This window comes from Rhinatrema bivittatum, chromosome 12, assembly GCF_901001135.1.
Source record: "Rhinatrema bivittatum chromosome 12, aRhiBiv1.1, whole genome shotgun sequence".
NCBI classification, from domain to species: domain Eukaryota; kingdom Metazoa; phylum Chordata; class Amphibia; order Gymnophiona; family Rhinatrematidae; genus Rhinatrema; species Rhinatrema bivittatum.
Genome location: NC_042626.1, coordinates 26,936,459 through 27,008,547, shown reverse-complemented (window position 1 = coordinate 27,008,547; position 72,089 = coordinate 26,936,459). Strand labels below are relative to the sequence as shown.

At 44.1% G+C, this 72,089-nt stretch overlaps 1 protein-coding gene across 1 annotated transcript; it reads left to right on the top strand.

Moving 5' to 3' along the window:
* The first annotated feature begins 54,147 nt into the window (after positions 1-54,147).
* On the top strand, positions 54,148-69,637 carry TMPRSS5 (transmembrane serine protease 5). Its single transcript, XM_029573201.1, has 13 exons — positions 54,148-54,219; positions 58,023-58,155; positions 59,572-59,679; positions 61,953-62,069; positions 64,523-64,658; positions 65,519-65,632; positions 65,775-65,818; positions 66,315-66,477; positions 66,577-66,740; positions 66,843-66,941; positions 67,030-67,172; positions 67,256-67,408; positions 67,581-69,637. Exons 1-13 carry the CDS (start codon positions 54,217-54,219, stop codon positions 67,587-67,589), a joined length of 1,386 nt encoding a protein of 461 aa, XP_029429061.1. The 5' UTR covers positions 54,148-54,216; the 3' UTR covers positions 67,590-69,637.
* Positions 69,638-72,089: the final 2,452 nt, after the last annotated feature.

Here is a 72,089-nt window from a genome sequence, read left to right as displayed (position 1 = left end):
GGTTGGAAGGGGGATTGTGTGTGTCTGAAGAATCCTGTTTCTACCTTGAGGGAGCCCATTATTAAAAAGAGGTATTGCCCAGCCACAGAGAGGAAGGCTACCTGTCCAGGGAAAAGAAATCTTCTTGCGCCTGGTCCACTGCACCAACTGCTCAACCACAATCTAGAGAGCCCTAGTATCCAAAGAGGGGTGTGGAACCCATTTTCTAGCAAAGGTTACTCTATTAGTAGCAGTAGAAGATTGTAAAAATAAAAACAACAACAACAAAAAACCACTTCTGAATTCCTGTGAAAAAAGTCTGTTTCTCAGAACAGAAAGCACAAGAGTTTTTCAATAATATAAAGATAAGAATTTCAGCTGAGCCATGCAACCATATTATTATTAGTTTGTGGCCACAGGCAATGGGAAGGGAGCCATCCATCCTCTTGAGTCAACGGCGAAGAAAGGGTCGCTCCAGAGATATACAGTGTTGGAAGTGCCTTACTGTGCTTCGGGCTAGAAGTAGACACTATCCCTTGAAACGGTGGATGTATCCAATTATACCGAGTAAGCCAGGAGCAGATGGGTGCACTGAACCCACAGCTTAACCCCCATAACTCAGTATTAGATATGTAGTCTTTTTCATCTGGGGAATAGTCAGAAATCCATTTCAGAACTATGAAACGCATTATTAGAGGCATTGTACCCCCGGAAAAAGTATAAAGACCCTCCAAAATGAAGAGGTTGGAATTTACTGTCCAAAGCTTCCCCCCCCCCCCCCCCCGGCTAATCTTGTCTAGTGGTTCAGTGGCCACGTGGAAGGGTCTGTAGTTTGATCCCCGAGTTGGGTCTTCTGCTCCCCAGGTCAGCTGGGGCTGGGGATGCCATGGAAGTAGCATTCACAGCCATTTGTGCGAGCAGGGAGAGGGGGCAGATGGAGGAGGGCATCATGGTCATTGCTTAAGGGTGACACCTAGTGGCTGGATTCAGGGTCTATGATTGCAGAATTCTGGAAGGAGCTTTGGAGCATGGCCCCTGACCCTTTACCCTCACTGCAATGACTAGACTAGATATGTTGGGGGCTAGGAAGGGATTGAAATAAGGGGACAATTTCCAGGTAGCTCTGATTGAATGCTCGTGATGCCCTGGTTCCAAGTGAACCGGAAGTACAAGGGAGTAGAAGAAAATTGCCAGTTCCAAAAAAATAAAAATCGATATATCTAATCCCACTGTCCTTCATTTGCTTTAAAAATAAAGGGGGGGGGATTATCTTATTTTAGCTTCTCCCCATCAAGAAGGACACTTTTTAAACTCTGGATCCAGGGAATTCCTGCACTCCTTAGAAACTGCTGTCAGCTTTGGTCTTAAGGGTGCACAGCCGACAGGTGCATGATAAGTCTGCTGAGTTAAATCTTACTGCCCTGCCTTTAAATACTATCACAGTCCTTAGTACAGGGGTGCTCAAACAGGTCCTCGGGAGTCCCCTCCCAGCCAGTCGCATTTTCATGATACCTCTAACAAATATGCATGAGAAATATTTGTATACATAGGACATAGTAAAACAATCTCAAGCCGGCCTGCCCTGAGACCAGCGCCATTTTTAAAGATGGCCCAAGAGGGCAGGAGTGATTGGCAAGTCATCCTGCCAGTTTACCATTTCAGGGGTGCTTCAGAAGCTGCAGAATGTGGGTGCATAAAACCTTTTTTCCTGGTAAATAATGCTTTTTGCCAAAACCAAAAACCTTTGGACCAGTTAAGGATTTGTTTTGTATGAAATGAACCAAAAATGGCTATTTTTGTTTTGGATTACAAATTAATTTCAAACAAATGCACAACCGTGATTGGCGAGCTTGGAACCTTAAGGATGAATTTTAAAACTGGCTGCGTGGCGTAAAAATTGGGACTTATGTGCGTGGCCGGACCCTGTGCGCACAAGTGCCGGGCCCTGGAAAAGGGGCAGGGCAGGGGGGCGTGGTCGGGGAGGGACGGAGGCCGTCCGGGACAGCGGCCATTAGCCACGGTTCTGGGGAAGCGTGCTCCGGTAGCCGGCCGGCACACGCAGGTTACTTCTGCTCCACAGGAGCAGTAAGTAATAAAACAAAACAAAAGTAAGTTCAAATGAAGGGTTTGGGGGGGGGGGGGGAAGAGAGGGGAAGAGTTTAGGTAGGGGGCTAGGGTAGTTCCTTCCCAGTCCGCTCTTTAATTGGAACGGACTGGGAGGGAACTAGAGGAGGCCCGATTGCATCGCCGCGCGTATTAAATTAAAAATTCGCCCCCCTGCGCGCGCCGCCTGCACATGCGCGCAGCGATGTGGACACGTGCGCTCATGTTTTAAAACCTACCCCTTTATGCAGAGTAGATGCAATGGCCTGTACTAGTTCTGCACTTGCAAGGGGTGGCAGCCACAACATAACAGGACCTGACAGCCCCAAAAGAATCATCAGCACTTTAAATCATTTCAGTTTCACATCTATTGCATGGACAAATAATGTGTATAGCCATGCCAAGTACTGGTTTTCACCATGACTTTAGTTTATTTTTGTCTTTTAGGCTTTATTTATTTATTGTTTTTAAGTTGTTTGGCTTGATTTGTGCCTACATCTTATGGGCCCCTGAATTGATGGCTTTTGGTTCTGTACTGTTACCAGGGACATAGACGTGACATTAAGATCCAAGCCTTGGATATGGAGAGTGTCCTCTTCTTTTCCTTTTGCCAACCATAGTCCTTGAAGAAGGAAGTGTTTTATGAACTGTAATGCTCCTCCTAGTAAGTCTTTGAGGGATGTACAGCCAAAAAAATCCATTTCAGGCTTGTTAGGTTTTTTATTTTTTGTTTTGGAGGGTTTCGTTACATGGGGTTTTTTTTCAGTTTGGTTCATTTTCCAAATTGAAAAAAACCCAAAAAACATTAATGCTAAACCTCTTCCTCTCCCCTGGAAACAAAATAAAAAAAAAATCAAAACAGATCTTCGGGAGGCCCTTCAATGCTCCTCCTAACCCAGCATAAGCCCTGAGGCCTAGCAGGCCCCTCCAACCCCTCCCTCCTCTTAAAATGGCAGGACCCAGAGGCAGAGAAATTCTCCAGCCCCCACTTACCTGTTCCCTGGTTGTCCAGTGGTTTGAAAGGATACTAGTGATGCCCCTGCCTATAGGGGATTTATAGGGGATTCTATTACAGTTACAGATTATCTAACATCAAAATCAGATAATAGATACATCAAGTTCATATAAAGAGAGCAGAATATTTACTCCTTTTTAGAGGCAGATAATAAGTTTGATTGTAGCAGCATAAAACATATAGGGCCAAATTTTAAAAGATGCGCACGGGCGTAGATTTGTTAACGCAACCCGGCGTGAACAAATCTACGACCGATTTTATGACATGCGCGCCCTGGATCGCCCACACCCCGCCCCCTTTTGCAAGCCGCCGAGCCTATGCATAGGCTCGGCCTTTGAAAATCTGGCATAGCCAGACATAGGCATAGCCTTTGAAAATCTGCCCCATAATAGTTGTATATATGGTTGATAATAGTTTTAGGTTTCTGATTTAACAGAGCAAATCACTCTTGTTACAAAGGTTATGAAAACCCCTGTGTTTGACTCAATTGACTTGCACTTGTCAAATGCCATGCCAATTAAACTACCCAAGCTAAAAGTAGTAATTAATTAACCAGTTATCTTACGCTGATTCTGCTGCAGTCAGGTCATCCTTCTGGAGAATTGGGGTTCCCATCTTAGCACAGAGGGCAGCCAGCTGGACCTCCAGCAGACAAATGACAGATTAACAGCACCGTCTCAGGGCAGTGGAACTTACAGAAGCCTCTGTAAGCTATGCGGGCACAGGATGGGGCAAAATAGCCTAGGAGTAGCCTAGTGGTTAGAGCAGTGGGCTACGGACCAGGGTTCGAGTCCCGCTGTCGCTCCTTGTGACCTTGGGCAAGTCACTTTACCCTCCATTGCCTCAGGTACAAAACTTAGATTGTAAGCCCTCTGGGGATAGAGAAATACCTACAGTACCTGAATGTAAACAGATGTGATATCTCAGATTGAATGTCGGTATATTAAAAAAAATAATAATAATAAATAAAAGGCTGAGAGGTCTAGAACGGGTAGATGTGAATCGGTTATTTACGCTTTTGGATAATAGAAGGACTAGGGGGCACTCCATGAAGTTAGCATGGGGCACATTTAAAACTAATCGGAGAAAGTTCTTCTTCACTCAACGCACAATTAAACTCTGGAATTTGTTGCCAGAGGATGTGGTTAGTGCAGTTAGTATCGCTGTTTAAAAAAAGGTTTGGTTAAGTTCTTGGAGGAGAAGTCCATTACCTGCTATTAAGTTCACTTAGAGAATAGCCACTGCCATTAGTAATGGTAACATGGAACAGACTTAGTATTTGGGTACTTGCCAGGTTCTTATGGCCTGGTTTTGGCCTCTGTTGGAAACAGGATGCTGGGCTTGATGGACCTTGGTGTGACCCAGTATGGCAATTTCTTATGTTCTTCTAATGACTTAGGCAAGGATGAGATCGGAAAGGGCTGCGTAGTTAACGGAGCAGGGCTGGGCTGAGAGCTTTAGCTCGAGCTTCGTGGAAAGACTGGGCTGGAAAGTTCTCGGGTGTGAAGTTTGCACGAATGGCAGTGAGCAGTGCAGGGCAGTGAGGTCCTGAGCCTGTAAGTCCAACATCTGTTTCTCTTCTCAGGATATCTTACATATGCATGGGATCCAGCCCCATTTTTATTTAACAACAACCCACACACACAAAAATACCTCCAAAGTTTCAGCCATTTTCCTTAAAAAAAAAAAAAAAAAAAAAGAAAGAAAGAAAAAAAAAAGAGCTATTTTCAGTTTGTTCCATTCAGAGTGAACAAAAAATGGCCTCATTTGTCCCATTTTACCCATGAATTCACATCTCTAGAGTCTTTCTTTCTGCTTTAATACCCTCATATTCTTTTATTTTGCTTCACTTCCTGACTGGGCAGCAAAATTAGAGTATGGCCCCTATGCCACAAGAGTCTGTAGAAGTTAACAGGGATAACAGGTTTTATGGTGTAATAAAGGTTTCCCCTTTATGGGTAATGCTGAGTGGCCTCAAACAGTGTGCAAATATCTGCTGGAACTGCACAGGATGTGCAAGGGGCGAGAGGTTATCCTGGAGCCAGTGGAGGAATATCCCAGAGCTCTGGGTCATCCCTGAGTCAGAAGTTATCTTCCCTTCTTGATAGACAAGGGGGCACATCCCTTAGCTTAGGGGCTCAGTCTTGGAGCAGAAGTGATAAAAACCCTGACTCTACGGAGTCAAGGGCTGCTCCAGAATGCAAGGGATAGAGACTGGGTGGAGCTGTGATCCTCTCCCAGGATTACAGAAGGGAGCAGCAGGATTGGGGCAGGGATTTTCCTCAAAAACTCCCTGAGGCCCGAGGAGAAGAAGAGGGTGCAATACAGCCTGGAAGTTTAAAAGCTAAAGCCTGTGAATAACTAGGGCAAGAGCGTACCTGGACCCGGAAGCCAAACTGTGCCAGCGGGAACTTGTTTTGGGGTTGGAGGATCCTGATGCTGCACCAGAAGGATCGTTCCTTGAGCTGAACAGGACATTCTTGTGAGTAACTATTTTGCTAACTGAGGAAACTAAAGAGAGGACCAGGCTAGGTAGTGCAAAAGATTGAGGAGAGAGAAGAAACAAAATAACCAGAGACCCTGTGTTGCTATAAGAAGAAACTGTTATTTAAGGAGAGAAGCTGTAAGGAGAAGAGTTAAAGAATGATTTTCTGGAACTCTAATTCTGTTTCATTTCTGCAACTATCTGAATTGTCATTTGTGTTTGATTTGGGAGATACTTCAGTAAACTCATGTGGAGAGCTCTCAGCCTGGTACTGGCCCTGCAGGTTATCCTGCCCCCCAGCTCTTGGCCCCGGAGATTTAATTCTCCACCTCAGGATAGTATCCCCAGTGCTCCCTGAGGCTGGGAACGTGGCCCCAGATGTTACAGGGGGGTTACAGATGCTTCCCAGAAGATCCCATACATTTTAAAGAGTGTCCCCGACCTGCCTTGTAAAAGAACTGTCTTGCTTGTTTTCACATCCAATAGGACGTATTGCTGCATAAAGACCTAACAACCCCGGAGGGAGCGGAGAGAGACAGGGGACACAGGGGAGAGCAGAGAACCACAAAGGAGAGGGAGCAGAAGAAAGGAAGCCATGGGACAGAGAGGGAAGAGTGGCAGAAAATACACAGGGAAGGAAGGTGAAAGGGACAGAGAATGGCCGCAAGATTAGGAAGTGGAAAGAGGAGGTCACGAAGGATGAGAAGTAGAGGGAGCATAAAGAAATGGACGGGAGCAGCAAGAGAGGGAGGGAAGAGGAAAAGGGATCCTGGGAGAGGAAAGTAGGAACTGTGTGGGGTAAGGTGAAGGAGAGGAGAGGAAGGGAGCCACAAGGAAATGAGGGAGATTGGGAGGGGTGGGGAAGGGCAGAGGATGGCCACAGGGTAGAAAGGACTGAGGAAGGAGTCGGGGGGGGGGGGGGGGGGGGGGAGAAGGGGGTATAAGCAATAGGACATGTGAGAAGGAAATGAAGGAAAGAATTTAAGAAGCATAGGCATGGAGGGGGAATGACATGGGGTACAAAGGAAAAGGGAGAGAGAGAGAGAGAAAGACCCCTTCATGGCACCTCCTAGCCCTTCAAAGATGCCCTGCTCTATTCCTTACTGGGCAGCCATGGAGCAGGCCTTGGGCGGTGGCCTACTCACAATCTCTTTTCATACGGGGATGAATTTAGGCACAGGCAACTTTGGCAAATGCCTAGGGTGCCAAATTCTGAAGGCACCCAAAAACTGGGACTCCCCCCAGCTGCTGTCCGATTTCCAGGACAAAAGCCCCCATACTCGGTTCTCTGCTTACGAGTGCCGTAATCTATCTTACATCCGTGCTTGATTTCATCTCCGCTGCCCAAACGTGTTCAAGGAGCATGTTTTTCTCAGGCCCTTGGACATCATTAAATGACATGGCCAGAGGTCACATGAACTTCATGTTCAGTGGCACACAGGTCCGGTATTGTTTTCAGCTTTCAGTGAATCCGTGCAAGCGAATAAATGAGAAACCACGGAAACAATATTGAAACAAAGCTGAGGACTTAAGTGAGACCTTTCCACCTGCGCTCGAAGAGGGCTGACACCGGAGCATCTTGGCCATAGGAAGGAAGTTTGTTCCGGAGAAAAGCTCCAGGAGAAAGAAGGTATGAGAGCGGGAGGTGGCTTGCTCGATGGGATGGATACCGACGAGAGTGCTTAACTCAAGAGCAAAGAGATGCGGGAGGCAGACTGGTGGTGAGCGAGGGGGGCCGGACCAGAAAAACGTGCCCTAACTTAGTACAGCTCCACCATAATAGAGAGAAGCACTCACAGACTCATTTTTCCTGCTTACAGGCCTCGCCACATCTCGCCTTGTACTTTTCTTAAGCATCCAGCGGATGTACCAGGCAGTAAATGAATTCAGAGCTCTCATTAACTGGAAGTTCCAAGAACCTCATCAAACTGAATACGCTTAGCGAGCAGTCACTTTCACTGGAAACTTGTTCCGTAATGATCTTCCTTAATGATGGGAAGAGCAAAATACGGGTTTTCAAGGTAGTGTCAGGGAATTAAAGCCACTAGAAGTCAGCTACACCACACAGTGGGTGAAGATTTGGTAACTCTCTACTGCCTTGTGGCTACCATAGTGTTAAATTAACAACCTTTATTTACATATGAAATGCTGTGATTAGGGCCTTCAGAAATGTCAGGTCATGTGCTCAGTACTTGTGCCAATAACACACTGTTCGCTTACATGCCCACGATTTAATCATTGGTCCATTGTTCATTCTCATACTCTGTCTTTATATCAGTTTTTGAATTTTTTTCTTTGCATGTAAAACAGTCTTAATATAAAAACAGCAAATCCCCCAAACGTACCTTGTGTGATTTCACCCACAGTTCCCTGACACAGTCTGTATTTTGGAATATCAATATAGTGTATCCTGCGTCATGGCTGATCTTCCATGCCCACAGAGTTTCTATGAAAGCAAAAATGACACATGCGCATTTAAATGCTTTCTCTGTGCAACTAAATTCTTACACACGTCGATAATATGTTATTGGAGGACTATATTATTTGTATCGCAAGTTGAATGCTAAATTCTCAAATTGTTCACCAGAGCTGTATAGCAATGTGTGCTATTCAGTTTGAGTTTAAACCAGCCGGATGCATTGTATTGAGCTTGTATATTCAATGATGCTGTTGAGTCTTTTGTCGCACAAAAGTTAATTGGAACTTGTTTGCTTGTGAATTTGGACTTTAATGCCAGGAAATTGTTTAGCCAGAGTCTGGTGTTCAACCTAACTTCTGACTGAAGCAGAAGTAGGGTGACAGAGCTGCCCTACTGCTGTTGGTTAAACAAGACAGTTTTTTTTCCTCTGAGACCAATAAAATGTATGATTGAACTAAATCTCCTAACTAAAAGCCAGAGAGAAAATTTAAGGAAAACTCATTTTCAAAATTATAAATATAAATATATATATATATATATATATATATATATATATATATATATATATAAATCCCTCACTAGTATATGCCAGTAAAGCTGAGAGCAAAAGTAAACTGGAGTAGCAGACAGCAATTAGATAAAGACGCGTGCTTTATGGTTTATTTTTATTTAGTTACTTCACAATTCAGTAAAGAGGTTCCAGCGAATGAGGCATACGTGCACCTAGCTTCTGACGGAAGATGCTTCGCACCCAGAGTAGGGAGTCTCCCTTTTTGATTCAGTATAGCTCAGGTTAGTAGGTGGTGTGGCCAGACAGGACCAGATCGTGGAGGATTTCAAGAAGGAAATGTAACTCAATGTCCCCCCAGCAGCACCAGGCAGGACTGCAGATCAGTAAGCTAGTTCTTGTACATCTGCTTTTAAAGTCAGCACACTTCTGGCCAAAAACCACAGGGAAGAACAGACACACAAGGAAAAAAAAAAAAAGTACACCCAGAGATACTCAGGGACGTACACACAGTGATGCAAAGGGCGGGGCGGAAGGCAGGACCGTCAGTAATAGAGAGTGCCCTCACCTGTCCAGTACAGAAGGGAACTGCCCCCTGCAAGAAACAAAAAGAAATTTCCACTTCAAGTTTGGGGTTAACCATCTGAACTGAAGCCTACCTATGTTGTTGTTGTTGGAATCGTGCCTGCTGAATATTTCACTGAAAGTTGTTATAAAGTTTGTTTCCAAAAGCATTTAAAGGCATCTTCACTTTGCTTCCAAACTAAGTTTTCCTTCGGTTTGGGCTTTTCAAACATGCATCGTATTGAATTTGAGCATTTGAGTCAAGACGGTTATTGCTGAGAACTAATGATCATTACATTTCAGGTTTTCTTATTGATTTGTGTGTCTTTCAAGCAAACCATTTGTATTGTTTATAATTACAATACAGAGAGAAAAATGTTCTTTTTATGTGTGACGGCTTCGGCCCCTTGCCAAGTTCTGCAGCTCTTCTTTCCCTGTTCCGCCAAGGGGGCTTACACAATAAAATAGAGAAAAAAAAAAAAGTAAGTGTAGTATTTGCTATTTCATATTGCTCATTAGCTTTCTTCAGAAGAAACCTGCATGTCTCAAAAGTGCACATGTCTCATCTTCTTCTATGGAGAATTCTCAAGCAAAGGATCCAGATTTTCCCCCAAACCAACGTGACCACTCGAACGCTGCACTGCGAAAAATAATGAACAAGATACAGGGCTCCTTACAAACAGCTCTTTCAGTTTCAAATCACAAATATAAATTTGCTTTGTTTGTGATATGCTAAGCGTGAAGGGAGCGTGGGGGGATAGGAGCTCGTATCTGGAAACAGAACAGCATGAAAAATTGAATATGAAGCAGGATATTTAGGCTTGTTACTAAGCAGGTGACAAGACGGAGAGCCATCATACATACAGATTTATGGTGCCACGTGTGGGTTGTCCTGCTTCGGTGGGAATTTGGGCTCCAATAAGAAATTGTGGCACTGAATTCTATATTTTATTGATGTAGATGTTGAAAGCTCCTGGCTGCTGACTTGTCTGCGTCAGACTCTTTCACACATCAACAGAGATGGTAAATTATAGTTTTGTTTGCAATAATACACAGAATTAAACAGCCAGGTTACAATTGCCAATAAACCCCGAATGATCCTATGTCTGATGATAGTAGCAATGTGGGCATCAAAGGGAGGATTAACGCTGGATTTGCCCATATGGGGTATGTGCACCTGTGACACTTAAGTACACTGGTGCCAAGGAGCTTTCTTCTGGGTTTTTTTTTTTGTTTGTTTGTTTTGTTTTTAAGTTATTGGCTGGCAGACTTACAGCACTCGTCCAGCTGTGCCAGGGCTGTTGGACAATAGAAGAGCAGGATTGCTCGAGCTTCTCCTGGGAGATGTAGAAAAGCACATCTCCTGTGAACAGAGTGCGGCTTTATTTTGTGTGGGGATGGGTAACGTGGAAAACGGATTGGCCGGCTCTCAGATTCAATTCCTTGCGGAGTTTTGTGGTTGGCATCACAGCAGTGCATGTAAATATAATATACATGTTGTAAGTGATACTTTCACCTCAGAAGATTATACTTAGAATGTCCTTTTTTTTTTTTTTATTAGGTAAAAATCTGTTAAACATGTATAATTTTTAATTGTGTGCCTCCGCTGGAGCAAGTGCAGCAGCCTTTTGTGCTTCTAACCCGCTCCTCCTGCCGCGGAGGCCTGCCTTTCTCCTGCTTGTTTCAGTCAGCCTTTTTGAGCCCTGCAGTGGGCAGGGAAGGAGGAAATAATTGTTGATTCTTCAATGTATTTATCAAAATCTTAGTGGGTGGGAGGCAGGTGGAAGGGTCTATTGGTCCATGCAAAGGACTGGAAGACTCCCATCTGCTCTCTGCATCTTAATATCATTGTGTTCTTAGTAAACGGAAATTGTTAAGGGAGTAGAGATGTGTAACTTAAAGTTTTTTTAAATGTCTGTGTTGATGCTAGCTCTGCCACAACGTCTTTGTGATCTTAGGCAAATCACATTACCTTAATTTCATGTCCCTGTTCTGCCGCTGTTTGTGTGTGACCTTGGACATTTTGCTTTATATACCTGGACCCGTGGTATTTGTCTTTCCCAGTCAATAAATGTGTCCATTTACTCATTTACCTTCTAGGGCCGCACCTACATTCCTGTAAAAGTATTTCCTGTTGCAAGAATGTAATCTCAAAGCAACTTAGTTGAGATGCAGAGATGGCTTGGATTCATTGTTCTGTCTCTGCGCCATTGTGCTGACCAGGAAGGACAGTATGCCAATGACCGTTTTTTTTTTAAGTTTCTAAATATCTAAGTGCAAGAAAAGCCTTGAGCTTTATTAAAATAAAACAGTTGGGTTTTTGATGGAATTCTCAAAGGACAAAAATGCAGAGGATAAAAATTGCTCTTCTTTGTGGTTATTGCTGTCTTAATGGATACACAAAAATGATTTGTGATATCGGTTTGACTTGTTCTACAAGAAGCTGCAAGATTTTCAGAAATTAAAAAACAGATGTAGTTCCTAATTAGCTCATTAGTTTTAGCGATCACTTTTTGTTGCCTGATAGTTTATTTTTCTCGATTGCCCCTTCCCCCACAGGACTGCAGCCATGCCATGTTTCTGCTGGCTTTGCAGATACGCGCAGGCGATCAAGGGATGTGTGCCAGGCTAAATTACCCCGACAGGTGCTATCTTTCTAACTGTGGAAAAGTTCCAAAATCTGCCTTAAGGTAAGTCTTCATCCAGCCTTGTGTTGAGAAGTTGATGTTATTGAGGAGTAAAAAAAAAAGAAAACATCAAGCGTTAACTGTATTGGCGTGTTGGTGAGAAAATATGGGCTTGGATTTGATGAGGAATTATCACCGCTGAATTTAGTCCATGTCTGCTTATAACTGACCAAATGACATGGGTTCATGAACAGAAGAACACTGTAGAAAATATAACATCCATAGTGCAAGTCCTCAGACTGAAGGCCCAAACTCTAATTTTCATTAGCAATGCAGAATATGATAGCAGGTTTAAATTACAAGACCCATTTAGCTATCCTATTGTACCCTTCCTGTTGCAGTACCACAGACTCTACTAGGAAGAGGAGCAGTCTACTGGTTAGAGCAGTGGGTCATGAACCGGGTTCAAGTCCCACTGTTGCTCCTTGTGACCTTGGGCAAGTCACTTTACCCTCCATTGCCTCAGATACAAACTTGCCCTTAGATTCATCAAAATGTGTTAATGACACATTGATAACACTTGTGCTAAGAAAAAGGGGTGTGTTTAGGAAAATTTTAGAATTACTGCACCACGCGATAACATCGGTAGTTATCGCATGGTGCAGTAAACTTGGGTGAGATGGTGGTGGTTTAGGTGCCAGTTTCATGTGTAGAGTGAGACGTACGAACAGCACAGTACACCTTGGTGAAGATTTGATGTCATTTGAGTGAGGAAAGTCTCACAAAGATGATATTTTCTACTATGTTTTCTCATCCTAGCTCGACCTATTAGATGGCCCGCCTATAAATAGTTGCACACTGTGAGACCCTCACCAGAGTCTCTCTCTCTCTCTCTACTCCACTCCACTCCTCTCCCCTTCTCCCCTCTCCTTTTCCAAGCCCAGAAATGGCCAAAATGCAATTCTAAAAATTTATCACAAATTGCATTATGGCCATTTCAGGCACATCACACAGCCTAACGCCAGGAAAAAAAAAAGTGTAGTTATTTCCGATGTTAAACCATTCAATAGCATGCATTATGATGTCGCACCGTATGATATTGCCCTTCATTTTACTAAATCCCATTCAAACTCCTCCCCGATTGCGCACCTCCCAAAAATGTGCATTCACGCCGTGCGTTATTGTTGTTGTCGCATATAAAGCCATAACGCATTTTGATGAATGACGCTGTTGGCTTGTAAGCTCGCTGGGGACAGGGAAATACCTATAGTATCTGAATGAAATCCACTTTGAAGTGTTGAAATAGCAAGAAAAGCAGAATATAAAAATCTAAATAAATAAATAAAAATCTCCAACTTTACCTTTCACTAAGGATCTTCTGAATGCATGGCAGGCTTTCTAGAACTCTGATGCTGTCTTTGCCCCTCCCCCCCCCCGGGAGGCCGTTCCATGCATCCACCACCCTTGCAGGGAAGAAAGAGTTCCTTTTGTTACTCTCTGTTCTTTTTCAGTTTAAGAGTTTTGTTCTAGTTTTGCACAGCACCCTACTGACCCAGTAGATTATGCTTGCAAAAGGAGGGTTCTTTCTTCCTAAATTTACGCCCACGCTCTGAAGCAAAGGTTAGTCACCTGGACAGATTTTTCTTCCTGCTCTTTTTCCATTGTTGCTTCCCTGAAATCGCAAGAGGTTTTTGTTTGCTTTTCGGTTGAACGGAACCGGGGCGGCCATGCCTCCATTCCCGTTGTGTGCAGGGTTTCACAGAATAGAAATGAATTCATCGGGACACCTCATCTCAGAACCCAGAAGTTTTGAAACCGCTGCGTAGAGCAGCGGAGGATTTTCCCTCTCTTACTTAATCAAGGTTGCGCTGGAAGATCTCTTCGAGTTTAGGAGATGGCTGTTTTGCTTCGAACGAGAGAACTTCAATAGCTTATCACTGCCTTTCACAGTCCTGATTCCAAGCTGGCAGCCCAGCTATCGCGGCTTTGTAAGGTTCCAGCATGTGCTGAATGATGGGACTGGCAGGACCATGCAAGATTGATTGAAACGAATCAAGAAGGGGAAAGTTACATTAAAGCAAGGGTTTTCTTTTCATAGTCTAAGTGAGCAGATTCTGAATTGGTCTGCAGTAAAAATTCATTGTGGCATGTTGATTAAGGTATATAAAAAAAAAATAAATAACGTGAATATATCCCTAGCCTATAGTAATATCAGTGAGTGACTGGGATGATTTAAGAGCAGAATCAAACATGGGGTGTCAAGGAAAAAAGCAGAGTAGCGCAAAGAAATTAGCATAGCAGAAAAAAACAATGAGGAAGCCTTGCAAAATAAGAGTACAACAGGGCCCTGGTAAGTAACAAAAAGTAATGTTGTTGTCCACAATACTGCTTATTACCTTCCTCAAGTGTTGAGATCTGCAAGATACAGAAGAGCATAGGAAGTGCCATGCTGGGTCAGAACAATTGTCCATAGAGCCCAGCATCCTGTCTCTGACAGTGGCCAATCCAGGTTACCTGGAAACCTGAAACATCACCCTCCCTGTTCCTCATTCACAGCCATTGGAGGCAGCGAGTCCCATGACTTACCTAGCTAATAAACGTTAATGGAGCTAATAAGTGGAGCCGGTGATGTGGCCGAATTATGTGGGTTTCCCGGCAGGCAGGCAATCCATTTGCCAGGGAAGCTCCTTTTCAGTGAGCTTAAAGGCTTTTCTTAGTCATGCAGTTGTGCAGTAAGTTGAGAACCGATCTGCCTTTTCCCTGTTGAAATATTGCAGAATGTATGTTCTTAATCTGTCCCAGGGTAAAAAGTGGTGTTTATGGAACCTGGAGGTCTTCCCCCATAGCATTTTGAAATGGTTTAACCCTTCCTCAGAGCTGGCTTTCCACTCGTGGTACTAACAAAGTGGTTTTCAAATGCATTTCTGGAATTTAACCTCTGCTTGCAGTTCCTGTTTGCAATGGGATTTTGTTCTCTAACCTTTGGACCTTCAGAGGAAGAGGAGCAGGTTCAGTCGCAGCATTTAAATATTTAGTTGCAGTACTGATAGGTTTTTTTTTTTAGGTGTAGGGGAAAAGAGTGCAGTTTTGACTTTGTTTTGGTAGAAATGGGAAACTATGAACTATGTGATTTATGATCCCAAATTACAATCCCCTCTGAATCTGGACCAGATTTACTATCGACACCAAAGGTGGTATAAATGTAAAATTGTAGTCGTGTTTCAGCACAAAGCCATACATGTATTTCTGTATCTGTTGTGTAACAGTATATAGCTATTATAAATAGGGGCTTCATCTATAGATATAGGGGTGTGTGTGTGTACCTATATACATATATATAGAGAGAGAGAGAGAGCACAATGATATTTTATTTTATTATGATTTATCTATTTCCTTGTTGAAGAGATTCAGCCAAAGTGGTGTATAGCTAAGTAAACTCACAGTGCACCAGTCTTACAGGTAGCTATAAGCAGACATAGGACATATAAAGTCATTGACATTCAATGGGGCAAGTAAACCACAGACTGAAAACAAATGATATGATAGAACAAGATATGTGTGTGTGTGTGTGTTGTATATGTATAGATAGATGGATACAGATAACCCTTGGAGTCATATCCTTCATGAAGAATCCAAAGGCACTCTTCAATATCAGGGTTTAAGATGTCCTCACCTTCCATACTTTCAAAAGCCCCACTCTTTTTGAGGATTTCCTAGTGGGGGTTGAAGGCGATTACTCTCCAAGGCCTTGGGCGTTTTTAAAAGCCTCTGAAGTAACCGGTGATAAGCAAACTGGACTCTTGTTCTGGTTCCAGCCTAACTTCACGGCTGAGTGATGTTTAAATGAAGTAGATGAAAAGCACAAGTCCTTGTTCAATATAATCTATTATGTAATGCATCCCCAATAAATCTGTGACTCTGTCACACTGGTAATGTCTGATCATTCCATCCATATCTCTGCCCAATCTCAGGGGCAGCTTTTGAAGCTTCCCCCCCCCCCCCCCCCCCCCAAAATAGTGGATGTGATACAGGGACTGGGCTAGATGACACAATTCAATGACCAATTTCTCGTACTTTCTTACTGCATCTCCAACCTCCTCCATTCCCTTGACAGCATTCCCAGATCCTCTCCAGAATATCCTGATGATATTTGAAGTGGTTATTAACACTGCATAGATGCCACTATCTTCCTTCCTTCCTCTTCAGGGACGGGGGAAATCAGATGGCAATTAAAAATAAGACCAGTCTCAAAAATCCAAAACAAAAGAAAGAAGTGTGGGCAAAACGTCCTTCAAAAGAACTTAAAAAAAAATACAAAAAATTATTCCTGAGCACAATGGAAGAAGATCCAGCTTCTCCACTCTATCAGAGCATAAGATCCAAAGGTTCTTTTTCTGAACTAAAAGGAAAAGACAACCAGGAGCAAGAGCAAAACACTCGTGCCTCCTGAAAAAATGAACTAAAAATCCACACCCTAAGATGGTGTGTCTTGGTTTTACAGAAACAGGGCATCACCACACTAAGCACCCACATGTGGGAGCTGTAAAACTATGGACATGTCTGACCTCTACCTAGACAGGTGGTATGCTCCTTTTAATACAGACCCAGTAGAGACAGATCTAGCTATATATATATATAGAGAGAGAGAGAGAGAGAGTTAGAATACTGAAAAAAGTGTTTTTACATTTTTAAATAACAAATGCACATTTTACAAGGCATCATTTCTTTTTTTTGGAATGATCACAGGATTTGTGCTATAGGGCAGTTATTTGAGAAGAATAAGTTTACGTCTCTTAGAGATTTTAATACAACTTGCAAGACAGGAAATACTCCAATATTTCAGTATTTGCAACTGAAAGGATGATTTACGAAATCCCCGTTTAGGAATCGGGGGGGAGGGGGCTAGATGTTTAATAGCCTTTGAAAGCCTGACTACAGATACCTTTTTTTTTCCTAGCAAGGGTCTAATTTCTAAAACATCCCAATTGTTAATAGAAAGAATGGGGATCCTCTGAAGATTATTGGCCATGAGGTTCCTCATAACGATTGATCTAAAAGTTTTCTGAGAATATGTGAGGGCAATTTACTATGTGTAACCACCCAAGAAAATGGTTACAAATTGTTATACCATTGGTGGTACACACCTGATAGATTATCTAAAATGGGTTGCCTTCCTCAGGATAGATGTTGGCGAGGCTGTGGAAAAAAAAGTTTTGTTTTTTTTCACATTTGGTGGATATGCCCGGTTATCCAGATACAGTGGTCTGATATTATCTCTTGGATCTGACATATTTCTGGGATCCTACTGTTATCCTTCTTGTTCTGCCGTCTGAGGGAATATTACCCACCAAAAGAGACTGGATTAAACTAGTCAGCCATATGTTGGTAGGTGCAAGGCGTAACGTAGCCTTCCACTGGAGATGACCTACAGCTCCCTCAATGGCTTGCTGGTTGTGTTATGGAGAATATATACTGTGTTAGGGATTTCTGTCATGATGCTCCAAAAGAATGGGAACCTTTTAGGTTGAAAGTGGCTTCATTATTTATTCCCATGCATGATGATAAATGCAGTAGATATTGCAGGGTGTAGTTAATGTCTAAAAATGCCTAGGGACTATATTTACAGTGTATATGTGTCTCGAGAAATGGCCTGTTTAGGCCTTGAAATATATTAGTACTTACCTACAGTATTTTATTCCTAATTCAAACCAGGCTTCATCTCCTTAAGTTCCACGATAGATCTGTTTTACCAGTTCCACACATCTTTTTCTAGTCTAATTGTGTGTTTTCCTTTTATATGGAATAGTTATATTTTATGTTTGCGGACTTATTGTACTTATATAGTGTATTAATAAAGTATTCTTAACTATGTAAACAACAAGTAATAACAAATGCAGACCCATATTATTAAAAGGATGAAAAAGCCAGTTTATAATCCTCTGCACCTAGCAGCAAGACAGATCTTTACTGTTAAAGGTGCCACATGGCTTCACAGTTATTTTTAATCATTACTGGAAGAAAAAACATCCTTACGCTACCTTGATACTTTTCATTAAGAATTAGTGAAAGCTCATATGTAACCGTGGCGGTGAAACAAGCTCTTAAGATGAAAAGAAAAACAAACTGGTGCCAATAGACCATGCAGTCGGAACTCTAGCACGGAATATACCTAATAGCCCAGCTTTAAGGGCTTAGGGGCGGATTTTCAATGCCCTGCGCACATAAATCCAGCCGGATTTACGCGCGCAGGGCCCTCGCGTGCCGGCGCGCCTATTTTTCATAGGCCGCCGGCGCGCGCAGAGCCCCGGGACGCGCGTAAGTCCCGGGGCTTTCTAAAAGGGGCGTGTCGGGGGTGTGCTGGGGGCGTGTCTAAAATGACGAGGCGTTTCGGGGGCGTGACGTGGAGTTGCGGGGGCGGGCCCGGGGGCATGCTGTTGGCCCGGGGGCGTGGTCGAGGCCTCCGGACCAGCCCCCGGGTCGGGTGATCGCGCGCAGATTTACGTTTGCTTTTAGCAGGCATAAATCATGAAACAAAGGTAAGGGGGGGGGGTTTAGATAGGGCCGGGGGGGTTGGGTTAGGTAGGGGAAGGGAGGGGAAGGTGGGGAGAGGGCGAAGGAAAGTTCCCTCTGAGGCCGCTCCGAAATCGGAGCGGCCTCGGAGGGAACAGGCAGCATGCGCTGGGCTTGGTGCGCGCAGGTTGCACAAATGTGCACTCCCTTGCGCACGCCGACCCCGGATTTTATAAGATACGCGCAGCAACGCGCGTATCTTATAAAATCCAGCGTACTTTTGTTCGCGCCTGGTGCGCGAACAAAAGTACGCGATCGCGCAAATTTAGAAAATCTACCCCTTAGTCTCACCTAAAAATGATGGCTTTCCCAGGGGGTTAACAGTTCAGAAAAAATAGATCACTCGTCTGAAAGCATCCACTTCATAGTTTTGCAAACGGTTTTAAATAATGGCGCCTTGCTTTACTACCAATGCACATCTTCCCTCCTCCTTCCTCCCCTGCCGGGGCCTGAATGGTGAGCTTTGTTCAAAGGACGATGCTCAGGCCCCGGCAGGGGAGCAAGGACACACCTGAAAAGCTGCAAGGCTGCCATCCTCCTCCTCCTCCCTTTTGGCCAATAGGAGATGGTGAGGTCTTCTGGGGGGGGAGGGGAAGAAAGTGAAGCAGGAATTGGGGTGGGAAGTGAGAGAGGGAGGGAGGGAGTGAACTGAGGATGGGGGGGGGGAGGAATAAACTGGGGCAAGTAATAAGGGGTTCGTGGTGGAGGGGTTAGGTAGTGAACCTGAGTGAGTGAGGGTTGTTTGTTTTTTTTGGGGGGGAGGTGGGGAGTAAACCTGGACTCATGCGGGGTTTGTGGGGGAACCAAGATGAGTGAAGAGATCATGGGGTAAGGGAGGAAGAACCAGGGGAAGGAGGGATTTGTGAGTAGGGGGAGGGAACCAGGGTGAGTGAGGGGATCCGGTGGGGAAAAGAAGTGAAAGGGGCTTTGGAAGGAGGGGGGGGGGGGGGGGGGGGATAAAGGAAAGAAGGGGATGGGAGTGCGATTCTACCACCACACATCTCAATTGCACACATGGCTTCCCCGTCCTTGGACAGGCTTTTACTGCTATTGACTTGTTACAGATAGGGCAACCTGGCCAAATATATCCAGCTCAAACCACCCTCCTTCACCCCTGAGCACATAGTGTGGCAGAGTGGATCAAGGGTTTGGGCAGGGAGGGTATGGTTTGTCCATCATTCACACAAAGGATCTCGACCTTTGTATCTGTGAATTAGACAAAACTCTGTACTGGATGTTTTGGGGTTTTTTTGTTTTTTTTAAAGGAGGGCAATTCAGAATCTGAAATCACATTTTTCAATCTTTTGAAAACTAAGGGAGCATCAATAGTCTGGAGAGGTCAGAATTGATTTGCTTATGAATTTCAGCCCTGTTGTAGATAAGTGATTTTTCTTGAATTCCCTCTTCCTCTCCCCGCCACTCTCACCTCTCTCAAATACAACAAAGAAAAGAGAAAATCAGCCATAAGGATGGAGAGAGGATAGCATTTGTTTCCAAGTATTACAATATACATGCATGTTTTTGGACTTGGCTTGTTATGAGCGTGGCGAGCAGTTCGATATTTCCTGTGAAAGATGGAATAAACAATCTCGAGCTTTCTTCCAAAGGAGGAGAAGCAAAGGCATCTTCCTGTCTGGCTATGTATACAGATTCCTGCTGACGAGCATAATCAAGAATGTGTTTTAAATGCAAGTGAGTGCATGTTAACACAAACATGAAAAGGAGAATCTTATCTCCTCACTTTGCTTCCTGCCGCAGTGCCCTGCACCCTGAGTTGATCTCTGGCTTTCCCTTGATAAGGAGGGATTGTTCCAGTCGCCCTGCTCACAGGATCTCGGCCCGCTCCTGAGTTGAGTCACTAGGTGGTGTGCGGGAGCTGCTGGCAGAGGACACGAAAGCAGCTGAACAGAGTTTTGAGATCTATTGTTCCTTCTAATTTTTGAAAGCTTGCGTGCGCAAAAATATTATTTTCTGCAACTTTGTATAAGCAGAGTTCAGATTTGTGCACCCCGAGCCAGTATAATGCAAATATCATCAGGATTAGAGGGAAACAGTACCCAGCTGCATAGCTTTTGTCGAGCTTCAACAGCTGTTGAAGTTCTTTTGCTGAATTTCATCAAAATGTTGCTGATGGATGTCACCTGCACCAGCTCCTGGGGTGAGCAGTGCAACGCCCTAAGGAGGAATGATGAAGTGCCCAGTCATTTCAGCTCTGTTATTGGACTCCATACTGTATTTGTGGATGTGTGAATAATACTGCAGCTTTGGTCTGACGTAGAGCAGTGGCGCGGCCTATGGCTACGATGGCGCCAGGGCAGGAGGGAAGACGTCGCCTGCCATTGATATTGAGAGCAGCACGGCCGTACTGGAATTGGCAGCGTGACCAGCAGGGCCTTAGGAAGAGGAGCGTCAAGGCCCTGTCGGAACCAGCGGTATGGCTGGTGGGGGCCTTAGGAGGAGTAGTGAGCCCCAAGACAATGTCTGGCCTTAGGAGGAGCCTGCCCTGCAGGAGGGAGCACAAGGCCAAAGCTGGGTTGGCCGCTGTGACCCAAAGAAGAAGTTGTCCAGTCAGCACGGGGGCTGAAGAAAGAGACAGCTGGTGCCTTAAGAAGGGGGGAAAAATAGAGAGAGAGAAGAAGAGTGTGTGTGAGAGGTGGAATGTTTGTATGTGTGAGTGTGAGAAAGAGAGAGTGTGTGTGTTAGAGAGAGAGAAAAATGTTTGTGTGTAACAACCCCCCTTCCTCTCTGCTAGTTAATCTCGGGGGGGGGGGAGCAATATTCTCTGCTAGCCGGCTAACGTTAGTTGGGTAAATCTGATTAGAAAAATACCTGTCCTAAAAGTTACCTGGGTAACTTCACCCAGGAATATTATTCGGCAGAAGACTTACCAGGTTACGTTCCTCTGAATATTGGGGTGAAGTTACGCATGCAATTTTCCCGCTCAGCGGCCCGCTGAATATCGACCTCTGGGCCTGACCCAAAGAGACGGAGACAAGCAGACATTCTGCGTATTACCGTTGCAGAGCTAAATCTCCAAAAGAGTTTTTTCTGCAGCTGCCAGCTCTCCACAGACATCATTGCAGAAATTAACAAGAGAAAGACCGAGGGGGAAAAATCAGAAAGTAGGAAAACAATGTAATGGTGGACTGTGTTAGCTAAATTATGTTTCACAGCGCCAGTCTTCACAAGCCAAGAGCACACAGCAGTTGCTTTGTGGATATCCCGCTGCTCTTGTCTAATCAAGACGGACTTAAGATGCTTGGATTCTTTCAGCCAAAAATCTGGAGTCATTTACAAGGCTTCCATGCACATCTGTCAGTGTTTGTGAAAGGATCACTCTCGGTTTTAATTCCTGCTGGCCAGTGTATATTATGGGTCTGTGCAATCATTTTTGAAGTTAGCAATGGGTGTGTATGTGGTGGTGGTGGGGGGGGGGGTTGTCCTTCATCTTCTGCCCAGGAAGGATCAGATCAGGAGGTAGGGACAGGGCAGTTGTGTAGGGAGAATGGGCAACAGGGGCATCTAGATAAGCCCATAATAGGAACAGGGAGAATATAACTTTCTGAAACACAGAGATCTGCACTTTTATGTTGCTCAGTGGAGGCTCAATTGGGAAAAAGATTAAAAAAAAAACAAACAAACAATGGAAGATTTGGGAATTTTCCCCCTCCTCAGTACCTCAGGTGGGATGAGAAAGATTGTCATTGAACTTTGGGCAGGTTCCCTGTGATCCATTACAGATATCACATAACTGAACCAGGCTCTGAGGCTTTTACAAAGTTAAGGGTGGGAGTCTGAAATCTGGGTGAATTCAGATGTGACCTGCTGCATATTGGCTGGAAGGTATTGATTTTCAGATGTGATCGGTCCACATATAACTTCCAATGCCACCATCACAAATTTTGTTTAAAAAAAAAAAAAAACCAAACATATAATAGTCACCAGGGGAAGAAGGTCCTGCCAGACATGTCTGATTGACTTTGGTGACTGGGTGACAAGAGAACTGGATCAAGGAAGAGCACTTGGATTTCAGCAAAGTTTTCAAAACATTCCCACATAGAAGGCTGGTGAATAAAATGAGAAGCTGGGGTGTGGGGCGCCAAGGTGGTTGAGTGGATTACTAACTGGTTGTCTGACAAGAAACAAAGTGTAATGGTAAATGGAACCCGCTCTGATGAGAGTATGGTTTTAAGTGGAGTGCCTCAGGGATTGGTTTTTGGACCGGTTCTGTTCAATAACTTTGGGCTGGATTTTCTAAGATTGCACAGGTTTGTGAATTCCGCTGTAACGGGGGGTGGGGGCAAAGCAGAGGGGGGCGGGCCTGTGAAAGCCGGCAGCGATCGCACCACCACGGTGTTATTGCTGCCGGCTTTCGCACCCAGTAGCGCCACCGTGAAAGGTGGTGCTGTTGGGTGCACTACTGGCGGCGATAACAGGTCTTACTTTATCGCCGCCAGCGAAGTTACCGCCATGGCCACCCCGACACCGCCCCGACTCCTCCTCTTCCGGTCCCAACTCCGCCCCCACCTAGCTATCGCACGCGAAAAGGGACTTTTTGTGGAGGGTTTAGAAGGAAGTGTTTGCCTTTTTGCGGATGATACTAAGATCTGCAACAGAGTGGACATGCCTGAAGGAGTAGAGAAAATGGAAAGTGATTTAAGAAAAGTTGAAGAGTGGTTGAAGATTTGGCAGCTGCGTTTCAATGCCAAGAAGTGCAGAGTCATGCCCCTGGGGTGCGGAAATCCAAAAGAGCTGGATGTGATGGGGGGTGAAAGACTGATGTGCATGGACCAGGAGAGGGTCCTTGGGGTGACAAAGCAATGTAACAAGGCAGTTGCTAAAGCCAGAAAGATGTCGGGCTGCATAGAGAGAGGTGTAACTAGCAGGAAAAGGGAAGTGATTTCACTTCATTCCTATAGCAGATTACCACTGACCTTTTTCCAAATTCCGCTTGTGGACATATTTGGAAAAGGAAAAAAAAACTTTCCTCTAAATTTCACTGAACTTCGTGACTTATTTCACTGATATTATGCTTTATACACTTTCTTGTTTGCTCCTCTGCTGCGACACATGTTCAAGGTGTTGAACCACGTTTTGTCTTCCGTGTGTAACAGACACTCAGCATTAAGGCCTGGGTAACCCTTACTAAGCCAAAAGCAATTGTAACACTGGTAATTAATTCATATGAATCAATCTCACCAAATATATGTAGGCCCCTCACTCTCAGGGTCTGTCAAAGTCATACAGACTCCTAATTAGGTATGGGGCCACCTTGCTTTAATAATAACATCTTTAAACTTTTAAGATTTTTTTGCAATTTTTTCTTTTTTCTTTTTTTTTTTTAAATGTCAAGCAAAATAATCGATGATAGGCATTAAATCACCGCTGTTCATAGCACAAAGGTGTCAAAGAGATACGAGAGGAACCGTCAATACTCATCTGTTGCCAAATTGTGGCTGGTCTCCCTCTCCCCGACACGCGCGTGTTTCGAACCCGAAGTTCTGCCTCAGGGGGATGTCCTTCTGTATCTGCTAATCAACGAATTACCCAGCTTCAAAAATCGCGATTTGCCTTCTTCATTCTCTTGGCTTCTTTGGAGCTGTCTTAATTTTTCAGCGGCCGCATCTCGCCGCCCTTACTAAGAACAGTACAGGTTAGAGAATGTGGGAGGTTACCATTCAAATGCAGCCCCTCCCTTGGAGGGGTCTGGAACGGCCACCCACCTTGATAGGTTTTTTTAGCAACCCTCTCCATAGACTCTGGAGGGGGAGGAGGTCCCATTATGGTTTGCTTAGAGTTAGGGAGGTAAAGAAGAGCTTTTCCTGAGTTGATTTTTCAGGCCCAGTCACATGAGCCAAGCAAACCCTGCCTGGGGAGACTGACCAGGGTCAGAAGGATTTTAAGAACTTAAGAACATGCCATACTGGGTCAGACCAAGGGTCCATCAAGCCCAGCATCCTGTTTCCAACAGTGGCCAATCCAGGCTACAAGTACCTGGCAAGTACCCAAAAACTAAGTCTATTCCATGCTACTGTTGCTAGTAATAGCAGTGGCTATTTTCTAAGTCAATTTAATTAATAGTAAGTAATGGGCTTCTCCACAAGAACTTATCCAATCCTTTTTTACACTAACCGCACTAACCACATCCTCTGGCAACAAATTCCAGAGTTTAATTGTGCGTTGAGTGAAAAAGAACTTTCTCCGATTAGTTTGAAATGTGCCACATGCTAACTTCAAGGAGTGCCCCCTAGTCTTTCTACCATCCAAAAGAGTAAATAACCGATTCACATCTACCCGTTCTAGACCTCTCATGATTTTAAACATCTCTATCATAGCCCCCCAGAGCCATCTCTTCTCCAAGCTGAACAGCCCTAACCTCTTCAGCCTTTCCTCATAGGGGAGCTGTTCCATTCCCTTTATCATTTTGGTCGCCCTTCTCTGTACCTTCTCCATTGCAACTATATCTTTTTTGAGATGCGGCGACCAGAATTGTACACAGTATTCAAGGTGCGGTCTCACCATGGAGCGATACAGAGGCATTATTTTATTTATTTATTTATTTAAGGTTTTTATATACCGGCAATCATGAGCACATATCTTGCTGGTTTACATGGAAAGGGAGTGCATAAAATACAACAACTAGAACTGTGGTGATCGAAGGAGCAGTTACAAATAACATGTCTGAATTATGACATGTTCCGTTTTATTCACCATTCCCTTTCTAATAATTCCCAACATTCTGTTTTCTTTTTTGACTGCTGCGGCACACTGAACCAATGATTTCAATGTGTTATCCACTATGATGCCTAGATCTCTTTCTTTGGTGGTAGCTCATAATATGGAACCTAACATTGTGTAACTATAACATGGGTTATTTTTCCCTATATGCATCAACTTGCACTTATCCACATTAAATTTCATCAGCCATTTGGATGCCCAATTTTCCAGTCTCAGAAGGTCTTCCTGCAATTTATCACAATCTGCTTGTGATTTAACTACTCTGAACAATTTTTTATCATCTGCAAATTTGATTACCTCACTTGTCCTATTTCTTTCCAGATCATTTATAAATATATTGAAAAGTATGGGTCCTAATACAGATCCCTGCGACACTCCACTGCCCACTCCCTTCCACTGAGAAAATTGACCATTTAATCCTACTGTGTTTCCTGTCTTTTAACCAGTTTGTGATCCACGAAAAGACATCGCCACCTATCCCATGACTTTTTACTTTTCCTAGAAGCCTCTCATGAGGAACTTTGTCAAACGCCTTCTGAAAATCCAAATATACTACAGCTACCGGTTCACCTTTATCCACATGTTTATTAACTCCTTCAAAAAAGTGAAGCAGGTTTGTGAGGCAAGACTTGCCTTGGGTAAAGTCGGGCTGACTTTGTTCCATTAAACTATGTCTTTCTATATGTTCTGTGATTTTGATATTTAGAACACTTTTCACTATTTTTCCTGGCACTGAAGTCAGGCTAACTGGTCTGTAGTTTCCTGGATCACCCCTGGAGCCCTTTTTAAATATTGGAGTTACATTAGCCACCCTCCAGTCTTCAGGTACAATGGATAATTTTAATACACATTAAGAAACCTGGGGTGTATACCATCCAGTCCGGGTGATTTACTACTCTGCAGTTTCTCAATCAGGCCTACCACATCTTCTAGGTCCACCGTGATTTGGTTCAATCCATCTGAATCATCACCCATGAAAACCTTCTCCGATATGGGTATCTCCCCAACATCCTCTTCAGTAAACACTGAAGCAAAAAAAATAATTTAATCTTTCCATGATGGCCTTATCTTCTCTAATTGCCCCTTTAACCCCTCAGGATTTTTGCATTTTAAGTGGTAGAAGCCTTGCCAGAGCCTAGGCTCAGGGCATGAGGAGCCCTCTGTCTGGGGCTCTTCAGGATAGGGAAGACCTGCTCTTCCAAACCCTCAACAAGGACAGAGGAGGTGGTGGTCTGCGGCAAGGAGGAACTCCAGTGTCAACTTCCTTTGAAAGGGAACAGAGCTTCATTTTTCAAGATCCAGGAAGAAGGTTTTTAAAATGCACCTTCTATCCTGTTTGAGCAGGGAGAGCTGCCTGCTTCAGTGGATCCTTCCCTTCAGGGATCCAGCAAGAGAGAGACATCTGAGAAATATCAGAAGAGCTGTTAACCATGAGTATAAGAAACCAACAATCACTGGAGACACCCAGCCGGCGTCTTCACCCCGGGGAGAGACAGAGAGAGAATTTGCCTCTCTGTGCCAAGAAAAGTGTTAAGATTTTTGCCAGTACTGGAGGAGTTTTTCTGCCCATATAAGGATCTCCCTGTCCACCTGGGAACTTGGCTTTTCCATGCCCTGGAGGGTGGAGACTTCCCTGACCTGATACAAGTTACTCCTGCACAGACAGAGGGAAGAAGGATTGTATTGAAAAAGGGATTCTGTGGTGCTGAAGATTAATTTGTTTTTCCATATGTCATTAAGTGTTTAAACAGTAAAGACTTTAATTTTGGAACACTAAACAAGTGGTTCCAGAGTGGTTTTTGGCACCTACAGCACACCTTGAGGACAGGTACACCTCTCCAGACAGAGAAGTGAGACCCCTCTTCCAAGGACAATCTAAGGAAAGTCACCCATAGCATTCAGGGTCCTGAAAGTTAACTCTTCCCCCCCCCCCCCAACAAAAATAATCCCCACCCTGGGGAAAGAGACTGCAGGATCAGCGAGCCAGGATTCCAACTCCGAAGAGATGATAAATAAGTTTATGGCCCCCTCGGAGTGCAGCCTGCCTCCCGGGATGGGGGTTGCTGACTAAGGAATGGGGATGCTGGTGCCAGGGTAAAGCATCATTCCGGTAGGATGAGTGCCCTGGATATTTCCTGTTCTCTCCATTTTAAGAACCCATGAATGCACAATACTTTCAGGAATGTTGTTTTCTTATGTTGATTCTCTCCCCTTCTACTGGCTCTCTTTCACACCCCCAGGGGAGGGGCAGGGATTTACATATCAGTTTTAACAAGGGAAACAGACTCTTGGATGCTGCAAAAGGAACTCTCTGTCATTCCTCTAGGTGAGACCCTCTGATCTTTCAGCATCGCCAACCACACCAACGTATGCAGGATAAGAGACTTATCAAGTCAGCAGAGCTAGGGGCTCATTAAATGAAACTCCGGGGGGGTTGTGGGGGGGGGGGGGTGACTCGGAACCAAAATCAAAAAATATTTCTTCACAGAGAAGGTGTTGGATGCCTGGAATGCCCTAGTGGCAAAGACAAAAACAGTCAAAGAATGCAAAGGGGCATGGGATAAACACTGTGGATCCCTAAAGGCCAGAGGACGGAAATGAAGAAAAGGGCGCATAGGAGTAATTTGCAGGTGCGGAAGTTACTACGTCAAACAGTAACCTTTGATGCTTTTGATGTAACAGCAACATTACTCTCTGCTTCAATGGTAAGGGGGGAAAGGGGAGCTGGATTCAGACCATAACCAATGAGGATCCTGACTGTGACAGTCTAGGAAAATCCACATTTGGGGGGGAACCTGTATGGAACAGCATTTACTACCCTTAATAGAAGGCAAGGGATTACTACCCTTAAAGAATAAGCCTTGATGCTTTTGACGTAATTGCAACATCGCACTCCGCTATGATGGCGGGGGGGGGGGGGGGGAGGGTGGAAGAGGAAATGGATTTAGACGACAACCAGCACAGGCACTGAGTTGTACGGTCTGAGGTACTGATTCACAGACATAAGGGAAAAAGAACAGGACTGCTTCTAAGGCCAAGTCCATAAGCAAAACACATCAGCACTGTCTGAATTTCCAGTAAAAATGTTGCTAGCAGTAAATTTTTAATGGGTTATAATAAGGCTTGGGAATAACTGCACAGAGCGGCATTTGCTATCTTTAAGAGAAACATGCGGGTAATCTGCATGGCGCAGCAGATACTACCATGAGAAGCTTCCTGAGCAGACTGGAGGGAACATTTGGTCCTTTTCTGCCGTCATTACTATGTTACTATATGAACCACACGCAGCTGCGCTCTAGTTAATTTTAAAGGACACCACCAACACAGATAGGCATTTCCGGCCCTCCTCTTCATCAGGCATGGGGTTTTTTTTTCTAGTTTTCAGGTGCTGGTTGCTGAACGTTTTAGTGATGGCTGGTGATGGTCCTGTAATTGAGTGCAAAGAAAGGGCAGGTGGATGGAGATGTGAGACGGCCTGAGGTAATGAATAACAGCATCCTTGAAGCAGTTCTGGGTGAAAGGCACAGCTTGCCTGACACTAATAACCCTTGTTTACCTTCGGAAAATTTCCAGCTTGTGCATAGAAATGTGTTTGTATGATTTTCTACCCCACAGGGCTGGTTTGATTAATTTTTACTTATTACCTTTCCTATTACTTTCTATTTCAAGTCTTCTGTGACTTGTTTATCTTTTTTGCCTTGATCTAGTTTGGAAGATCTCTGCATAATGGAGATTAATATGGGAAATAACATCGTTGAGTGATATTGCTATTCTAGCCTTGCAAGTGGGTTGCTTTCTTCAGCCGGGCAGGAAGCCCAGAACCACAGGCCCTGACCACTGTATCCTCTGAGCTGTGTGCATGCACAGAGGTTAAGAACCCCATGCACACAGCAAAGCACTGTGCACACAAAAATCCCAATGATATTTGCATTGTACTGGCCAATAGTGCACAAATTTTGAACTTGGCTTATAAAATGTTGCACAAAAAGAAAACGTTTGTTCACGCAGTCTTTCAAACATTTGAGGCTACATTGACCCTGACCTGGCATCAGGCCAGTTGTAACACATGAGAGTCAAGGAGACTGTAAGTACTCTGTGGCGGGGGCTTCCAGGCACTCTGAACATTACGTTGGCTTGAAGTCAATGATCTGAAGGAAATCCATTTTGGCAAACGTTAGCCAAACGGCTTCAATTCTTCAAAGTTTATGTAGTTAAAAAATAGCTGGCTATCTTGCACGCAGGGGCTATGGTGTACAGTCTTAAAATTAACAAGTACAGGGCAGCTGGATGCTCAGACAACAGTGTCACTAGTTTTATTGTCTGGTTGTATTATTACAAAGCTTGATGTTGAGACATGGGAAAGAACCTGGTGGTTGAAATAAGTATAGACCTTGTGAGACCCAAAGATGAAGACGATGCCTGGAAAAGCCTTTCGCCAAAGATGGTGGAGGACAGTACGGTTTTAGAGTGAAGTAATCGGCTGAAAAGTATGGGAGTTTATATGCCCATCTATCCAAAGTGGTAGAGAATAAGGGTATGCGGGAACAATTGTTTTTTGTTTTTGTTTTTCATTTAAAGTGGGTTTGTTTGTTTTTTTAATTTGTGTTTGTGTTTCAATCCTGGTTCATTTCATTTACAGAACCAAAATAAACATTACATTTAAAAAAAATGAAAAGAAGAAACTGTTCCTCCCCCTCCATATCTCCCAGCACAAAACCAGCAAAATTAACCCCTCCTGCCTCAGGCCTTTCTCATAAGCCTCCCCCCCCCCCACCCCCACAGAGGTCTCCTTCCCCCTTCCTGGTTTCTGTGGAGTAGAAAGAGATAGGAGCAGTCCCCAGTTTTTCCTGCCCTGCTGGGTCCTGGTTTGAAAAAGGCACCTACTGGTCATTTTGTTGTATGTTTAATGACCATAGAACAAAATAGCACTGGTCTCAGGACCAGCCAGCGCCATTTCAAACTGGGATTGCTACTGCCCCTTTCTGCTTAACAAACTCCAGGAAGGCTGGTAAGAGACCTCAGGGGGAGGGAAATTTTGCTGTTTTGGTGGCTCTTTGTTTAATTTCTTGTTTGTTGTTCTGAAATAAGTCAACAAAGTTTGGAGGGTTTTTTTGGTTCATTTTTAAACAAAATGTGGGTATTTCATTGTGTTTTTTATTTTGTTTAAAAATGAATGCACATCCCTAGTACAGAATCAAAGAGGAAGACAGCAGAGCAGATTGCATTAGCCAGTGGGTCCTTATCCGTCGTCACTAGCTGGAGATCTTTATCCCATTACTTTAATTTTCTTGGCCTACAAAAAAAGATATTTGAGCTAGTTCAGGATGATCTTTGGCTCTGTACTGGCTTTCTGCACACCTCCAGATTTTATAACATTGAGACTGCAGTTCCTGTCTGAAAGGGGAGTATGTGGTTCAGGGATTAGTGTACTGAACTGTGGGTTAAGAGAATTCCAGGGACATTAATTCAAATCCATACTCTTAAGCAGGGGTGGACACTGCCCTAGTCACAATCTGCTGTTCGGTACGTAGCTCAGCCTTTCGGTACGTAGCTCAGCCTTTTTGCTTGGATTTCTGAGACACCTAGCTCTGATTTCTTAGGCTTAAGCTGATGATGATTTTTTTTTTAATTTAAATTTTGCATATTTGTATCCCACCTTCATAGCACCATGAATAAACAAGGTGCATAAAGAAGTCCATTTTCAGCCACCTGCCAGCTAGTAGCCAGAAACACTGTCCAGCTAACTTTGCTGGGATGCTCAGAAGCACGTCAGTGCTGACGAATATACCTATGTCGAAGTTAGCCGGATCAGTTTATGTGGCCAACTTTATTTATTTATTTATTTATGGTTTTTATATACCGGAGCTCCTGTATACAATACATATCGCTCCGGTTCACAGAGAACAGTAATAATTACTGCCGGGTGGCAGTTTACATGGAACAGTTTACAAGGAACAGTTTACAAGGAACTTTAGGACTGCTGTCTGGTTTCCTTAGAGTTATCCAGTTAACAGGCCGATAACCTGCCCTTGGACACACATTTTCCCTTACCCCTTATTCAGTAAGGGGAGGAAAACGCGCATCCAACCCGCGGCACCTAATAGCGCCCTCAACATGCAAATGCAAGTTGATGGCCCTATTAGGTATGCCCGTGCGATACAGTAAGTAAAATGTGCAGCCAAGCCGCACATTTAACTTTAAGAAATTAGCACCTACCCAAAGGTAGGCGCTAGTTTCTGCCGGCACCGGGAAAGTGCACAGAAAAGCAGTAAAAGCTGCTTTTCTGTGCACCCTCCGACTTAATATCATGGTGATATTAAGTTGGAGGTCCCGAAGAGTAAAAAAAAGTTAAAGAAAAAAAAAGAAAGAAAGAAAAAATTTTAAATGGGCCGGCGGCTGTCGGGCCGAAAACCGGACGCTCAATTTTGCCGGCGTCCAGTTTCCGAGCCCGTGGCTGTCAGCGGGCTCGAGAACCGACGCCGGCAAAATTGAGCGTCGGCTGTCAAACCTGCTGACAGCTGCCGCTCCGGGTCCGTTTCTACCGCACCACCTAATTTAAATACTGTATCGCGCGCACAGGCTACTCGCCTGTGCGTGCGCCGGGAGAGCGGGCGTTCGTCCACTCTCCCACGGACTTTACTGAATCGGCCCATATGTTAGCTAGATAATGGTGAAAATCAGCATTTATCTAGCCAATCCTGTCCCGGACCTATCCATCTAGGTCTGAGGCAATGAGATCAGCAGTATTTTAACCATTCAAAACAAACCTTCCAAACAAAAAATTAACTCAGTCACAATGCAGCAAACAGCCCTAACAAAACAATCTTACTTAACAAAAACATAACCAACTAAAATAAAACAAACACCCAACAATATAACAGAAAGTTCTCCGTTCCAGCTAATACTACTAAAGACCACTCAAAAATTAACATTAAATTAAAATATCAAGCATCTATTTAAATTCAAGAAATCAGATCATAATATACTGTTTACATTATTTCCTCTGACTCCAACACACCTCAAAACTCCAGCGAAAACCCTCCTCCCACAGTGTAGTTCCTAGGGGGCAAGAATAACCGTTGCTATTCAAATGGATTTATCCAGATAACTTTTGAGATAGCCAGATAAATGTCAAATTTTGAATATCTTTGCTGCTTATCCAGATAAATTTTATCCTGATAAATCATTATCCTAATAAAATTTATCCAGATAACATGTATGTGTTTCAGGAGCATTCTGGGCCATAGTTGACTTAGCCAAGTGAGTTGTCCTATTAACTCTAGATGTGGCCAAGAGTGGAGATAAACATTATCCTTAATCTGCTATATTCAAAGAATATAACCGATTAAGTAGTGATCCCAACTTAAAAGAAAATACCTAGCTGTCCTGCCAGCCCAATCAAGTGAAACAAATATTGTATCTACGCATTCTGTGTTGCTTTCTTAATTCAAGAATACGGAATTGAGTATTCCATATTTGCCAATAGATTACATGGATGCAGATCATGCTAAGACAACTGCTAACCTGAACAGCTACCTGAAGGCTATAGCTGTGTGGCTAACTGACCACAAGCTTTAACTTAATCCATAGAAGTCCAGGGTATCAGCCTTGCCAGCGGTAATGGGTGTGGATCCTCTAACCTACAAACAACATCCTTTAGTAATGTTATGCTTAGATGGAAAGATGTCTGTGTAGAATCAGGTGTCAGCAGTGGTTTGTATTTCATATTTCCACCTCCAGCAGATTTGCCAGTTACATATGTTTTTTTGTCCAAAAAGTTTACAAACATTCCTGCACTGGTGACAACCCAGGTGGATTATTGTGATGCACGATACTGGAGGCTTTCAGTAGTAGCTATGAAGAGGTTGCAACTTGTGCAGATAGAGTCACTAGAAGTGGAGAGCATGTTCCACTGGTTGCCAGTTTAATCGAGGATTAAATTTAAAATCCTTTTCAATGGCCCACAAATCTATAAACAGTGCTGGCTATTTAAACTCATGACTTTGATGTATAAGGTGCTAAATGGAGGGGGTGCACATTATTTACAAGATAAGACATTCCTAACTGCAGTCTTTGTTCAAAATCAACATTGTTGGTGTTAGTTCCATCAAGACAAGATGTATGTAAAGTCTCAAATAGGAAAAGGATGTTGTCAGTTAGTGGTCCAGAGTTGTGGAATTCGTCTCCATCGGAGGTGAGAGTAGAATAGAATTTCCTCAATTTTAGAAAAAAGGTCAAGACCTGGCTCTTTCCATCTTAGCCTGGGGCAGACTTAAATTGAGTACAGTATAGATAGTTGGGGTTAAAGTATACTGTTTATTTCACTTGAATGTTATGTATGTTAATTGTTTTTATTTGTTTTGGAATTTGTATACACTGATTGATTGTATTCTTATTGGATGTTATTGTAAACTGCTCTGGCCAGATCTGGTATCTGAAGAGCGGTATATAAGAAATAAATAAAATAAATCTTTAGTGAGACTGTTAGTATCTCATGTACCAACTAGATCTTTAAAATCATCATAGCTGGAACTGTTGGATCCCCCTTCACTACAGCAGGCTAGGCTCAATATTAGTAGAAAACCTGCATTTAGATGCTTTCTGCCCTCTTTGTGGTACAGCCTGCCAGTAGAGGGAAGACAGGAGGTGGCCTATGTGGTATTTCGAAAGACAAAAGCCTGGTGATTCTCACAAGCCTTTGGATGTCTGGGCATGAGAAGATCTCTTTCATGTGTGTGAGGAATATGGGAGTGGCTAGGAGGGATGGGGGCAACTATTTGTAGTTTTTAGAGGAAAGAGAATTGTTTGGGGGACGGAGAACATGTGGCTCCCAGTCTAGGAAATAGAATGGGTTATGGTCTACTCTCCCTAGGATGTTTGATCTTTATTTTCATGTATGCTGGATATTATGAGTGTGTTTTTACAGGATTTACCTTTTAGCTATTTTAATTGAGATTGGGATGAGGGGAGGGGAGTAGGGGATTAGGGTATTATTGTGATTTGTATCCTGTTATGAGACTGTTGTATTTATATTGGGTGGTGGGATGGGTTTTCGATGGAGTTTGTCTAACTGTATATATAGGTAATTTTTATTAACCATTTGTGCGCTATTTGCTTTAAGGTATACTAAGTGTAAGACATCCATTTATGTACACTAGCAGGAATTATTGCCAAAGTCAACCAGTTTGCAGGTGGGCAATAAGGATTCTCCCAATGCAGTAGAGTGGAGCAGTAGTCTAGTGGTTGGTGCAGTGGACTATGAATCAGGGAAAGCAGCGTTCAAATCCTCTTGCTGCTCCTTGTGACCTTGGACAAGTCACTTTACCTTCCATTGACTTGGCTATGTATAGTACTTGAATGCCAAAAGTTGGAGTATAAATCAAACAAACCCTGTCTGTGATCTTACAGCAAAAGCATCTGCCTTTGATCTTCCTTGACCAGATTGAAATAGCCAGGTCAAAAACCACAAATCAGGTTGTGATGGCCCTGGATCCTGGCAAGCTGGACCCTGCAGATTTGGATCCAGTTCAAGCCACCTCAGGCTGGAATTGGCTGTACCTAGAATACTTCAGGTAGAATCCAGCTGCCAGGTTAGGAACCAATTTAAACCAGCACAGGCAACACCAAAATTTTACATTTGTTCAGTCACTGCCTACTTATTGAGCCAACATGAAATAAGGGTTCTCCCTCCCTAGTGTCTGTCTGTACCTGTATCTCACTGTGCAGTTTGATTTTGCATGCGATGGAAGTCTGCCACGGGTTCCTGGTGCCTCTCACTGCAGGCCAAATGAAAAGCACAGTAAAATTTGAATTTTTCCTCCTGCTGCTTTTATTTATTTATGGCTAGCTGTCCTCTCCAGAATCGGCTTTTTACTGTGATCTTCTCTGTAAAGCTCGCCTTAAAACTTTCCCTGAATTCATTTTTGTGACTGTTCTTTGCAAAACCCATCAGCAACAGGGGAGGGGAAATAACATCGCACTTCCTGTTTCATTCTTTCTGCCCCCTTGTCTTTCCCATCATGCTGTCAACCCCAAGTTCCATTTCCCCCCTTCTTCCTCTTCCTCATTCTGCTCACTTTTTCTTGCTACAGCTTTCCTCTCCTCCCTCTCTGTCGGGCCAGTGACGAGCAGCTAGCAGTAGCGGGAAACGCTTCACCCCGCTGTGATCACCCTGCTATCTCCTGCTTTCCTCCGTGTGCAGCAGCGGCCGCTGAAGCTTCTGAGAACCACAGTTGGCCCCTCTCTTCCCCACATCCTCATAGTGCGGTAGTGGGGTTTATGACTCTTGGATGCACTGCCGTATGTCTGCTGGACATACGGCAGTGCGGTTTGAGGCTTCTGCTTGGGCAAAAATGGCCTTTTTCTGTCGCTCCTTTTCCTGGCCTGCAGCAATGTGGGATGACGTTTCCAGGGGTAGCAGTTGGTCCCGCTCTCGCTCTCCTGGCCTGTGGCAGCAGCTCAACTAATCGCAAGTAGCAGCAGAAACCAACTTAATTTTCTTGCATCCCATCTGGTGGTGCACCCCCTGGGTTGCTCTCGAGGGCAGCAGGTTGGGAACCACTGCTGCATGGTATCTCCCTGTGGGTGTCTTATTTGCAAGCTGAGGTGTCCTGATCTTCAGAATGCTGTTTTGCAAAATCCAGGTTATGTTGGGTGGTGGTCATGTCAGCCTTCCAAGCAAGAGGGTCTCTCATCACCCCTAAGACCAATTTTAAAATTGGTTGACCGTGTAACCTTCTAGATAGTAACGTTTCAAAATCCCCCCTCCCATAAATTTCTCATACTAAAGGTGCCAGTTTGCCACCTTTCTGAGATCCTCCCCAAACTGGAAGTGTTTTATGTCCCTGACATCACCCCCAGCCCCCCACCAAGGCCCAACCTCCACACAAATCAGTTTGGTACAGTTACGTCCACCCATTTCAAGATTATAAGAGGGCAATCAGGAGCGCCCACATTTAGTATGAAAAACTGCCAACTTTGCCTCCTCCTCCTACTCACCCCAAAATTGCTCAACAACTTTAAAACCTCCAAAAGTCTAATGAGCCTCCGCAACCTACTTGCACATAAAGTTTGGGGGAGCTAGGTCCAGGCATTGCGGTTATAAGAAGGGAATACAATACCCACAGTCATGCAGGGTGGTCCAGGCCCAGACTCGGGCATAGGCATCTGCCTGGAGCGCCAGGACTTTGAAGGCATCAGATATTGCAGGCTTGGCACAGCTTCAAAGGGGCATAGCCAAGGCTCTCTGCCTAGGGATGGCGAAATCTGAAATCCAGTCCTGGTGTGATCTCATATCCGAAGCCTCTCACAGTATAGAACGAAGGCTAAAAATGAAGCGGTGTTCACAACAGACAAAAAGGCAGGGTTTTTTTCCCCATTTAGAATGAATGCAAACTCTTTTTGGTCCATATTCAAAAGCATTTCGCCGGATAACTCAAGTTATCCAGCTAAATGAAGATTTGGATACATCCAGCTAAATTCTAGCCAGTAAATAAGTAGGGGGGTTCTGGGAGGCGTAACTGGGAGAAATTGAGTTAGCCAGATACCTTATCCAGTTAACTCTGGTCTGCTCAGACCTGTACTAAAGTTAGCTGGATAAGTTTATTCGGCTAACTTTAAGATAACCGGATATATTTAGTGGCACATTGTGCTGCTGAATAAATGGACTAGGCTGGATAAACTAACTTCCACAGCAGCTGAAAATGTACCTCTTTATTGATACTAAGATTGAGACCAGGTTTTGGTGTTGTACAGTTTGAGCATCTTGTAGCCGCTGGCAGGCCATTCATGTCCATGGTGCCAGAAGCGCATTTCAATGGCAAGCTGCAAAATCCGAGGATCTGTGTTTTTCTTTTATCATCGGGTTACCAAACTATGTTCCATCTGCAGCTAAGCACAATAAAAGGCTTTAGTGTCTCCTGAATCCTCTCTGCTAACTCTCCCCATATTTTTATAATCTGCACAGCATTAGCTGCAGCTGCCACATTGATTTACATGAAAAGATGGCTATCCAGAAAGCAGCTATCTGCTTCCTGAAAGTGCTCATTAAAACCTGTAATTGGCTTGGATAGTGTCTCTTCCCTTCTTTGCTTTAGCTGACTGACCCTATGACCTTTCTCTTGCCACAGATGATATAGTTACATTCATGTCTTTCCATAGCGCTCTCGGCACGCAAACAGATGATGATGGTTGTCAGTTTTGTCAGCTTCAGTTTTGTGCTCTGAAAGCCTGGGCTCTGAGAGATTGAGGCAAATGAAAGATGATTATCAGGCAAGACAGGAAGGATAGTGGAAAAGGCACTGCTAAAATGTGACACTTTCCCTATACCTTATCTGAGTGAAAATTAGCTAAATTCAATGCATCCATTTCTCAGCTTGACATATACAAGTTGCATCTTCATTTTAGTTGTTTCTTCTTGTGCTATATTTATTTATTTAGAAATGTAGGGCCACAACTATCTGCTGTCTAGGCAGGTAACAGCAATATAGATATGCTACTCTGATCCTAGGCCATTCCAGCAAACGTTTTTGCTATGATCCAGCACACCCTGCTTGCTTCAGCATCAAGTGGTATGAGGCATGAAAAATATCTAGGATTTTGTTTCACATGTTCAAACTTAGCTCTGCTATTGACTGTTAGTGACTGCATCAACCTGTGCCTTAGTTCAATGTTCCCACCTCTGCCACTGACTCTCTGCAAGACCCTGGGACATGTAACGATCTCTCTGTGCCTCCAGTCTAACCCTGGCTCTGCCACTGAGTCTTTACCTGACCCCCCAATGAGACATTTTATCGCTGTGCCTCAGTTCACCTGTTAGTTACTCGGTCATTATAATAAGTATTAATTGCTAGCATTGTTTTTGGGGGGGGGGGGTTTATGCTGTTCTCATCAGCTGGCAGGATCCCCTTTTTTCCTGCATTGTCTTTAAAAACCACTTTGAGATACTCAAATCATCCTCCCCACATTGCCTGAAAAACAGAGGAATTTTTTCAACCAAGAAGGCCCGTGAATGTGCCAGAACTCCCTTTCTGATTTTAAAACCAGCTCACAGAAGACTCCCTCCCTCCCCAGGACACGAAATCTTACAGTCCCAGGCCAGGAAAGAGCCGTTTGTGTCTCAGGAGGATGCCTGAGTCTTCAGCTAGAGCCTTTGTGTTCGATTGTGGATTAACATTATGAAAGAATTTGCTGTACAGTTCAGTTAAATCTCTCTCTTTCCTTATTATAGAGCCTGGAAGAAGCTGCATTCTCTTGCAACCTGGGATTGGCCACTGTTGGAAACAGGATGCTGGGCTTGATGGACCCCTCGGTCTGACCCAGCATGGCATGTTCTTATGTTCTTTGTGTTGAAGCTTCCCGACATGATATGTGCTTCAAAATTTGCTACTTCCTGGTCAGGGGGGACATATTCATGAGACAGCTGCAATATGCAGAATACATAGGGGCTGGTGCAATACCGTGTGCTAGCCACTGTGCATAGCTTAACATGTGACTGGGGACTCATCCATAACCCCTGATCCAATGCGGGAATTAGCGCAGCCAAAAACGCGCGTCCAAATCGCCACATAGCTAATAGCACTCATCACGCGTAGATGAGGCTGTTAGATAATCCCCCCCCCCCACCGATCCGATAAGATTTCCGGGTGGCCAGTGCGCCCTTGCAACGCGGCAACTTTTACGCTAGCCCAGGGCGGGCGTAGAGGCGTGCCGCGCTCAAGGGCGCGTTGAAAAGTAAGAGAGATCCTGCTTTCCGTGATTCCTCCTAATAGTATCGCAGTGATCCCAAGAAGGAGGAACCAAATAAAGCGGTATTTACTTTAAAAACAAAGTTTTTGAGAGAAAAAAAACAATTCTGGCTGCCCAGTACGCACACGAGATACAGGGTCCAGGCCGGGCGTGTCTATGCCAGTAGCGGGAGAGAACGGACACTTGGTAGATTGAACGTCCGTTTTTTCCCAGCCCGCTTCAAGCCACCTCTCCTAGGGGCTGATGCCCAGGAGGCACTAAGGACACACATTTTTCCCTAGCCTGACACCCCCCCCCATTTAAATATTGAATCGCGCACCCAGGAGAGGTGGCTGAGCGCCCGTTTTCTATGCACAATTATTGCATTGGCTCCATGGAGAGAGTTTGGTTCCTCTAAATAATAGGATTAGCATATTGGTTCATCTAAATAATAGGATTAGCATATTGGTTCATCTAAATAATAGGATTAGCATATTGTTTACCATGATTTGAGTCTAAAATTTTAATCATCTTTTTTTTTTTTTTTTTTAGAACAGGGCTACAAACAACCTCCCACAGCTTCATTTGGAAAACAAAATGGGCCAGGTAGCAGTGCTCACCGTAAAGAAAAAGAAATGAGGCTGATTGACAGCATTTCTGGAAAGCTTTCCAGAAACCGTACATTGTGCATCATCCATGTGTACGGAAGAATGCAACGCATGGGTCTGGATATTAGTGTGTAGGGTATGTCCTGCGCAAGGCTCTGCTAGGTCTGAAACGTAGCCCCCTCTGCAGGACGTTGTCACCTGGCTGGACCGGGGCACGTCGAGCATTAGATGGGGGGGGGGGGGGGGGGGGGGATCTCGGTGCTCACCCCAGCTGCAGGACAGTTCAAACTTCAGCCCACACTGCTGAGGCGGGTCCTCCCTCTAAACCGGAGGCAGGGTTTCAGGAGCCCCACCACGTAGCCAGCGACAAGGCCGCGGCTGGACCCTAAATAAATAAGTAGCTGTGGCCCTTTAGCTGCTAATGAACCAGAGCTTCAAGGTAGATTTTGCTCCTCCTCTTTTTATGCCTAGAGACAGAGTCCGCAGGTAGTTTTCCGGGGGAAGGCCCCACACGCATTTTCCCTTCCCAGACTGCCACAAGGACAAAGTTAACCACAGACTTTTTTAATTTTTTTTTTTTTTTTTTTTTATACCTGGCTTTTGCATGGGTAAAATTTTATTGGGAAACATCATGTGCAAAATGTTAAATTCCAAACCACGCCCTGAACGCACCTCCTGGGAACCAGCTCCCCTCGATCCCCCTGCGTAATATGGGATCACGTGAGAGCGGTTTCATCCAGGTAAACCGGCTGTCTGACCTCTGTAAACCCCACATCGGGGAAATCTTGTTTGTTGTTGCCGCAAATTTAGAGAAAACTGTTTGAACGGCTGTAAAAGATGCGTGATTAGCTGCCAGAATTCAAAAGCATTTTACAGTAAATATTCAGAGAGCTGGAGGCATTTCTTATGACAGTTTTCCTGGTTACTGCAAATTACTTTTCATTTAAAACAAGAAAGGGTTGTGAGTGAAACGCCCGTCACAGATCATCATTGACTGCGGGCGGGGTAAAATACATGATCAGTCACTGGAAACAAGCAAACAGTTTAACACCAGATCTACTTAAGGGAAGTAGTACAGGCGCATTTCAGCAAAGGGCCATTAGGTTTGGATTAAGTTCAGTGCTGGAGATGGGCAAACTTGATGAAAATGCAGGATGTGTTTATCAAATATTCCCCTCCAGTGGGCTAAGCAAAAACACAAATTCAGAAGGAAAATATGGCTTTGGGGGTGCAGTGATGTGCTGGCGAGGGCTCTCGGAAGGCCCGTGTTAAACTTTTTTCTGACAATGGTTTGTGTCTCGCCAGGTGGAGCCAAGCTGGTGAGAATCCCTGGTATGAGAAACTAGCTGTCATTGCTCAGATGAAATTTTAACCCCCACAATACAGCGTTAGGGCGACTCATTCTGGGGGCGAGGTGATCCCCTATGATACAGAACTACAGTATTCAGCTCGGGGAGGGGGAATGACAGCAGGCTTCACCAGTGCAGACACTGGATCTAGGGAAAATGCTGAAGGGGGGCTTTACTGTTTGCTCCTGTAGTTTGGGGAGCCTTTTAAAAGATGCACTGTCTAGGAATGGTGCATTGGGGGATCCAGGCACCTCTGGAGTGTTTATCCAAAGAATGATGAGAGCTAATCAGGGTTGCCTGCTATGGCTCTTGGCCGCTCCCTAGCAAACACTAGGAAGGGCCAGCATAAGGCAACAAACCAAGTTTCCCTCAGTCCTAATAAGCAGTAAGGCTTCATGGAAGACCAGGCTTCTGTAAAGGGGACTGATCTGCTGCTCTACTACTGTATCTCCCTTTGGCCTTGCTTGTAGAGGGTTGCTTTCCGTTTGTCACTATGGAGAAATCCTATAGATGCTTTTCTTTAAGTTTGCTTATACTGCTTCATATATGTTTTTGGTGGGAAAACAATTTATTGTCCTTGGGGGGGGGGGCCGATGCAATATATTTTCGCGGAAAGCGGGTGCTGAAAGTCAGCGCCCCCTTTCCTAATGCACGCATGGCGCCCGCAAGGGGGGGGGGCGCCATGCAATATCTAAATTAGGGGTCACGCTAGCAAGGAGGCGCTAGGGTTGCTTGCGCGACCTTAGCGCCTCCTTGCTAACCGAGTTTATCGGCTCCCATTTTCATTACTGGTGTCGGTCTTCATAACTCGGCGGTCTGCCGAGTTGTTTTTTTTTGGGGGGGGGAGGGGGGGAGTTCTGCTTTTCTCTTCTTCCAGTGCCGAGGACCATGTCGCAGGAAAACCTAGCCCAGGTTTCATTGCAGTGCATCAGGCTCGTCATGGTGAGGGTAATTCTCAAAAACTCTTGTATTACACCCAGTTGCCTGAGTCCTCTTCGTGCATAAGTTTATCCAGAGTGAGAGGAGTTAGGGAGGGGTCTGCATGCAAGCACATACTTTTGGCTTTTTCATAGAAAATGTGTGTGGATGATTAAGCAGGTGTAGCTTGGGCAGGTAGAGTTGCTGAGGAGCATGTGCACTACTTTGAAAATTGGTATACTTAATGTAAGAACTTGGGGGTAATTTTGTGATACTACACATAAAGAGCTGGCAATGTGTAGAAGCATTGTTGTGCAAGCAGTTCCTGCTGCTTCCATGGTTGCATGGTCAGTCAGGTTGAAAAGCAACCAAAAGCCCAGCAAGGCCAACCTACTTGCAGCTTCACAACCACTGTCGGTGAATAAAGTCACAAAACATGCAGTGATCGAAATGGCCAAGACCAGAATTACAAGGACATGATACTGTTGGTGAGTGTTGTGAAAAAACTAAACTACATGAGGCTTTTCTGCCAAAACCAGTTTAGTATTTTTAGCCTCCGTTCCAGAGGGAAAAGTTCTGTGCAATCACCCCATGTGAATAGGTCTGTCTGTCCCCCATGGATAACGTTCCTATACAGTGTCCTTATCCACCACAAATCTTATGGGCATATTGGTGGGCGGGAGGAGTGGAGCACATGAGAACACTAATAGGCATATTATTTTTAATGATCCACGTACTCTACAAATACTCATGCACACTTGTCATCCCCTAATAACTTTTTGTTTTCCATCTGAGCCACAGGGAGCTATGAGGAGTCCGGTGGGTATTTACTTTGCATCCATATATTACACAAACGCATGAGGGCAGACGTCGCCCCCTCACAATTTTTTTTTTTTTTTGTTTTGCAGCCAATCCAAACCATTTTCAGAAGATCTCGGGGAAGAGGGCCAAGAGGAGTCTTGCACGAGTAGTTTTTCACATATCCATGTAAGTGAATGCACACACGTGCAAGCACGTTGGCATTCTGGAATGTAGGTTGCATTATGTTATGTTCTACTTTTAAAAACAAGTTCAACCAAAGTGATAAACACAATAGTCAAATATGTCATACAAAGTAACATCAATAAAATATAATGCATAACAATACAACCTAAAAATAAGTACATCAATAATTACAAACATAAGAATGCATCAATAATGTAGAACCGTGTATCCCAACCAGTGTGCCATGGCTGACCTGCAGGTGTGCTGCAAGAAAAGCCTGATAAGAAAAGTTCAGGCATTGGAAGTCTTCATTGCTTCTCTCCTTCCTGGCCTGCAGGATGTCCTCCAGCCAGCAGAGGGGGATCGGAGAGCAGCATCTGTCTGCCGACTTTCCTCTGCAATTGAAACTGCCCTGTAGTCTTGCGAGACCTACTGGCTTCTTGCTGTTACCATTGCAGAGGAGGAGGAAGATGCAGCAGCAGGTAAGCGCTGCTCAGCTTTCTGCTGGCTCCAGGAGATGGGGAGAAGGAAGGGAAGAAGGTGATGATACCAGGGAAGAGGTGATGGTAATGATGCCAGAGGTGGGGGAAGAGAAAAGAAAAGATAATGGTGAAGGTGATGGTGTGCCACGATGAAGTGAACCCTGTGCTGGGTGTGCCACAACACAAAATTTAAAAAAAGGAATCAAAACCAACTCTCCCTAGGGGGAATAAAATTACAGCCCACCTAAACATTTTCAGCGTAGCTACCGTACGCAGCAATCCGCCACAATGAACCCTCCTACAAACTAATCTCACCAATTACTTTTCTCTGGAACTTCCTGTTAGGTTTCAGATACCTACAGCGGCTGATTTTATTTTCCAGTTTGATCTGAGAAAAAGTTAATCGAACATAGACTTGGCGAAAGGAACATTATTTTGTAGAAGACTTCAATGTTGCTTTAACAGTCATCTTAAAAAAAAAACCAAAACAGATTTACCTTATTGCAGACACAGGAATTTAATTCTGGTTTCCCTAAGGAAAGCGAGACAATAACTTTACCAGTATCGGGGGTAAAACCAGGAATGGTCCAGCCCATCCCTTAAGGCATGGCACTGTCAGCTCGCCTTGGCTGAAGCCACGCACACCAGATGTGCCATTAACGTGGCATCCTTGGTTAACCGGCCTTCCAAGAAATGCATAAAAATGTCCATATGGATGGCGGTGATATTTCAGAGATGTTATTAATTCTTGTGCCGTTCCCTCGCAGCAGCTTGTCAAGAAAATCATGCTTATTGTTACTCAGGCTTTTGTAAATCGGATCTTGCCGTAGGAACACAGCATCACAGCTGCTGACGGTAGGGCTTAATGGAGATATAGTCTTGGTTATTAGCAGTGAGCAGCAATGGAATGGGGAAGTTAAAGAATGGATTTCAGCTTCGCAAATGAAATTAGTCATCACAAGGGTTTGGGGGAGCAAGGGGGGGGGGGGGGATGCTTGCTGAGCCAGCCATAATAAAAGTGAGCTGAAATATCCAATGTGCCTAATCCCTTGTCCAGTTATCAAGCATCCGTACTGCAAGCTACCCTTTGGCTAAGCGTGGAGAAAAAAGGGGGAAACATACCAGGACCCTGAGCCCTTGGGTAACTCGTATGTGTTTGTTTAGTGAATTTACAACCCACCACTCCTAAGTACTTGCTCTTAGCGGCACACGACATAATTAAAAATAATATGATTTAAAACAGCGTGCACAAACATCAAATCAACCGTGTTCCTCTATTGCAAGAGACATACGCTTCTTTTGCTGCTTTGCAGGGCCAACGTGTCCATTAGGCAAAATATGTCGTCGCCTAGAGCACCAAAAGTTTGGAGGTGGCAAAATCCAGCCACCTCCAGAGAACTGCTGTGCCGCAACCAAAACCACCAAAGAATGAAGCTCTGTGCCGGAGCCACTGCCGCTGGTAGGAGGGAGCGTCGCGCCGGAGCCACTGCCGCTGGTAGGAGGGAGCGTCGCGCCGGAGCCACTGCCGCTGGTAGGAGGGAGCGTCGCGCCGGAGCCACTGCTGCTGGTAGGAGAGGGCGCTGTGCTGGGGGGATGCAAAATCGAAGGTTTCCCTAGGCCAGGGCACCTGCCCCTTTGTCTTCTGTGCAGCCTTTTCTACTCCTTCACTGGGTCTTGAGTGAGGCAGTCCCACTCTATCCACATTCCTGCCTTGGGACAGAAGAGGGTGGGAGGATCCAAGGCGCAGGCCCCCATAGATCTTCCATGTTTAGAGATTTTCTATTATAGCTCCTTAGTCTTGCTAAGTGTTATGAATCAGACCCCCAGCAGGGACAGTCCCAAGAGCCAGTGCCAAAGCAGAAGAGTCTCGGAAGAGCTCCTGATCCAGGATACCAGGTGGTTCCAGCACTTGTCACCAATGAGTGATGTGTGCTCTGCAATTGCACCCTAGCAAAGCAAGTTAGCTCTCTGCTTCAACGGCAAGGGAGGAAGACTGATACTTCATGCATATCCAGCATAGCTCTCTGCTTCAATGGCAGGGGGAATGAAGAAAAGTGGATCTATACACAGACAATAACCAACAAGGACTGAATTACATAGACTCGGTAAACAAGCATGGGTGTAGCTTGCTTATTGCGGTGGTTACTGTCCCTAACTAATTAAGCTAGATATTCACTTAGATGCAGTTCCAACACTGCTCTCTGCATTATGGCGGGGGTGGAAGGGATACAGAACCAAAAGGTTACTAAGGGCCAAGAGTAACAGATAAGTATGAGAGAAGAGAAAAAAAAAAAGAGTGCGAAGGTTTGCTGGGCAGACTGGATGGGCCGTTTGGTCTTCTGCCATCATTTCTATGTTTCTATGTGTTCAGAGCAGTGACTCTGACCTGACTTTTCTAGACTTCGGTGCTGTTCAAACGCAGTGCACAGAAACTATAAAGGGACACTCTCAGGGCTACCAAAATGGGCGTTGGAAAGTTGTCCTTCTTTCTATCCAGCAGGGGTTCTGGTCAGTCTGTTGGGTGCTGGTTTGCAGCCATGATGCGGCAGCCGAGAGTCGGGAGCAGCTGCGTTCAATCCCTTTGCACCTACCTCCATCGCCCTGCTGCTGCAGCACCGCTGGAAACGCATCACCGACTGTCGTTTTCCATTTTGCAAGCACTCACCCCTGTCAGCCTGTTCGATGTATGAAAAGTCTTTTTGTAAGTTTCGTCCGGCTTTGTCGGTGACTGTTGGAGGTGGGTAAGTGCTTTCTGGAGCGAGATGGGGAATACAAATTACCTACCAGAAGAGAATGAAGCACAAAAAAAAAAAAAGGCAAGATGAATTCTTTCAGCCCTAGGAGAATGCATTTAATGGAAGCAACCTTCCTCACCACAGGGAACAGAGATCTGTCCTTTCATTTTTAGCTTGCTATGCATTAGCAGTCCTGGCTTCGTAATAATCCAGCAGACTAGCTCGATCTGGAGCAAGTTATTTAACTTCTGTCCCACTCTTAACTGTATCAGCTCTGGACAGAAAAAACTAACCAGGTTTTCCTAGGTTGTATTTTGTTTTGGAGCAGAGAGGTACTTTAATAGAAATGCGTTCAAATAACTTAAATAAATAGAATGGAGTTGGTCCGGGAACGAATTTTCCAAAGCGATTTAGCTGGGTAGAAGGGCTTTAGAAAATTGCTCTCGCTGTCTGGTGGGACAGAGAGGGCACCGGAGGCCTTCCCCATGATCAAGTATGTGGCTGTTTATTTCTAAACTGCCTCCCCGGTCCAAGCGGAGCCCATCAAAACAAAATACAGTCCAGTAAAGCCAGCATTTGAGAATCAACTTGCTTATGTCCAGCTGGCACAAAGGGAGGCGTTTTACCGGCTCTGTATACAAAGGGCACACATTGGGTTTGCCTTCATTATAAGCCCATGGAATGAGTGGGGGGAGGGGCCTTGCGGTGTTTCCTTTAATCTGCAAAATGCACAGCGCTGCAGCACAATAGCAGCAAACGGGCTAGCAAAGCGATGCCCTTCCAATCCCAGTTCAGTTATTATCCATGTAAAAAATATAAAGTGGATTATTATTATTATTTTTAGAGGAGAGCATTTTGGCTGGTATGACGATGTGATGGGAAAAGTGTCGGTGCAGGAATTTGTGCTGGATCGGTGAATAATTTGCCTGTCTCCTATAGATGCACAGTGTAGAGGGGACGAGGCGAGCAGGGAGAGGATTGAGGGAGGAAGGGCACTTTTTCCTTTCACCCTGTAGCAATGACTATAAAATAATCAGATTACCCAGCCCTGTCGCTTTGCTTGTAACCCCATTTTTCCCTCTCTGATCCTTCTACCCACTCTCCTCCTTACTTTCATACAGCATGTGAAAGGTGCAAGAACCAGTGGGTTGCTCTTTTCTTTCAATCCCATCTGTTGGATAGCTATGAAGTGGCAGGGTCCCTTGTTGTCAAACGTTTGCTGCCCATTTGCTGGTCACAATGGACACAATGTCCCAGAAAATAGGGTTTCATCAGTTCTGGGGACCACTTCTTGTGCTAATACATCTATCTCCTGCTCACCCGCACAGGTGCACAGATGAGAAACTTGTTCCTGCCATATCAGTGCAGCCCATCTGCTCTGGCTGGCTACTTCTCAAGACTTGGCCATACAGAGCTGCAGCTGTGGGATCCTTATCAGGAAATCCTGTTCATCCCCAGCAAATGGGAATTGCAAATCCTTGGCACAGGGGGTGTTGTTCATCAGCAAACTGTCATAGCCAAAACATACCCACAGGTTTCACAGGATCGAAGACCAATAATCACATTGGGATCTGCATGAGTGTGATCCTGGGGACTGTAAAAACATTGAGACAGACAACCTTCAGCTACAGAGCTCATCACTTTCAATACTTCCCTGAAGCAGGCATTCATGTTGAAACATGACCATGTCAGCACTTATAGTATAAGGGAAAAATTAGTAATTATTTTGTCATAGATTACACAACATACTTTATTTATAGAATAGAAGTTTTACTTATAAGTCTGAGAGTAAGCAATAAAAGCATACAAGATTAGAGATTGATTTAAAGAATATTTACACAAAAATACTTTCCTCACAGTTCCCGATGTGATATATTTTTTTTAAATCTGGGAACAAAACACTTTGGAAAATCAAAACAGCTCATCAGTCACTCCATTAACCACTGGTAATGTTCAAAAAGCTTTTCCACCTTCATCGGTCACTTAATTAGCTACTGGTAATGTTCCAAAGCTTTTCCTCTGAGCTTTTCATTCTCTGATTTCAAACAGTTAGTTTGAAGTAGGTCATTTTAAGTTAATTCTTCTGACCTTCACTCCAGTTTCTTCTCTGGCACTCCCTATCAGGCTGATACAGTACAGTGCGCTCCGACGGAGTGCACTGTTAGCCTGTCGTTGGACACGCGATTTCCCTTACCCCTTATTCAGTAAGGAGCAGAAAATGTGCGTCCAACCTGCCGAACCTAATAGGGCCCTCAACATGCAAATGCATGTTGAGGGCCCTATTAGGTATTTGCGAGCGATTCAGAAAGTAAAATGTGCAGCCAAGCCGCACATTTTACTTTCAGAAATTAGCGCCTACCCAAAGGTAGGCGCTAATTTCTTCCAGCACCAGGAAAGTGCACAGAAAAGCAGTAAAAACTGCTTTTCTGTGCATCCTCCGACTTAATATCATGGTGATATTAAGTTGGAGGTCCTGAAGAGTAAAAAAAAAGTTAAATAAATAAATAAATTTGAATTCGGCTTGCGGCTGTCGGGCCGAAAACCGGAAGCTCAATTTTGCCGGTGTCCGGTTTCCGAGCCCGTGGCTGTCAGCGGGCTCGAGAACAGACGCCGGCAAAATTGAGCATCGGCTGTCAAACCCGCTGACAGCTGCTGCTTCTGTCAAAAAGGAGGCACTAGGGACGCGCTAGTGTCCCTAGCACCTCCTTTTGCCCGTTTTTACCGCTGGGCCTAATTTAAATACTGAATCGAGGGCACCGGCGAGTGGTCAGTGTGCGTGCCGGGAAAGTGGGCATTCGCCCGCTCTCCCGTGGACTTCACTGTATCGGCCTGTAAGTGTTATCGAGGCCCCTACTGTCTGTTATCACATCAACAGCAGCTAGGTGTGGACAAGAGGCTATTGTCGTGTTTTCTTCACATATCTGCACAGTTAGCCTTTTTGAGTAACTGCTCTTTCAATATATCTGATCTCAGGACTTGTTTTTTTGTTACAAGCAGGCTAAAAAAAAATGGCATATTTATTCTCAGAATTTATAGGCATTATATCAAATAATTGCACTAATATCAGTGATTTCTCTACTTCATTCCTCTCTATCGTGGCACAATATTCTTCCGCAATCTAACTCCTGCTTAAAATAATTTCCCACAGGACTTCAGTTTGAATCATTTATTTTTCAGTTGGTTGTATGAATTATTGTATGATAAGTAGAGCAATTAAATATATTATATCTTTATTAAATTATTTTATCACATGTTGTATTAGCTCCTGTTTATATGTGAATGTACTGTATGAATTTAGATAGATAAATGCACACAATACTGAAACAACTACTGAAGACAGGAAAGAATATATATTAAGTGAATAGATCCTCCTATTGAATATAAATAGCTCACTTAACAGCAGAAATGTTCAATAGGCAATCATATTATAACACCCTGTTTGCACTAAAAACAGGTGCTACTGGCTGCCTGTCTGTAGGTATAATCTGTGGTCTATAAGGTCTATCAAAGCTACATAAGGCTTGCCATACTGCTTCAGACCAAAGGTCCACCAAGCCCAGTATCCTGTTTCCAACAGTGGCCAAGCCAGGTCAAAAGTACCTAGCAAGATCCCAAGGGGGTAGATAGATTTCAAGCTGCTTATCCCAAGAATAAGTAGTGAATTTCTGCAACTCTACCTTAATAATGGTTAATGGACTTTTCCTCCAGAAACTTGTCCAAACCTTTTATAAACATAGCTACACTAATAGCTTTCACCACATCATCTGGCAGCGAATTCCAGAACTTAATTAGCTTATTAGTTTTAAATGTGTTACCTTGTAACTTCATTGTATGTCCCCTGGTCTTTGTTCTTTTCGAAAGAATAAACAACTGATTAACGTTTACTTGTTCTATTCCACTTGTTATTTTATAGACCGCTATCATATCTCCCCTCAGCCCTCTCTTCTCCAAGGTGAAAAGTCCTAACCTCTATAGCCTTTCTTCATAGGGGAATTGTTCTTTTATCATTTTTGTCGCTCTTCTCTGCACCTTTTCTAATTCTGCTATATCTTTCTTGAGATGTGCTGACCAGAACTGCACACAATACTCAAGATGAGGTTGCATTATTTTTATTTATTTATTTAAGATTTTTATATACCGACGTTCATCAGGGATATCACATCGGTTTACAGTGTAACTGAAATTGGCGCCTGGGAAGGCGTTTTACATCGAACAGATATAACGAAGTAACATGAAAACAAATGAGGATGCGATTTACATCAAACAGATATAACGAGTTAACATGAGAACAAAAGAGGGGGGGAAATAAGGGCGAGAGATAATCAGAAAAAACGTTATGAACAAAATTTACAGAAATTTACAAATATATATAGAGTATCAATATATACAGAATATTCATAAAAATAGCAATGTCCTAGAAGGACAAGTGTGTAGAGTTGGAAGAGGGAGGGGAGGGGATGGGATGGGGAGGGGGTGGAGGTGGATAAGAGGGAAGGAGGGGTGGAGGGGGGTTAAAGGAGTAAGCGAGCTAAGAGATAGGGGCATGTTAGACGGCTGAACAGAAGGGGGGCAAGGAAGTACCTAAAGGTGGGGGTGAGGAAAGGGGAGGAGGGTAGGTGGGGATGAGAGAGGAAAGAGAGGAAATTAGGTGTATGCCTTGGTGAAGAGCCAGGTCTTCAGCTTCCGTTTGAATGTTTTTGTGCATTCTTCTTGTCGTAATTCGACAGGCATAGTGTTCCAAAGGGTAGGCCCGGCGATAGAGAGCGCTCGGGCTCTCGTGGAGGTAAGTTTGTAATGTTTGGGAGAAGGTGTAGGCATGGAGGCGAGATGTTGGTGTCTGATGGGCCTGTTGGATTGGTGGAGGCGGAAGGATTCGTTGAACCAGTTCATTTCAGGGTTGTATAAAGCCTTGTGGACAAGGGAGAGAGCCTTGTATTGGATGCGTGATGCAATTGGGAGCCAGTGTAAGTCTTTTAATACCGGTGTGATATGGTCGTTTCTGCGTGAGTTGGTCAAAATCCGGGCTGTTGTGTTTTGTAATATTTGAATGGGTTGGATGGCGTTGTTCGGTAGACCAAAGAGGAGGGCATTACAATAGTCTGTTTTGGCAAAGATGGTGGTTTGTATAACTGTGCGGAAGTCGGGAGGATGTAGTAGGGATTTTAGTTTTTTTAGGGAGTGTAGTTTAAAAAATCCATCTTTTAGTATATTACTGATGAATTTCTTAAGCGAGAGATGGTCGTCAAGGATGACTCCCAGATCACGGACTTGTTGGGCAAGTGGTGTGTGGATAGTGGGGGGGGTTAGGATGATTTTGGGGTGAGATGAACATGATTTCGGTTTTAGTAGTGTTAAGAGCTAAATGGATGGAAGCTAAGAGATTGTTTATGGCTTGGAGTGCATCCTTCCAAATGGAGTGATACAGAGTAGAGATGTGAATCGGAACCAGAATCGGTTCCGATTCCGGTTCCGATTCACATCGTGATTATTTTTTTGTCCGGCACGATCGGGTTTTTTTTTATTGGCTGCGCCCGAGCCGATAAACAAAAAACCCACCCCGACCTTTTAAAATGAATCCCTTAGCTTCCCCACCCCCCCCCCCCCCCAAAACCTTTTACAGGTACCTGGTGGTCCAGTGGGGGTCCCGGGAGCGATCTCCCGCTCTCGGGCTGTCGGCTGCCACTAATAAAAATGGCACCGATGACCCTTTGCCCTTAGCATGTGCCAGGGTATCCGTGCCATTGGCCAGCCCCTGTCACATGGAGGGAGCACTGGATGACCCCCGCCATTTTTAAAGATGGCGCCGGCCTGTCTGTCTGTGTAATCCTTGGTCTATAAGGTCTATCAAAACTGTCGTTCAAGTTATAATGCATTAAAATGTCTCCTCATGGGGGGGACAGGGGAAGGGAACATTTTGATTATTGAAGTTGAACTCTGCAAGAGGTAAGTGTCATCATTCAGTGAGGGGACATTTAGTGCATTACAAGAAAAAAGTGCAAAGTGATGCACTTACAAGTAAATTTTAAAAGCCCTGCATGCGTGAATTACGGGGGTTAAATGCATGGTTGAGCCCTGCATGTACTATGTGCATTTTCGGAAGGGCCTGGCCATGCGCGTAATCCCCGTTACGCGCCAAAGTGCCGGGCCTTTGAAAAGGGGCCAGTGCCATTCAATGCTGTCCCAGGGAAGTGCACATGCCGGCAGCCAGCCAGCGCGTGGAAATTACTTCTGTTCCTGAGGAGCAGTAAGTAATCGAACAAAAAAAATGTAAGTAGCTAGGAAGGGGTTGGGGAGGAGAGGAGAGGATAAAAGGTAGGTAGGGTATAGGGAACTGGGGAAGCCCTACTTCCGTCACCACGTGTAGCCTTTTAAAATTCCCCCCGTTCCCACACGTGGAGGAGGCCACCAGCCTGCAGGAGAAGGGACTGCTTAGATCCCTCACACCCCTGTCCAGATCCTCTCTATCACGTTTTCCGGCATTCTCCCTCATCTCTACCAGCATTCATAGCAACAGAAAAAAATTGGAGCAGAGCCTTTAAACCAAGGTGCATTCATAAAACCTGGGAGAGACCTGCCCCTTCCTCACCCGTGTGAGAGGCGAGACTGCTGCAGAGCCTGTGGGCATGTGCTGGCTCACAAGCCCTGCAAGGACTTATTTTTCTGGTACTGGTGCTGCAGGCCCAAATGACAGCATGAGGCCTTTGAATTTTGGCACTGTACGAAGTTAATCACATTACTTATGCCGAAATCTTGGCCTGTCTGTGGCTCCTGCTAAAGGATTGTTACAGCTACCACTAGGCTACATAAGAAGGGCCAAAGGCCCAGTAGAGGCCTATTTAGCAGGAGTCCGAAGCCCAAAAGTGCAAGAGGAATCTACGGTGCAAATGAACAAGACAAGAATACACTGTCCTTGCCCTGTGCATCCATTCCTCCCTCCCTTGGAGGACAATTGTTTGGAGCCTTGCAGCAACAGATTGCTGGGTGTGTGGTGCCTTCCGCCGGTGTCAGAGGCTAATTGCCCTGATGTAGATGTAGAGTGTGTGTGTGTCACAGAAGAGGCAAGGGAGTGACTGCATGGAAAGTGGAAACCACTGGGATTTGAAAGGTGACTGATCCAGCAGAAGGTGAGCACTGCTCTTAGCGTCCTCGTGCCTGCAGCTCCAGTAACACTGCAGGCTTGCAGTTGAAAATAAACCCCTGAAGTGCCAGCAGCCACTGCCCCGGGCCATTCCTCAGTAAAAGTGCATCATTAGTGGCAAGGGGGGGGGGGAGCTAGTGGGTCACCAGAGTGCTGCTCCTCGATCCAGTATTGCGGGCGGGCAGGCAGAACGTGGCGTCTTTACTGCTCCGCGCTGAACCCCTGTGTAAGCATATCTTTCTCTGACCCTTTCGGATACTGCTGAGCGAATAGGACTGGCAAAGCTCCAGCTGTGTTCTGGGGCGCCTCCCATAAGATAAGCCATTAGGATTATGACAAGCCACGCTATTGAAAAGCCCCAGACGACGTTAGTCATGAACTCCTACAATTACACACAGTACACGAGGCAGGTGAATGTGTAGACTCGGGGAGAGAAGTTAAACACATTATCCATCACGGGGCTGGGGGTTTAAAGAAATAACAGCATTATCCTAAAACATTTTAAATCCCAGCTCCTTTGTATCACCTTTTATTTGCAGGTGACATGCGTGATGAAGACATTAGAATAATGTTGGTATTTGTTGACCCAGCTTTGTATTATATATATTATTTGTGTAACTCAAGAGTGAACAATTAAATATCATTAAATGATGAAATCATTGTAATTTAAGTTGAATATTAGGTGTTCATGTTATTTGTCAACAATGATATAATAGCTTTATTGTTACCTTGCTTCCCCAGGTGCCTGCTGTAATTAACTCTGTGTCTTGTGTCCCCCCCCCCCCCCCCCCATGCCAACCAGATAAGCCCTGTCTAAACAATCGGACCCAAGACTGGAAATATGTCAACAGCTCTTCATCTGGCCGAACAGGACGTCGCCACCTCTTTAAACAGGAAAAGTGCAGCAGCTGGTGGTAATTTAGCCTTTTTTTTTCCGGCAGGGGTGGGGATGCTGTTGCTACGTCACCCGGGCCCCCGTCCAGTGCTGTTTGCCCCTGCTTGAGTGTGAGCCTCCTTGTGTCAAGGTGGATGAACCAGTCCAGCAGGCCTCCTGACCTCTTTCAGACAAGAGCCCCATTCATTAGGCTGCTCTCTGGTTTTGTGTGATTAGGATCCACTATTTAGTAATGGGTCGAGGTGCTGGGGGAGGGCATCCTTTCTTATTTTTGTTTCCTTTTTAAGTAAGGAGACAGCAGCAGCTTTTCCCCTTGTAAGCAGGCAGGCCCGCGTGGAGTTTGCTGCTGTCTGAGTTGCTGCCCTCCGATTAACATGGTAAGGCACCTCATTTAGTATTTATTAAACTTGATTGAAGGGGCTGGAGGGCTGCTAACTCTCTCGTCTAGCCCAGCATCCATACAGTTTAGTCACTGAAAACCAGTTAAGTGCTAGAATAGCCCCGAGAGCTTTATTCCCTGGTACGTTTAAAGATGGCACCTTCCCAGAGGGTAGGGCGGCAATGCCTTTTAACTGCTTTGCTTTGACATTTGTTTAACATGCCTGTTATTTGGGAGATTTCATGGCACCAAGTGGGAAAGCACGCTTGGTGAAACGTTCAGGGGGGAAAAAGAGAAGGAAAAAAAAAAACCCCGTAAAAGATATTAACCCCGTAAAAAAAAGATATTAACCCCGTAAAAGATACTGTATCAAATACTACTTTTAAGAATCTGCAACTGGACAATTATCTTGGAGCTCAAAAATTCACTTTATTTCATATATTTATTTGGCATTGCTTATTTTTATATTTATTGCTACGTTAAATAGTTATACTTCTTATATATAAAATATTATATTTCTTTATTTATTTCCAGTTAAAGTATTATCACTTTATTTATTATTATGTTAAATTGTCAACCAGTTATACTGTTCCATATGTTCTACGGTTCCATGTAAAGCTCCGCTCTCTGTTGAGCAGTTCTTCGTTTTATGTAAACCGGAGTGATTTGTAGTCCCTACAAGAACTTCGGTATATAAAAATTAAAAATAAATAAATATTAAAACGTGATGGTTAGGTAGGAGAAAGTTTTGCAGCGAAAGGGAAAGCGGGTGTGACGTAGGCGTGTACAGCACTCGCACAACGCTGATTTTGTGTGCAAACGTCCTGGAATGCTCCACACCACCCATACCATGACACTGCTAGTACACGGGTACGTTTGGCTCTTACAAAATACTATTTATGTCTGTACATGTTGCTTACATGTGTACCTTCCAGTTTTTGGCTGGGTAGGGAAAGGTATCCCTTAACCGGTTAATCTTGGCTGCTCAGTGGTTATTTTGAAAATTGACCCAATAGTAAATGATGTTAGAAATGTAATTATATTTATAAGCAGAGTACGTACATAAAATACCTGCCTCTGTGTATAAAAGATGCGCATGATAAAAGATGCTTACAAAATATGCAGTGATTTACATTAAAATAATGTGCTTGTACTGAAACAAACGTGCATGCTTTGGGCAGAGATGCATAACATTTTAGAAACCACACAGCTTTCTGCCACACAGTTTATAAAATACAGGCGTAACGTGGACCTGCTTGGGGGTATACGTGCTGGTTTATGCACACTGTTGAAAATTACCCTCTGGTTATCTTTTGGGCAGATTTTCAGCTGAAAATATGGATAACTCTAGCCAGTCAAAGGTTGATCAACTAAGGGCTAGATTTATCAAAATATTGCATGCGATATGGGGGAAGAGAGAGAGAGAGAGCGCCTATCTACTCTCTACTTGGTAACATCAAGCTAGGTTGAGAGAACTTTGTACAAATGTCATTGTTGTGTGAGTTTCCTCACTCCGAATGACGATCAAATCTTCACAAGAGTGCACTGTTCTGTTTGTACGTCTCACTCTGCATGTAAAAGTGGCCCCCTAAACCTCACCTCGAGTTACTAGGTGGGCCTCCTATAGTGGCATAAATAGCTGCTTACTATGGTCCACCCCCAGAGGCGTGTGCACTTTCTCTCTCTCTCTCAAATTGTGTTATGGGGAAATTGCATGACATTGTACAGCTTAACAAACTTCACACTTTTACAAAATTCCCACCTCCGACTCCGCTCCAATCCCTCCCCTTTTAAAAATTAGCTTTGCACCGTGCAAAAAAAGTCTTAACGCATGTGAAAAATCCATAACACGAGTTGGAAAATGACCCTATAAATTTTAACAAATTTAGCAAACGTCCTTTGAAATCATCCTCTGATCCCTCTCCTCCAACCTCCCTCCCAACACTGAAAAAAATCTTCAAATCTTGATGACCCTCCCAACATGCAATGTAAAAAAACAAACAAAACAAAAGCCCCTTCTCCCTTCCAATAATCAATGCAATAAAATCTCCATACTCTGATAAATCCCGATCCCCATCTTCCCACCCAACACCTCTCTGCAATCGGTTCTTACCATTGCAGAGGTTCATCTGTTCCTCAGCAGGAGAGTTGGCATAGTCCTCCTGCCCATTAGCCTGGTCAGTATTCAGTGACTGAGATTTAGCTGGCCCAATCCTTTCCACAGGCTGTTGCTTAAAAAAAAAAGATTTAAATCGTAACTTTCGGCCGTCACACTTAGAACAGAACATGGCACAGGACGTTCTAATTTCTCTGTCAATACCTGGTGAATTGGCCTAAGTCAGGGGTAGCCCTGGGTTGCCTCAAACGGTTCGCCATTGTATGCAAATATGTCTCCTGAATATTCATTGTGGATGTCCTGAAAACCAGACCTATTTGTGGCACTCGAGAACTGGCATTGAATAAAAATGTATATTTGGTTTCTGAACCAGGATTTTCTAAGCTGCGGGGGTGAGAGAGATGTACACATTTTTAAGCCCACAAGTGCAGTCTTGCCACTTATGATAGCAGCAGTTCTCAAGGTCAAAGGCCAGTAGTCCCTTGGTTCCAACCTACTTTCAGTATGCAGTCCGGTCAGTCGTCCAAATGCTCAAAGCATTTTAATCTCAGCATGTTAAACAGTTCTGTACTATGCAAATCTTTTTTTTTTATAGTCTAGGGGTTTTTGAGTGAGAAACGCCTCAGGTGTGTGGGCTCCATAGCTTTCAGGCTTCTTTGAAGTCTGTAGATGAAGGGAGATGCTAGCCTTGAGCGAAGTTTGTTCCCTTTTTTTAGAACGAGGTGTTCTGGGGGGGATTTTTTTTTTTGGACCCAGCCGTTTATTCCTCCTCCTTTCAACCGCCAGCTCAAAGAGAACCGGTGCTTGAATCCAAGCACCATCGACCCTTCTTTCACAACTGCTGTCTTTTTTTTTTCCCCTCGTTTTATAACTCATGAGTTATCCAGCAAAATGGCGAGTTCTTAACATCTGCAGTACTTATGAGCCAACGGATACTTCACGCATATCCAGCATAGCTCTCTGCTTCAACGGCAGGGGAGAAGAAAAACAACCAATAAGGGCTGTATAACATAGGCTGGGTAAAACAAATAAGCATGGGTGTAGCTTGCTTATTGCGGTGGTTACTTCCCCTACTACCCATAACTAATCAAGCTTGATATTTCACTTGGATGCAGCTCCATCACTGCTCTCTACATTAATGGTGGGGGTGGAAGGGAAATAGAACCAAAGAGCTAAGAGAAACAGATAAGTATGAGAGAAAAAAAGTGTGAAGCTTGCTGGGCAGACTGGATGAGCCGTTTGGTCTTCTTCTGCCGTCATTTCTATGTTTCTATGCCACAGCCGATTTAAGTGGTAACAGTAGGGGGGGAGGGGATAAGTGACACGCGGGCCAGTGGCCTGACTCCCAGCCGCAAGGCCGAACTCCCTCAAACCCTTCCAAGAGCACGTTTAAAAAATTAAGTCCTTCCCCTGCCTCTTCCCCGGTTTGACAGTTTGTGCAAGTAACGCCCACACCTGCTTGGTACCTTCGGAAACCCCTTTCTTCTGCCAGGACTGCCAGTGCACTTGGTGCGATCCCAGCAGCTTTCAGCGTTGCTGTGACAAATTTTTCTGGCGCACTACCAGCTTCAGCGGCCCCCCCCCCCTCACCCCCCATACCCCTGTTAAAAAGGGGGGGGGGGTTGGTAAACTAAAATGATCTTATATTGTGCAAAAACCTTCTTTGTGTTTAATCTTCTCCTCAGAGTCTGGGATCCATTGTGCAGCCCGGTCTCGCTGCACGGCACCATGCAGAGGGCAGGTCCGGTTTTGAGAACGACCGTGAAGGATCGGTGACAAAGCGTGAATTAAGGAACGCAAAGGCCTCTTCAGAGTCACGTATGCTGGCGCAGTCGCCTCTAAACTTGACTTATCGACTGGCGGCAAATCCCCCCCCCCCCCCCCCATGAAATCTATAACTGTACCATCCCCCACCCCCATACACTTTGCCTGGTCCTTCAATGTTTATTATTATTATTATTATTATTATTATTATTAAGACTTAGAATTCGTTTTCCAGCCATTTATTGTATGATTACATAAAAACTACCGCTATGGCAGCTCCACCGGGGTGGAAGGGCTTCAGTTTCCAAAGGGCATGGATACAAGCTTGTGTTCCAGGTGCTGCATGCGCCTTTGGACAGCTGTAGCGTGATTTCCTGCCATCGGAACGTTTTTCACCCCCTTTTCCCCAGAGCTTGCATTTGTACCCAGACTGACGTTAAATACCATCCTCCGGGAGAGACCCTGCCTTACTGCAGCCTTTTGTATCAAGCAATGCACTTTAACAGGTTCCAAATATCCAACATGTGCTTCAATCAGTTTTAATGTGCTGCGGCCGGGAAATCCACTGCCATTCAGCTGGGACCCTTAAGTTAAGCCTGTTTCTAAAGGCGACCCCCTTACTGCTACTTGGAAACATTGCAGTTAAAGTGATGGTATTGGGGGGGGACGGGGACACTGTTTCATGCTGTCAGATCTGTGCATAGCAGGAAGGGGGGATGGGACGTATAAATGAATAAATAGAAGACCCGGCATAATGTTCCATTTTCTTCCTCAGTAGATCAAAGCTGGATGGAGAAAATGATTAAGCTTGCATTAGGTCCTGACAATGCTCTGCCTTAGTACAGCAGTTTTATTTCTTGTTTATGCTACTTTTTTAATACTGTGCACTACTTCACATGCTGTCGTTTTAGCTGAAGCTGCAGAAAAGCCAATGAACTCGTACTGTAATGTGTAAAGCAAGCCTGTTAGAAGGAAAGTGGTGCATTAGATTACCACCTGCAATCTTGCTGAAACTCTGGGTTTTCTGGTATTTAACAGGTCATGGGTGTCCTTGTGCACTTTTGTCGAAGCTATGTTTGCTTGCTTCCAAAAGTGAATCTTGTACCTGGAGTATATTTGTTTTGCTAGTCTTCCCTTGGAATTTATAACTCATGAGGGAAGCAGCCAGGGAAATGCTTTCTCCACTGCTGTTGATATTGCCCCCCACGTTCAGTGCATCTCTAAACCGTGACTTGGACGTGGGGCAGACAGCACTACATATGCTGCTTCTTATGTACACCTGCTCCTTGCCGCTGCTGAGATAAGATGCTGAGCTCCCCAGACCTTTGCTTTGACTCCCATGCAGCAGTGCTTGCATTCCTAATGTTGTAGGACAGCCATAGCATTTTGGGATTGTACAAGGAAAATGCAGACAGTCTTCTAGGCCACTTCCTAGTTGATCCTCCCCCACCTCTTTCTTGTGATTTTCAGATGTCACCAAAGCTTTCTTTGATGCCTTCCGCACCTTTAAGAAATGCTTGGTCATCATCGCTGCCGTTGGGTTGTTGGCTGGCACGGCTGTGGGAACTTGGATCCTAGGTAGGGAACTTGGATTGCACCTTTTATCTTTTCTAGCAAAGTACCCAAAGCTATGTGATGGCCAGACGGAAAGAAGACGATAGTGGACGAAATAAAATGGAAGAGAACACTGATATTTAGCTTATTCATTCATATGGGGCAAGTTTGAGTATCCTGGTTGCAAAGTATGCATGGACTTTGCAGCCAGTTCTCAAAGGGATTCTGGTCTGTTTGCGTGGGCAGTTGATTGGGGACAAAAATAGTGTGGATGTACATTTGAAAATGCAAATGTACATGTACTGCTTATGTCGCCGACGAAAACGGATCCCTAGGACCATCCTTTTTTTTTTTTTTTTTGTAACCGCTAAAAGTACGTGTTCTGTGGTAGCCTGCACACAATCTCAGCCGGATTGAGGATAGCTATTTTCAGCCAAGTTTATTTACCTAGATACATTTGTCTTACTTTCTGTCTGCCACCTGCTTTCCAGTAATAGATCTCAGTAGTAGTCCTATTTATTTCACTAAATTGCCCGATCCACGAGAGTTGGCCTGCAGAAGGGAAGCTGGCTGAGGTAGGTTAGGTGCAATAGCTGTTAACACAACGGAGCTAGCCCGTCACTCCACGCTTCAGGACAGCTTTCCTTTGGCAGCCAAACTGTTTCTGCTCGTCAGCGATTTCTTGGACCCTTCCCACGCACGGGTAGTTTTATCCATAATATGCCGGAAGCAAAGGCAAAGATGTTTGTGTGTGTTTTGGGTTTTTTTTTTTCCAAGAAGAACTGCTCTGAGATACTTAAAACAAAAGCCTATTGTACTAGAATGGGGAGGAATTGCCTGCCTCCAAAAGAATGTGTTTAATCAATACTTGTTTTGCCTGAGTTATGGTAACAGGGCAGGCGCTGGACAAAATGGCACCCCAGCCAAGGGTGGCTTTCTGAGCGCCCCTTACAGGCTTGCATGCTTAGAATGACTAAAAGGAGTTATGTGGTGGCCCCTCCTCCAGCCCAGCCTGGCTCGGTACCCGCGGTTTGAGTTTATTCGGATTTGATACAGCACCATCCATCACATAGCAGAGCAGTTTACAAAATGAATGCACAGCAACAGCAGATAAAAACCAACAAACCATTCCAGATGATTATCTCACCAACATAAAATGTCTCACTTTACCAAGCATAGAGCCTGCTCATTGCATTATATTGCAAGCAAAAAGAGAAAAAAAACCCCATAGCTCATGCTGCCATTTTTAATATAAGGGCTCCAATTCCTAAAAAAAAAAAACTGGTTAAAAACTCGTGTTTTTTTTTTTTTTACAAAACCTGTCCCTGAATTCCAGTCTTGCATCCAGAGGGCTCGCACACCATAATCTAGGAGCTTGGTAGGAAAAACATAAGCGCATCTTGTCCCCTCTAACCTGATCTCAGATGGTGATGGGACCCTCGGCAATTCCTGGTTTATGTAAGGGACTTAATTTTCAGTTCTTTCACTTTATTTTCCCAAGAAATTTATCAGCATTTATTACAAGAACAAAACCAGGAGAAATCGCAGAAGGGGGGAAAAAAAAAAAAAAAAGACGTCATTTTTCCAGATAAATATAATTTTTCTTTCTGTCATAATGAACACTGATAAACTCCTGGGGAAAAATAAAACCTGAAACTGAAAACAAAGCTCCCTGGTTTATAAGGAATTAAAAGCTTTGCCGGGTCATACATAAAATCTTAAAACTAGTTCTTCTTGCCCCTGCTGGGAGCCACAGCGGTTCCCTTCTTGAGCAGCCTTTGCAGTGGCCCCGTGGGGCAGGCTCCTCGCTGGGCGTGGGCTGAGAAGCTGTGCCTCGAATGTAAGGCTATAGGAAGATTTGGCCAGAGCATTCAGCAGCTGTCGATGCTTTTGTAATTCTAACGTATGTGTGGTACAGAACCAAAGAATGCACTGGCATGCTTCATATGTACATTAGGATGCTCTTTAGGGTGAAGTCTTGTTTTTCAAGGAAAAACACACCGCAGGAATTGGCTCAAGGTACAGCAGTATCCGAAGGAGAACCTTTAACATGGGAGCCATTGTAGTCTGTTTTTTTTTTTCGTTTTTTTTTCTTTTTTCTCTCTTCTTCTGAATTTGTAGTTGGGGCTCTGGGGTACAGCTTAACAGGGATGCGCCTTCATTGAGGTACAGTGGGAGGAACTGAGACAGCATGGGAAGGCCCCAGTGTCCCAGGAAAGGCACCGTTGCTGCTTTTTTAAAATTCAACATGGTTTTCTCCCCCCCCCCCCCCCCCCCCTCTCTCTCTCATTTTGAAGTGGAAAATTTTGTGAAACCGTTCGCCCACCAGGATCCTGCCATGGTGCAAGACACAGAGACGACCGTGAGCTGCAGCGACACAGGCAGCGGTGTCACCACCAGGACTCCCAGTAAAGGTTTTTCCTTTTTATTTTTTTTCCCTCCCCCTCCCGATGTGACCACCTAATGCTCTCTGTTCTCATTTTGCCAGCAACGTTTCATCTGCATGGCTGCACTTGTTCCTCGGGAATTTCCACTTCAGGGCTGGACGTAGCGAGATCTTCCCAAACTAGTTTTGAGGTGACAGCTAGTGAATGTTTATCTTCCTTCACCTGATAACTTTTATATAGTTGGTCATCTTTTCTATTCTGATTAAATCAAATTAAGGCTGTATAAAGAGCCCCCATCCCCATTATAGTTCAGGAGAGGGCACAGATAAGGACGCTGAAGGACTCCACAAATCACATTTCCGTGAACTCTTATTCATTATTGTGCATTGCATGTTTGGGCCTTAATGGGATCAACTAGAGATGTGAATCGAAACCGGGTTCGGTTCGGTTCCGATTCAAATCGTGCATTTTTTTTCGTCCGGCCCGATCGGTTTTTTGTTTTGTTTTTTTTTTAATTGACAAAGAGTTTCAAAATTTTACAACATATTCATCCATCTAATCTTTCATAAAGAAGAAAATATATATCATACCCCAACAATATAATCTAAAACAAAAAGAAATTAATCAAAACAAAACTCTTGTAATTATAGAAGTAAAATAATTAAGGAATATAAGTGGATCCAAGATGTTGTTAGGGAGCATAAATCATCAAAATTATAGGAAAACTTTAAGGAGAGATCATTAATGCCCGAACTACTAAGGTACAGCACTCTCAAGGAACGTAAATGTGAAGGATCGTAGTATACATATTTGTTATTATTTATATACATTAAGCATTTGCAAGGATATCTAATTGTAATTTTGGCTCCCAGCTGCCTTGCTTCTTGGCACATCTCTAACATCTGTTTTCTACGAAGTTGGGTACTTCTTGAAAGATCAGGATAAAATGGCACCGGCCATCCTGTGCTCCTACCATGTGACAGGGGCCGGCCAATGGCACGGATACCCTGTCACATGGTAAGGGCAAAGGGCCATCGGCACCATTTTTATTAGTGGCAGCCGACGGCCCGAGAGCGGGAGATCAGTCCCGGGGCCCACTGGACCACCAGGTAATTTTAAAATGTTTTGGGGGGGGGGGGGTCGGGAGGGTGGTGGAGGCTAAGGGAGCGGTTTTAAAGGGTCGGGGTGGGTTTTCAGGTTGTGTCCTAACTCCCGTTAGTGTGCACTAACCCGATTAACGATTTTTTTCACGATAAATCGGTGGAATTTCTATTGTATCGCACTCTTTACCGATTAATGACGATTTAAAAAATATCGGACGATATTTTAAATCATCAAAAAACGATTCACATCCCTAGGATCAATTAACAGAAACATTTTTTTCATTTTGATCCATGGATAGAATGAGGGGTTGTCCCATTCAGAGCAGAAGGGGAGGGGGCCAGAATGAAACTGGAATCTTTACAGGTTCTGATACCTTATGCTGGAGCAACAAAAATATTGTAGCACGCGAGCTTTTAAGAGCATACAGGTCCTTGTGCATCACCTCTTTTGGTGGTTCGCCAGAAAGGCGTCACAGCCTAGAAAAGATTCCAGTTTTCCTTGTGTTGAAAGTGATTCGTGCGATGGTGACATCCCCTTCCACCGTTCTCTTTCCCAACAAACTCCTTCAGCTCCTAACCCCTAACATGAAGTTGCCGGAAGCTGACAGGTATCTCAAAAGCACTGGCTATGTTCATTTTATGGAAAGTAAGATTTATTCTGGAATATGCTTGGAAACCCGGGCAGCCCAGTAGCGGTGGCAGCCAGGTAGGTCTTGGTTAGCTCCTGAGCTGGGTAAGCTGGGGATGCAGCCCCTCAGAGAAGAGGGATTTATGGTTATTGCTCCCAGGTGACACCTGGTGGCCAGATTTAGGGTCTGTGATTGCAGGGTTCCAGAAGGAGCCCTAGTGCATGGCCCCTGGCCAAGGACTGTCAACTACAATGAGTGGGCCAGGGGGGCACCTCTCCCCAACCAGTCGAGTTTTCAGGATATTCCTAATGAATATACATGAGAAATATTTGCATATAAAAGAGGTAGTACATGCAAATAAATCTCATGCATATTCATTAGAGAGATCCTGAAAACCCAATTAGCTGGGGGGGGGGGGGGTTCCCAAGGACCAGTTTGAGTATCCCTGGACTAGAGTACGCTAAATGAAGGCTCATAGTGCCAGGATCTCAGCCCTGGTTCTGATGCGAAATGGAAATGAAACTGCTGGTTTTCTTCCCTCTGCAGATATTTTATTTATAAAATTAATTAAAAAAAAAAAAAACAACAAACAAACTCCTATACTTCCCCAGGCTTTCTTCCATGTGAGATGATGATCTTATTGGGACAAATAGATCTGATTGGACAAAGCCTGCTGATGCAGTCTGTTTTGATTTGCTTACAGGAAGAGCCAGTAATCAGACTCTATTTTTTTATGCAATGATTTCAGTTTCTTTCAGAATAAATACAGAAAACTTCTTGTTGGAAGTGCAGGTGGAGAACAGACCGAGCTGGCTCCTAGTGTGTCACGATGGATGGATGCCTTCCTTGGGTACTGCCATATGCAGACAACTTGGGCACGCCAGGTAGACAAGACCAGACCCAACGAGCAGCAAGACACCCATCTCTGACTTCATACGTTTTTCTCCTTCATCCTTTCCTAATGCAACTCCTTCTTGTTTCTCCTCTCTTTAACGCAGAGTCCTAGTAGCGATTGCTTGTTCCCATGGGCTTGAGGCTTTTTTTGCACTCCAGCTGGCACTTCTGGCACGAGGGAGAGGTAGTGCGGCCGATGAGGAATCCGGTTTTTCATAGCTCTCTGGGGCGGTTAGGAAGAAGGGCTTAGACACAAAGTGCCAGTCCCTGTTCAAAAAATAATGAAATCTCCTGTCTTTTAAACCCTTCTTGCGTCGAGCATACCTGGGACCACTCCATGTTTCACCCACCTTCTCCTGTGAGCCGGAGGGAGGTGGCTGATGCTGAATTAGTCAGTGTGGGCCAGAAAAATAAAAGCTGGAGGACTATCACAAGGCATGGACAAGGAGTGGGGTCTCAGGGGAGGGGGGGAGTCTGCCACAGCAAACCTTGCTTGAGGCACTGATTTGGTCCGGCAACTTCCCTGTGTACACACCACAAACCTCCCCTCCTGCCAGGATGCCCATACATCAGGAGTTGTATGTAGACCTGCGCCTGACTGAACACCTCTGTTCTACCATAGGGAGGCCTTGATAATCAGTTACTCACGAGCAAGGAATGGTGTGAGGGTTTGTTTGTTTTTTAGTTTTTAGTTGGCCCTTTTCCTCTAGAACGGCAGGGATGGTGGTAATTGCATTGAAAGCGCAGTTTTACTTATTAGGAGCACGTTACCCTGATGTGCCTGTCGCCCAGTGTTGCAGAGCAAGGCCTCAAAGTGCCATCCTGGAGCCTCTGCCTTTTCTTTCTGCAGCCTCACGCACCACAAAGGAGTGAACACCACAGACATCCGCTTGAATCACCAGCAGGGGTTTGTTCAGCTGGTGAGCAGCCGGGACAGCAGCGCCGACCACCTGTGGCAGCTCAGGTACTTCATTTTAGCATTGCACGTGGCGTCCTTACCCAGAGCGGGAGGTCAACAAACGTTCACCCACTGATCCGCATCTGCAAATCCGTTGTATCTCCGTGTGATAACTTTTTTTCAGGGTAAACTTTTTATTTTCTTGCAGAAGCACCTGTGATTCAGGCAGAATTGTTGCCTTAAAATGTTCTGGTAAGTTATGGTTACGGCCTTGTGTGTGTGGGGTTTTTTTCCCCTTCTAATTTTTTGGGATGTTGCTTTCCGAAGCCCTAGCAAAAATACTGCTGTTTGCCGCGGTACCATGGTAGTGTCAAATCCCTTTTTTGTGTCCGTATTTATAAGAAAAGCCCTCCCCTGCCCCCCTCCTTCCAGCACAGGCCTACAGCCAGATAAAAGTAACTGAAGGAGCTGGCAGTGAAATCGCAAGCACGTTCCTCCCCACTTGTTGGTAAGCATTTTTTTTTTTCTTATTTTCTTTCCCAATAAAATATTAAGGCCCCCAAAACGGAAGCAGCAAGGTCAAAAAGCAAGAGACTAGATTGAGAGGGTTTTTTTTGTTTTTTTTAAAACCTGTGCAGTTACCACTCACCTCTTAAGCAGATATGAAATCAGATTTTACTCAGCAACTGAATACGATTTGGCGGTCTGTGTGACTTCCCCTGCTTGTTCTATCTCTCTCTGTGTGCAGACTGTGGCAGCCGCACAAAGGCACCTCAGCTCGCCGGAGGAAGCGACTCGGGGCAGGGCCGCTGGCCGTGGCTGGTCGGCCTGTACCTCCATTCCAAACGCATCTGCGGTGGCTCGATTGTGACCGCTCAGTGGGTTATCACTGCTGCACACTGTGTGCACAAGTACGTGTGACCTTGCCGGCTGCTTCTGCTACCCAAGGCTAGTGGTTTATTTATTACCTTAAACGAACCCTGTTCCCTTGCTTTTTTTTTTTGGCACAGGTCACCCTCTGTATCCAGCTGGCTGGTCTTTGAAGGCATTGCGTCCACTGAGCGCCAGCCTGGTTCAGCTCTTGAAAAAATTATTTACCACCCGAACTTCAATGAAAGGAGCCATGATTATGACATAGCTGTTATGAAGCTGAAAAGTCCTTTACGTTTCTCAGGTAAGAGCGTATCTGGACACTTTTTTTTTTCTAGAGAGCAAAGCCGGAGAAGCCACTGCCATTGCATGAGGATAAAGCATTTTTTCCCCCTCCAATTATTAGATAGCAGGCAAGCTGTGTGTTTGCCGCCGTATAAGGAGAATTTACGAGGGGGCATGCAGTGCTGGATCACTGGATGGGGACACATGAAAGCACATAATGGTAAGGAAGGCCTCCTTATTTCATACGCCACAGTCACTTCTCAGCGGGCGTTCTCTATCGTGTAAAAAACCTCTCCACTCCTTGCCAGCACAAGTTCCCGAAACATTGAGAGAAACGGCCGTTCCCTTAATGAGCACAAAGAAATGCAACGGTTCCTACTTGTACGATGGAAAAATCACACCCAGGATGCTCTGTGCTGGGTACTTGGATGGGAAAGTAGATGCCGGCAAGGTATGGAACGAGCAGCTTGTGTCGTGCAGTGCCAGACCTGTGAATACTGTATGGTACAACTCTTTCCTTTAAATTTGTTACAGGGGGACAGCGGTGGCCCACTGATGTGCCAGAAAGAACACGCCTGGCACTTGGTTGGCATGGTGAGCTGGGATAATAGATGTGCAGAGCCTCACCATCCTGGGGTGTACACAAAGGTGTCAGCATTTCTGGACTGGATTTATCACGTTATTGATGTAAGAACCATGTTTTCTACCTCTTTCGAGGCCGGAGGCTTTGGGCTGTTTAAAAAGCAACAGCGACACCTACTGCCAGAATAGGGAAAAACACCATAGACAGCAGTTAAAGTTTAATAACCACAAGCTAATAATACAACTAAGTAAATTACTTTATTTCATTTTTTGACAGAACAATTAGAAGAAAGGCAAGAAGAGACTTGGCAAGACATCCCAAAATTAAATTGTCTTTCTTAAATGAAATATGCTCAGAAGACATTTTAAGCAATGTGGAATTATATATAGACTATTTTAATAAACTTTATTCCACCATGATAATCATTTATTAAAAAGTACATAATATTCTGCTAGCATAAGGAAAGCCTGAATCATCTTCTTTATTAGAGGGCTATGAAATATGTTTTATCGTTTAAAGTAAAGATGTTCACGTATGCCAACAAATCTAGTGAGCTTCTTGCAACATTAATCAAAAGCTTGAACCTAGATATTTCATCACTGCAATGCAAGGTTCCCAAGGTGTTGTACCACATTGACATTAATGGAATCACAAATATTTTCTTGGATTGTTATCTCAAGTTCTAGTTGGACCAAGCTGTTCCTGATACCTTAAAGGAACATTTTTTTTAATTTACACTAACCTCAGTTATCTGAAACCCAAAGAAAGAATGCTTAGGTGGCCCTATATAACCACTTTTGAACTAGACTTGGTCAAGAGATGCCTGAAGTTGGGTAAGATGAATTCTCTGTCTAAGAGAGATCCTGGCTACCTGAAGATAACCAGGCAATAATTATAGTATTTCCTAAAAAATGAAAAGACCCTGCTAAGCCCGAGATTTATATACAGATATCCCTCATTAATCTAAATTTGATAATAGCTTCCGTCCTAGCTACTATATAGTTGGTGCTTCCAGGACTAGTGTCAGCTGATCGGATGGGCTTTGTGCAAGACGGGTATGGGCTGTGCAATGTATGCCAACTTATTCATCTATTATGGGACAAATACTTTTATAACGAGGGCGTATTGTTAGTCCTGATGCAGAAAAAGCTCTTGACAAGGGACAGTGGAATTATACGTTCTGGCTTTTGGAATTCTTTTCATAGTTAATCCTCTGAAATCTTTAAGGACCACAGGGAGTTTTGAAAATGTGCTGATCTTCCAGTTTTGGAAAAGAGATTTTCCAGTTCACCGGACTGACTCATCTTACCTGTTTCGGCTTGATGACCCCACTCCAACCTTCAAGCCTGTTTTAGCTAAACATCATTTTGATTAATAGATTTCATCTTCAAATTCAAACTTGGATGGATGGAATTACCATTATTCTTGTTTGCCTGGGGTGTTACCATGCTGGCTTACACGGAAGGATGAGATTAATCTGAAAGCTATGGTTTATAGGATTGCACCGCTGGACTGGTGGAGACTATGCTATGCCCGATTATGGCTCTTAAAGTACTAAATTCTTTTGAAGAATTGAAAAATATTTATAAAAGTCCAATTCTCATTTTTGTGTGTGCCTCCAAGCCAAGCATTACAGTTTTTGTTTTTTTTTAGTTTATAACAATGTTCTGCCCTGTTTCATTTGAATTCTTAAGAAAATGTAGTGGTTGTATCGAAGCTGGGTGTCAAAATAGAATAAAGAAATAGACTCCAATCTATCTGAAGAAGGTTTTCTGCAGTTGTTTACTTTACAAGAAACTGAATCAGTTCCTTAAACTCCAAGCGATGTAATTTAGGATCTTGTATAGACACTATTATGTACATCCAAAGTTTTTCAAACCGGTATTAATTGAAGCTGATCTTTATATAAAACGTAAAATTGGTTAAAATAGTAAATTGACACACAGTTTCACGCTATGCGTTAAAGCTTTAGGATTTTTGTAATGATATTGGCACAGAGAAAGTAACACATGAAAGTCACATGATCACACTTGGCCAAACAATACACATTGCTAAGGGATTTAAAGAGAACAAAAAAAAATATATGTGAATGAAGTCACATGATTCAAACTAACCAATCAAGACATTTTATCAGAGGATTTAAATCTGATAAGAGATTAAACCTTATACTAACCCAAACACCAAATGTAAATGCAAAACATTTCTCATGAATTTTTTCTACACGGCGCAATGCTGGATTTATGAGCGACTTCAATCATAGTATTGGATGGATTGTCTTGGTTTGTGTAAGCTGCTATGCCACCTGTTATGCTTTATAAAGAAAAGAAATGGGACACTTGGGTTTGTCATCTTTAATTCATATGTATAAGTTATAATTCATCAGCTTGTGCTTGAATTGATTCTTTGTGTATGGCTAAACTTTCAAAAGGGAAACTTTGATAAAATGAGAAAAATTGTTAGAAAAAAACTGAAAGGAGCAGCTACAAAAGTAAAAAATGTCCAAGAGGCGTGGTCATTGTTAAAAAATACCATTCTAGAAGCACAGTCCAGATGTATTCCACACATTAAGAAAGGTGGAAAGAAGGCAAAACGATTACCGGCATGGTTAAAAGGGGAGGTGAAAGAAGCTATTTTAGCCAAAAGATCTTCATTCAAAAATTGGAAGAAGGATCCAACAGAAGAAAATAGGATAAAGCATAAACATTGGCAAGTTAAATGTAAGACATTGATAAGACAGGCTAAGAGAGAATTTGAAAAGAAGTTGGCTGCAGAGGCAAAAACTCACAGTAAAAACTTTTTTAAATATATCTGAAGCAGAAAGCCTGTGAGGGAGTCAGTTGGACCGTTAGATGATCGAGGGGTTAAAGGGGCACTTAGAGAAGATAAGACCATCGCGGAAAGATTAAATGATTTCTTTGCTTCGGTGTTTACTGAAGAGGATGTTGGGGAGGTACCCGTAATGGAGAAGGTTTTCATGGGTAATGATTCAGATGGACTGAATCAAATCACGGTGAACCTAGAAGATGTGGTAGGCCTGATTGACAAACTGAAGAGTTGTAAATCACCTGGACCGGATGGTATACACCCCAGAGTTCTGAAGGAACTAAAAAATGAAATTTCAGACCTATTAGTAAAAATTTGTAACTTATCATTAAAATCATCCATTGTACCTGAAGACTGGAGGATAGCAAATGTAACCCCAATATTTAAAAAGGGCTCCAGGGGTGATCCGGGAAACTACAGACCGGTTAGCCTGACTTCAGTGCCAGGAAAAATAGTGGAAAGTGTTCTAAACATCAAAATCACAGAACATATAGAAAGACATGGTTTAATGGAACAAAGTCAGCATGGCTTTACCCAGGGCAAGTCTTGCCTCACAAATCTGCTTCACTTTTTTGAAGGAGTTAATAAACATGTGGATAAAGGAGAAGCGGTAGATATAGTATACTTGGCTTTTCAGAAGGCGTTTGACAAAGTTCCTCATGAGAGGCTTCTAGGAAAAGTAAAAAGTCATAGGATAGGTGGCGATGTCCTTTCGTGGATTGCAAACTGGCTAAAAGACAGAAAACAGAGAGTAGGATTAAATGGGCAATTTTCTCAGTGGAAGGGAGTGGACAGTGGAGTGCCTCAGGGATCTGTATTGGGACCCTTACTGTTCAATATATTTATAAATGATCTGGAAATAAATACGACGAGTGAGATAATCAAATTTGCAGATGATACAAAATTGTTCAGAGTAGTTAAATCACAAGCAGATTGTGATAAATTGCAGGAAGACCTTGTGAGACTGGAAAATTGGGCATCCAAATGGCAGATGAAATTGAATGTGGATAAGTGCAAGGTGATGCATATAGGGAAAAATAACCCATGCTATAATTACACAATGTTGGGTTCCATATTAGGTGCTACAACCCAAGAAAGAGATCTAGGCGTCATAGTGGATAACACATTGAAATCGTCGGTGCAGTGTGCTGCGGCAGTCAAAAAAGCAAACAGAATGTTGGGAATTATTAGAAAAGGAATGATGAATAAAACGGAAAATGTCATAATGCCTCTGTATCGCTCCATGGTGAGACCGCACCTTGAATACTGTGTACAATTCTGGTCGCCGCATCTCAAAAAAGATATAATTGCGATGGAGAAGGTACAGAGAAGGGCTACCAAAATGATAAAGGGAATGGAACAACTCCCCTATGAGGAAAGACTAAAGAGGTTAGGACTTTTCAGCTTGGAGAAGAAACGACTGAGGGGGGATATGATAGAGGTGTTTAAAATCATGAGAGGTCTAGAACGGGTAGATGTGAATCGGTTATTTACTCTTTCAGATAGTAGAAAGACTAGGGAGCACTCCATGAAGTTAGCATGGGGCACATTTAAAACTAATCGGAGAAAGTTCTTTTTTACTCAACGCACAATTAAACTCTGGAATTTGTTGCCAGAGAATGTGGTTCGTGCAGTTAGTATAGCTGTGTTTAAAAAAGGATTGGATAAGTTCTTGGAGGAGAAGTCCATTACCTGCTATTAAGTTCACTTAGAGAATAGCCACTGCCATTAGCAATGGTTACATGGAATAGACTTAGTTTTTGGGTACTTGCCAGGTTCTTGTGGCCTGGATTGGCCACTGTTGGAAACAGGATGCTGGGCTTGATGGACCCTTGGTCTGACCCAGTATGGCTTTTTCTTATGTTCTTATGGCATCACATAAATGAAGGTTTTAAAAATGACATGATCTCCTATGCCAGACATACTGGAGTTGCACCCTAACTGAGGATAGACTGCTTCCTG

Bases quoted from the DNA above. Each gene is read 5' to 3' on its own strand.
- TMPRSS5 (XM_029573201.1), top strand. The intron at 58,156-59,571 runs GTATGCTGGCGC...TGTGATTTTCAG, and splicing joins AAAGGCCTCTTCAGAGTCAC to ATGTCACCAAAGCTTTCTTT. The intron at 66,741-66,842 runs GTAAGAGCGTAT...TCCAATTATTAG, and splicing joins AAGTCCTTTACGTTTCTCAG to ATAGCAGGCAAGCTGTGTGT.